The 72,089-nt window shown below is 43.3% G+C and overlaps 1 protein-coding gene across 1 annotated transcript; it reads left to right on the top strand.

The window, feature by feature from the left end:
• Positions 1-3,488: 3,488 nt before the first annotated feature.
• Positions 3,489-56,361, top strand: LOC145347903 (regulator of G-protein signaling 8-like). The gene is made up of 7 exons (XM_080195862.1): positions 3,489-3,719; positions 5,284-5,852; positions 27,811-27,899; positions 43,919-44,029; positions 49,460-49,521; positions 53,951-54,117; positions 55,424-56,361. The coding sequence occupies exons 2-7, from the start codon at positions 5,736-5,738 to the stop codon at positions 55,622-55,624; spliced, it is 747 nt and encodes a 248-aa protein (XP_080051988.1). The 5' UTR covers positions 3,489-3,719; positions 5,284-5,735; the 3' UTR covers positions 55,625-56,361.
• Positions 56,362-72,089: the final 15,728 nt, after the last annotated feature.

Consider the following 72,089-nt stretch of genomic DNA (forward strand, 5'->3'; position numbering starts at 1 on the left):
AACCCCTGCACCACTCTCCCTCTCTAACCCCTTCACCACTCTCCCTCTCTAACCCCTGCACCACTCTCCCTCCCTAACCTCTGCACCACTCTCCCTCTCTAAGTCGTGAGGGTGATGTGTATGCAGTCGATGGCCCCCTGTACATTAGGCATCCCTGCAATGGCTGCGAACCCTGCAGCCCGGGCTTCCTGATGGGCCTGGTCCAGGTTAAATTTGATGTACTGCCCAGCCTGGGCATACAGGGCTTCTGTGACCTGTTTGACACAGGTCCGCACAGCTAATTGGGAGATGCCACTGGCATCTCTGCTGGGGGTCTGGAAGGAGCCAGTCGCATTAAAGTTCAGAGCGGCCGTCAATTAGACAGCCACCAAGAGTGAGTGCCCTGCCCTTCCCCACCTCTAGGTGCCAGGTCCTGCAACAGGTGGCACAGGTGTTGCTCTTTCTCCTTTTGGAGGCAGAGACGTTGGTGGCACACATAAGCCATTGGTGGTACCATAAGCATAGACATGGGTCAAGGGTGGAGGAGGAAAAACACATTGTTAAGATGGCGGCGTGGGCTCGTTGGGCCGAAGGGCCTGTTTCCCGCGCTGTGTTGTTCTTTGTTGTTCAGTGTCCGACATCTGTTCAAGTGACACTTGTGCACAGAATATCCAGAGTCTCTACTCCCTCCTTTTCCTGCGCAATCCCACCCCTCATCTCCGGGTGAATGGCGGCCACCTCCTACCTCTGGTGGTCATCTCCCTCTACTCCTGCAAGTGGTAAGGCCGGGCCTCCTGTGCCCGTAATTCTTCCTCCAACTCCTCCTACTCAGCTCCAGCAGCAACCAGTGCTGAGTCCCGGGTCCGTGCTGCAAGTCGGACATCGGAGACCCTGCAGAGCAACAGCTCCCTCCACACGCCCACACACACGCAGAGCCGCCACCGACCTGAGAAAGAAAACGGTCACAAAAAAGGACACCTGTAAGCAGCAGAGAGCTGTCGGATACTAAGCGTTCACTTCCTCACTAACTGTCACTGATGGAGCGCCCGAATCAGACTTTTATGGAGCATGTCTGTTTTGCAGCGATTTGGGATTGGCAAACATGGTGGTAAAGGGAGAAGTGCTGGTAAAGTTGGGCAGCCCGTTAATTCAATTTAAATGCATTCAAATACATTTAAATTGTCATCATACCTGTTTTGGGCATAGTCCCAATTGCATCCATTCCCAGGCCTTAGTAAAGAGGGAACTGGTGCAGAGGTGGGTGCGGATCACGCGACTCACCTCATGCCCAACTTTACCAAGTTTTCATGCCCGAAAAAGGGCACAACTTGATAATGAAACCGGGCCCTATGTGTCTAATGCCTGCACCATTCTCCCTTTCTAACTCCTACACCATTCTCTCCCTCTAACCCCTGCACATCTCTACCTTTCTAACACAGTTTTAGCAAGGAGCTGAAGGAAATCAGCATCAGTAGGGAAATGAATATCAAAGCAGTGGCACGGTGGTTAGCACTCCTGCCACACAGCATCAGGGATCCGGGTTCAATTCCGGCCTCGGGTCACTGCCTGTGTGGAATTGGCACATTCTCCCCGTGTCTGTGTGAGTTTCCTCCGGGTGCTCCAGTTTCCTCCCACACTCCAAAGATGTGGGGATTAGGCTGGCTGGCCATCCTATATTGCCCCTTGATGTCAGAGGGATTAGCAGGGTGAATACATGGCGTTATGGGGATAGTGCATGAAAGGATTAATAATGCCACCAATCAAGAAATTTGTCCTTGAGAACCAGAACACTATTGGGCACCAGGAAATAATCGTGGGCGGATTCTCCAATCTCATTCTTTCCAGCCCTGTTGTCCCTGGGTGGGATTGTTGTCAGTGCAGGTTTGATGGGTCAAATGGCCTCCTTCTGCACTGTAGGAATTCTATGCCTATGAGCAAAATACTGCGGATGCTGGAATCTGAAACAAAGTTGTTAGTAGAGAAATGGTTTTGGGGAAATTAATGGGATTGAAGGCAGATAAGTCTCCAGGTCCTGATAATTTTTATCCCAGAGTACTTAAGGAAGTGGCCCTAGAAATAGTAGTTATATTGGTGGTCATTTTCCAAATGTTTTTGGGCTCTTACAGATTGGAGGAGAGTAGCTAATGTAAAGCCGCTATTTAAAAAATGAGGTGGAGGGAAAACAGGGAATTATAGACCAGTGAGCCTAACGTCAGTACTGGACAAGTTGCTAGAGTCCACTATCAAGGATTTCATAACTCAGCATTTGGAAGGTAGTGGTATAATCAGACAAAGTCATTTGTTGAAAACCATCTCATATCTGAACCCAAACTTCTTGTGCTGCTCTGAGGGCATGGTGGAGGTTAAATGATCTTGTGAATGCAATCCACATCTTAGAAGCAGTGAAGGACGAAGTTGGCTCTCACAAAGAAATCTACCCTTCTGCTATTCAAAAACTTATTCAACTTAGGCTTATGTTGACTGAACCTTGTGTTCCAAACCTGATCAATCTAGTGTTATACGTGGCAGTCCATCATTGAGTCTGACCTCGTCCATTATGATTGTACATATTGCAAGATGCAGACCATGTAAGGATGGCAGATTTCCTTTTCTAAAGGATATTATAGTGAACCAGATGGGGTTTTATGACAATTAACAATAGTTTCATGGTCACCATTACTGAGACTAGCTTTCAAGTTTAAGTTTATTTATTAGTGTCACAAGTAGGCTTACTGAAATGAAGTTACTGTGAAAATTCCCTGGTCGCCACACTCCAGTGTCTGTTCGGGTACACTGAGGGAGAATTTAGCATGGCCAATGCACTTAACCAGAACATCTTTTGGAGGGAACCGGAACTCCCGGAGGAAACCCAGACAGATGCGGGAAGAACGTGCAAACTCCACACAGACAGTGATCCAAGCCAGGAATCGAATCCGGGCCTCTGGCACTGTGAGACAGCAGCGCTAAACACTATGCCACCATGCCGCCCAGATTTTATTAATTGAATTAAATTCCACCAGCTGCCAAAAGCTTTACACCTGGGCCTCTGAGGTACTACTCCAGTGATATCGTCTCTACGCTCCCACCTTCTCCTGTGCACAGAAGAAAAAGCAAAGCATTGAAAAGATTGTAACAGAACACTAATTCAAAATAAACCATGGCAACAGATGAGAGGTACATGTTCAAACTGGTGAAAAGCAGAGCCTGAGGTCAAGAAATTCTTGTATCACACAATTATCCTTCACACATTCTTGCAGCAATTTGTCTCACAGGTTTGCTGATTGAAGCTAGACTTCAGGATTTAAGCACATCATTCAGGTTTACCAAAAAAAATCAAGTTATTGATTACATGTGAAACCCTTGCCCGTCTGTTAAGGTGGAGGGAAATCTCCCAGGGGCACAATGCAAAATAGAGAAGAGTCCTCCCCAGTCTCCTAGCCAACATTCAACCCGCAACACCAGAGCAGACAAACTAGTGATGTAATGCTGCCAGGGAAAGGGATGGAGTCAGGAGTTTGGGAATGGAGTATGTGGTGGAGACCAAAGAAATACTGGAAGTATTCAGCCGGTCAGGCAGCATCTGAAACATGATTAACATTCCAGGTCGATGAGCTGTTGCCAGAAGTGGGAAAGATTGATAGTTTCGCCAAATTAGACTTTTTCTGGGTACGTGCGAATGAGGTTAGTTCTACAAGTAAATCTGGCCTGGGTGTGGATTCCTCAAGTGTTGCGAGTGGAAGGTGAGTCACTCCCTGTTAGAACTGTTTACAGGAAATGTTTAACTCGTAGTTAGTGGAAGAAGTTCTCCCTCATTTTGCAATTGGTTTTGAAGACTCGCTTTGCGGATGCATGCCACTGTAAACACAATCAGCAAATTTTGTGCCTTTTGTACTTCACTGTAAACTCAACGGGTCAATTTCTATCCTTGCTCTGAACATAGTGAGCTAGAAATTGGTCTGTGCCTATCTGTTTGGATGTGGAGATGCCGGCATTAGACTGGGGTAAACACAGTCAGAAGTCTCACAACACCAGGTTAAAATCCAACCAGTTTATTTGATAGTAAACTCACAAGCTTTCGGAAACACTGTACCTTCGTCAGGTGTGTGGACAAAGCCTGATGAAGGAACAGTGTTTCCGAAAGCTTGTGAGTTTACTATCAAATAAACTGGTTGGACTTTAACCTGGGTGTTGTGCGACTTCTTACTGTATCTGTTTGGGTGCAGGGATCAATTGCCAGACAATTTGCAACCATGGAGGTAGAAAGTATGCTGTCTCCTCATTTAGCTGATTATAGTGTGGATGCAAAAAGAGGACTGTGTTACTGGCTGCCTGAGTGCTCAACAAGGCTCTGAGCCGCAGTTGGATTTATATTCCGTGCCCAACAGGTTAAAGTTGATTTTGTACGGTAGTGTGAAGTAGTGAGAAAAATGAACATCTCTCCTGATTTTGAATATTTTACTAAATTCAGTGGAAATCAAAGTGGGGAAAGATGTAAAATGAGCCACTAACTCACTATCATGGTTTATCACAATGGCAAAAAACTGATATTATCCCGAATACCCCTAATATTCCCATATGGAGTTCAAATTTTTTGAATTATTTATTAGTGTCACAAGTAGGCTTACAAAGAAAATGAAAATTACAGCGCGGGAGCAGGCCCTTCAGTCCTCCAAACCTGCACCAAAATTAACATATTAACACTGCGTTGAAGTTACTGTGAAAATCGTCTAGTCGCAACACTCCAGCACCTGTTCAGGCACACTGAGGTAGAATTTAGCATGGTCAACGCTCCTACCCATCATGTCTTTTGGATTGTGGGGGGAAACTGGAGCACCCAGAGGAAACCCATGCAGACACAGGGAGAATGTGCAGATGCCACACCGACAGTGACCCAAGCCAGGAATCAAACCTGGGTCCCCAGCGTTGTGAGGTACCAATGCTAACCACGGTGCCACTGGGAATAGAGAAATTCAAACCTGAAAGAGTGAGCTTTTGTTAAGAACTTAATTTAGTGAGATTGTGGTAATGTGAATTATCTACATTTGTAAAAATATGATTTTAGGTACATTAAAAGGCTTAAATGTAACTTCTGTGTTAAATTTATAATAATTACGAATCCCAGTGGTTCCTTTTGGTCGTAAAATTAATTGGAGTTAAACACATAATAATGAGAATCCAGGCGCTCCTTATTTTTTGACTTTGAACCTCGTGTAGAGTTTATTGTATAGATTGGGCATACACACATGTAGCTTTCTGCCGCAGTCTAATTTATTTTTAAAAATTCTTTTATTCCTTCCACCACAGTTCCTGAAACAGCCTGCCAACATTTTAAGAATGCTGATACTCCCACAAAAGAACCTTTCAATGCATTTCTCAGCAGGAGGCTAGGCTTTTATCTTCAGGATCAAAATACTAAATAAGTGGCTTTACATGGCGATCTTTTCAATTCTGCCCCTCTCTTATCTCTCAGCTGCAAGCTAAACCACCTTAACACAAGCAAAAAAAAGAGCCTCCCTTCCTCCGTCTTCACCCTTCCCCCTCCCATGCCAGATGAATTTTGTATGTTTTCTGGGACTCTGAATGCATTACTGTCTCAAGCAAGGACACAGAAGGAGCTTGGTACAGACTGTGCCCTCGGAGACCGCAGGAGCCAACAATAGCGAAAGCTTGTTAGGATGCAAGGCTGGCACACAGACAGATCCCCCCAGTGAGCACCGAGTAAAGACAGAGCGAGCAATCTGGCTTCACACAATCTGATGTACCAAGAGGTACCCGACAGTTTAATTCAGAGCATTCCTGCTCCAGTGCCGACCACCGACTGCAAGAAAAGCCATTTTAGAGCTTCATTTACATTGTTTGCGAACACCAGAAAGGTAAGTCTTTCATGCATTGTTAATTGCCATGCAGTCTATAAGTGTGAATGAAAATGCTATATCACTGTAGGAGATAGTCCTTTCTTAATACAAAATAATTTATTGCAGCAGACCTTTCCAGGTCCATACTTCTCCTCTTTCACCTTACTTCTCGAGAATGATATCTGTTTTTCAATTGAATATCAGTGAATGTTGGAATGCTGACTTTGCTTATTTCCCTTAATTTTGAATGTGTCTGTAGAATGTAAAAATTATTATTAAAAGCAAATTAATTTGTCTTTTTGAGGTGGGGGAGTCCTTTGGAGATGTTAAATAGCTTTCTTTAAGAAGACAAAATAAAGATTTTGCACCTGAATAATTGAACAAAATTCTTTAGGGTGCTTCACTTCATTCCGTCCCATAGCAAGTAACACACTGAAACAGATCACCTAGTGAGAAAGTGAGAAGGCTACATACACACACATTTGAAGTATTAATATTTATGTTGCCACAGTGGTTGGCACTGCTACCTCACACAGCCAGGTACCCGGGTCTGATTCCCAGCTTAGGTCACTTGCTGTGTGGAATTTGTATGTTCTCCCCATGTCTGCATGGGTTTCATCCAGATACTCCAGTTTCCTCCCACAATCCAAAAGATGTGCTGGTTAGATGCATTGGTCATGCTAAATTCTCGCTCAGTGTACCTGAACAGACGCTGGAGTGTAGTGACTAGGGGATTTTCATAGTAACTTAATTTCAGTGCAAATGTAATCCTACCTGTCAGACTAATTTAAAAAACTTTAAAGTAAGCTATTAAAACTAAATATGCAGGCAGGCACCTGTCTGTCAAGTGGAACTGAACAGCTGGACAGGATCATGGAATATTTTCTTATGGATGCTAGTCTCTGGATGAGTAAATAATAAACGTGGTGTGCAGTGCACTGTATATCATGACTGAATGAGACTTCAATTCAGGGGTCACGATTGTCAAGATCTGCATTATATGTTCTTCAGATGTTGAAGTGTGGATATATCCTAGGTATTGGTCAGCACCCATACTCATTTTTATAGAATGTGCATAGGCTACACACAGCTAGCGACAGCCATACCTCCGAAACAAGTCACATTTGTAGTGTCTATTAGAGGCACAAAACAATGGATTTCTAGATTACAAAGAACTTGCATTTATTCAACCCCTTTCACAAGCTCAGGATGTCTCAAAGCACTTCAGAGCAGATCCTTCATATTAGTAAGTATCGGTGTAATGTAGGAAACATGGCAGCCAATTTGTGCACAGCAAGGTCCCAGAAACAGGAATGCAGTAAATAACTAGATAATTAGTTTTTTAAAATTAAAATAATGCTGCTTTGAGTGAAAAGTATTGGCCTTACCACTGGGAAAATCCCCCATTCTTTTCAAATACAGGATCTATTGCAACTAACAGATGGACATCGGTTTAACTTCTCTTCAGGGAGACAGTACCGAAGACAATGCAGCACTCCCTCGATGTCACTTGTATGATGTACTTAACTGCCTGCATTTGGGCTTGAAACTGTGATATAGAATCATGGAAACCCAATAGTGCAGAAGGAAGCCACTCGGCCCTTGGAGCCTGCACCGACAACAATCCCACCTCAGACTTATCCCTGTAACTCCACATATTTACCTCGCTAATCTCTCTCACCCACGTATCCAGAGACATTAAGGGGCAATTTAGGATGGCCAATGTACCTAAACCGCACATCTTTGGACTCTAGGCGGAAACCGGATCACCCAGAGGAAACCCACACAGACACAGGGGGAATGTGCAAACTCCACACAGTGACCCAAGTCAGGAATCGAACCCAGGTCCCTGGAACTGTGAGGCAGCAGTGCTAACCACTGTGCTACTGTGCTGCTAGATGAGAATGCTGCCACCTGAGCCAAAACTGACTCCTAGAAAGTGGAAACATGCAGAAACACAGCTTCACCTATCATGTCATTTAATCACATAGCTGGCAAGCCACACACTACGTCAGGACAGACGGATGCTAAAATAAGTTCCAATATGGTCCACAAGGAGCAGACAACCTTAACACATTTTTTTGAAAAGTAAATGATCAATGTTTGGAGAATAATGAACAATTTGATAGCGAATGATATTTACCAATTGGGCAGCATGGGGAAACAAAAAATTAAATACCAACATGGTTACAAAGTATTATTTTAACATTTGGCCCCCCCAAAAAAATTAAGAGAGTTGACAAAGTAAAATTGCTTCACAGCTAAAATATTACCACTATGCAAAGATAGATTGTATTTGGAGGCAGCGCTTTGGCAGACTGTCCGCACTGGAATAAATCCCAGTGTTTATAGCCACAGGCCTTTTTAGCATTCTTAGCTCCAGCTTTCTCAAAAGGGAAACAAATGGCTGACTTTCTGAGTGATGGAGCATATCATTGCTAAGACATCTGCGCAGCATTCCATCCTGTAGCATTTACAGAACCCTTTCAACCCAACTCTGATTGCATTCATTGCACTTGGTCCACTGCCTGTGCAACGTGCACATTACAAAGAGAGAAGAGAAGCTTTGATTAGGCTTTCCTGCAGACCATTTTTTCAAGCTGTGTTGCTTCTAGCAGAGGACCCTGCTTATCCCCCACTGTCTTTCCTGTCAAATTTTTCAAACATCCTATGCTTTATGCTGAAGCTTACATTGAGACAAGTATTTGGTTGGATTTATTTTGGAACCTTCAGTTTTTGTTTCCATGATCTCCTCTTTAACTCACCCCTATTCCATCGAAGACCATGCACAATTCTCTGTTCTTGATGGTTCAAACAGCCTCGGTTGCAACCCTTCACCAGTGCTGCACACTGACATGATCTTTGAAACTTAACGCAACATTAGTAGTAGGAACTACTCTCTGGCTTTTGCTCCCTCCAATGTGGGAAGAAACTGGGTGCCTCACCTGAGTTATCAGGAACTTTAAAGTAAAGTTTATTTTATTTAGTAAAGTTTATTTATTTATTAGTCACAAGTAGGCTTACATTAACACTGCAATGAAGTTACTGTGAAATTCCCCTAGTCGCTACTGTTTGGGTACAGTGAAGGAGAATTTAGCATAGCCAATGCACCTAACCAGCACACGTTTCAGACTATTGGAGGAAACCCATGCAGACACGGGGAGAATGTGCAGACGCCACACAGACAGTGACCCAAGCCGGGGTGCCTGGCACTGTAAGGTAGCAGTGCTAACCATTGTGCCATCATGCCACCCTAATGACAAGGAGCACACAAGGTTTATTTACATGAGATTGAAAGGAGATGCTAGTCAGAAGCATTGCTTACAGGGGATAACAGCTTGAAAAAGCCTAGCGGGTGAACCATGTGACAAGATGCTGACACAGATATATTCTCTAATTTACGAGGCTGCATGAAGCCATTGTGCTGTTAAGTCAACATTTGCCATTAATGACCTCTGCTCTGGCTCAGCCACATTCATCAGCTGGATGATGCCACAGGCCTTCAGTACAGTCAACTGGCCAAAAGGCCAAAGCCTGCTGGGCATCCATACCTCCACGAAGGCACATCAGCGAGTGAGATATGAAGATGGCATCATTGACACTGACACCTAGGGGATGGTGGCTGATGGCCATGACTTCTGGAGGGGCATAATTGGAAGAAGTGAATGAGAATGGAAAGCTCAGCTTGTCGAGGAGAGGGCCCAGTGGGAACGAGACACCAGTGAATCCTGCGCCTTCTCAGCCCACTGTCTTCCTCTGAAGCAAATATCACAGACGCTGCCAGTGGGGATCCTGAGTCACACCAGGCAATATTCAACAGAGAGCTGACAATCAGGGTGCAAACAGTTGCCTTATGAGATGCCTTTTACTTTGTTAGCCATTTAGTTGAGGCAAAACTCCCCCTGCTATCAGCTTAGCTGAAAACTGATTCATCTCTGCCCCATAAGGTAGTCTGATCCAATTCTGCCCCAAAGTAAATCTAAAATGGTTCATTATTATACTAAGTTATAAAGAATAATAAATACATCATGAGACTGAGAGCTCATTTCAACTGTTAACGGCTGTTAATGAGTGCCAAATCACCATGGAACAAACTTATGATTGTGGTCACATGAAACTCTTTTGACTGCTATCTCAGAGGCTACAATGCAAATAGGAAGCAGAGAATTTTCAGACAAACGAGTTAACAGGGTCTATCTTACCAGCTTGCCACACCAACTGAGCTGTAGGAAGAGAGGGAAGGGGGAACTCTGTATCAGGGAGTGGGGATTGGGATCAGCTGGGGCAGCAATGGGGGAAGGGTGGTTGCTGAGGATAACTGGGGCGGTGATTGGGAGGGGATGTGATATCTGTGTGGGAGGGTGATACCTATGGGAAGATGTTGGGGAGGGACGGGAGATTTTCCAATGCACTATGTGCACTGTGCGCACAATGTACGCAGTGCACCTGGAGATTGGGGCGCCTGCACAGTAGCACCCCTAAAGCTGGCTTCCCAATAAGAGTAGGCTCCACCCATTCCGGCTGTTGGCATGAATCACATTTGGGCTCTTTTTTTCTAAGTGTCATAAGATTGCCTCTGGGAGCTCACCCAAAAAATGGCAGCAAATCACCCCTGTTTTCATGCTCATTTGGCACTTAGTATTTCTTTGGTAAGTTCACCCCACCCCAAACAAGTTTATTATTAATATTATACTACGTGACTTCAAACCAACTCTATTCACCAATAAAAAGAGGCCAAAGTTAGGACCCAATAGTTACTGTAATCATATGGCCAATCATATCAAAACTTGTGGAACCTGTAAGAAGTGATACTATCAATGTGAATCACAAACCTGGAGCAGTTCCCTCAGCATTGGCCAGCATTCTCGTTGGTCATCTTATCACATCTATCACCTATGCAACTTGATGTCCTTCTTTCTCAGAAGATGTAATCAATGACTCACAATTAACAAACGAATACTCAACTTTAGAGTGAAATAGTATGCATATAAATGGAACTAGTCCCGATGCTGGTAAGTAACATCAAATGGTAATGTTTGCTCTGCTGATAACACTCCTTGTACAGAATGAGAATTCCCTTACCTGAGAGATAAGCTGCAATCAGTTCATAAAGATAACTGGACAAAATCGGATACAGTAAAAACTTTGCCAGCACTGAGGAGACCATTGATAATTTCTTTTAAGAAAGCTAAGCCTCATTCTATTAATGTTGTCAGCTCTCAACTCCTGGTTGCATTGATCATAGCTGCAATGTGTGTGAAGTATGTGAGCATAAGAAGGTGTGGAAATGCTCACAGGTTGATAAGATTTTAAACTTGATCCCAGTGTCATTGTGTGAAAACTACTTATGCCCAGTGAGGAGATATCATTCTCGGCTTGGCAGAGAAATCATCTCTTTTGCTTTCTCATTTTCCAAACCCACCTTGGGGATAGCAAGATAAAGGCAAAACTGTGGATGCTCTGACAAAGGGTCATCCTGACTCAAAACATTGGCTCTATTCTCTCTCCGCAGATGCTGTCAGACCTGCTGAGTTTCTCCAGAATTTTCTGTTTTTGTTGGGGATAGCAATTCTTGATAAGATCCGTATCAGGGCCAAATGACACACCGCTACCTATTCACTTTGTTAGGTTTGCAGATTAACACAACTACAAAATACTAGTGCTTAAACCAAATTTTCATAAGGATAATAAAAACACAGGAACAGAGAAGTTGCAGCACTTTGATATTCAAGCTAAAGGTTTGATTATTTTAAGAAAAAGTATCAGTCCCTAAGTTTCACAAACCACTTGTCTATGAAATGTTCTCTCAGACACAGTGATCACCTGGAATTCTTTGTTGAGTTAAGTACATCTTGCCAAATCAAGATTTGAGAAGTGTATTTTAGACTATGGGAGCTGGTCAGAATTGATTAGCCAATAATATTTCCCCAAGCTGTCCTGACATCCCAGCGAACAAAGGTGTCTTTTCTCCTACGTTGCTATGTCACATGCAGCAATTTTTAAAAATATACATTACTGAACAAAGTTGAAGACTGGGAATGACTGAACAACTTTATTCTATTCCCATAATAAATTCTAAATAAAAATAAATTCTATAGGAAACAGCAAGAAAAAGCGAGATAAAAAGTAACTTTCTGAAATAAAATCCGTATTTCCCACTGGCAGATACAGTGGGCCATTTAAATTATTGTTTACTTTGATGGGACCATAATATCCTACTAAGAGGGAGGGTATGGAGTAATGTTCTAAAATAGTTTCTGTCTCACATTCTCTCCAATTTTGCTCTACGTCCAGTTACTGTTTATAATAAGTTCAGAAAAAGGCCTTTCAGCCCAACTGGTCTATACTAGCATTTACGCACCATACAAGTTTTCTTCCTACTTCATCTAACCTGATCAAGATAACCTTATATTCTTTTCTCCCTCGTGTGCTTGTCTAGCTTCTCCTTAAATGTGTCTTTTCTATCAATCTCAACTACTCCACTTTCTCACCACTCTTTGGCTGAAGAGGTTTCTCCTGAAGTTCCTACTGAGTTTAGTATTGACTAGCTTATATTCATGACCTCTGGTTTTGGACTTGTCCAAAAGTGGAGATGGAAACATTTTCTCTACATCGAAGCTATCAAAACCTTTCATTATCTTAAAGGCCTCTATCAGGTCATCCTCAGCCTATTTATTTCTGGAGAAAAAGCCGTAGGCTGTTCTGCCTTTCCTGATAAATGTATCCTCTGGAGTCAAATATTATTCTTCATTACACCTTCTCTTGGTCGGTCTATAGCTTTCTATAACATGGCATCCAGACTTGTGCACAGTACTCCAAATGTACCTCCATGTTTCTGGATTAACCTGGGCAGCACGGTGGCACAGTGATTAGCACTGCTGCCTCACAGCACCAGACACCCGGCTTCAATTCTGGCCTCGGATCACTCTCTATGTGGAGTTTGCATGTTTTCTAGGTGCTCTGGTTTCCTCCCACGCTCCAAAGATGTGCAGGTTAGGTTGATTGGCCATGATAAATTACCCCTTAGTATTAGTGTCACCCCTTAGGGTAAATATGTGGGGTTACAAGGATGGGACCTGGATGGAATTGTTATTGGTGTAGGGTCAATGGGCTGAATGGCCTCCTTCTGCACTGTAGAATCCATGATTCTACTGCAATGTGTTGCCATGAGTATCATGTCTTTCCAAACTGAGTTTTGATGACTGGGAATTAAATGCTGTGTTCTAGCCCACCTTCAAAAATACCTAATTAACTGCCAAGTACTTAGGGGCACCCTGAGGTTGTGAAAGATACTATATCTTCCTTTCTTTCTCTTTATTCTGCATGTAGAAGTTCAGTAGTTAATGCCAGCTTACCTATTTGATATTTGCTGATTGTGAGAGCTTGCTGTGTGCAAATTGGCTGCAGTGTTCCCTACATGACAAAAGGGACTGCACTAGAAAAAGTACTTCATTCGTTGTCAATTTCTTTGCGATACCTGGTGGTCAAGAAAAGCACTATATAAATGAAAGTCTTTCTTTCCCCTCTGTTCACAGCCAGTTAGGCATTTTTGAAGTATGGGCTACAACATAGTCATCAAAATTCCAAAAACTCAGTTTGGAAGGATAAGTTACCATGGCAACACACTGCAGTAAAATTATAGAATCTACAGTGCACAAGGAGGCCATTTGGCCCATTGAATCTGCACCAGCACCAAAACAAGCCCACCCTAGGCGATGGCCTAGTGGTATTATTACCAGACTATTCATCCAGAAACTCAACTAATGTTCTGAGATCCCAGGTGCGAATTCCGCCACTGCAGATGGTGGAATTTGAATTCAATAAAGAAATATCTGGAATTAAAAATATACTGATGACCATGAAACCATTGTCGATTGTGAGAAAAATACATCTGGTTCACTAGTGTCCTTTAGGGAAAGAAGTCTGCTGTCCTTACCTGGTCTGCCTACATGTGACTCCAGAGCCACAGCAATGTAGTTGACTCTCATCTGCCCTCCAGGCAACTTGGAATGGACAATAAATGCTGGTCAGCCATCTACGCCCATGTCCCACAAATGAATTAAAAAAACTCATGCCCTCCAACTGTAGGGATACTGAATAACAGTCAGGAGAAGGAACGCTGACTGATGTCCATTCTGCCAGCAGTAGTGTTACTGAAATGAATTACAATTATGGATGGGAGCCGCTAGCTCCAGCGCAGACATGAGATCATATTACTCACCTTCCAGAGTTGCAGCTAAAGGAATTTCAAATGTAACCATCAGTGGTGAATGACAATAGGCTCATTGGCAGTGACTGGTATCAATATTAAGATCAATTCTCCACACTTTCATAGAATTATACAATCATAGAAATCCTACAGTGCAGAAAGAGGCCATTTGGCCCATCGTGTCTGCACCAACCACAATCTCACCCAGTCACTGAACATCAGGCTGGGGAAGAAACAATACATGACTTAAAATTCAAATTTCATAGTAATAGTTAGAATTTAACATGGTTTACAATTAGAACGTATAAAAAGGGCTGGCTGATGTTCAGCACCGTCTTAAAACACTTGATCACAAGTGGTGAAAGGAACATTAATAGGAGAGACAGAACGCATAAATTTACCTCCTTTCTATGTCATACTTGCATTACAAAAAAACCAAGTGCATTTTAAATATAGTGTAAGGGGAATGACATGTGATCACTTGTGCTTCGTAAAGTGTTGCAGGCCCTAGGTAGGCAATAGGATTTTCCAACTGCCCTCGGACTGAGAAGGAGGATGAGGAAGGGAATGGAGGGAAAAGAAAGACACCAAACATCGCAAAGCAATTGACAACCAATGAAGTACTTTTTCTAGTGCGGTCCTTTTTGTCATGTAGGGAACACGGCAACCAATTTGCACAGAGCAAGCTGGTACACATTGTAATGATCAGATAATCTGTTAGCCAGGTACCCAGGAATACCTTTCTTGATCTTCTTCAGGGTAATGCCAAATCTTTTGTTTCGCATTTCTCTTTTTGCATTCAGACAAAGCAGGCAGATGATGTCTTGGTTTGATCTCTTATCTGAAGGACAGGATCGCCAACAGTGCAGCACTCCCTCAGTACTGCATTGGGCTATCAGCCTTAATTTTTTTATTTGAACCCACTACCTCCCAATTCAAAGGCGGGAGTGATACTAATTGAGCCACAGCTGGCAGAGAGGGAAAAAAGAACCACCTAAAATTACCTTCCTCTCCCACTATCCTTACCCCAAATGTTCTCCAGTATAAGAAGAGACCCTTCAGCCCAATGTTGCTTTGCCTGCTCTCCGAAAATACCATCCAATTGCCCCCACTTTCACAGAATAGCTTTGATGTGAAGATGCTGGCATTGTACTGGAGTGGGCACAGTAGCCTGGTGTTGTGAGATTTCTTACAGAATGGTTCGATGGTGCTGTTCTTAAATTATCTGTTACACTGCACAAGTAAAAATAACAGCGACAAAGCAAGGACATGGGCTTGGAGAAGTAGAAAGAAAATCCTCAGTGTTAAATGAAAGGAATGTCTAGACTCTTGCAAACATGCCAGCAATTTGAATAAAAGATATTTTATGCTGTAGCTTCTGAAAGTCGAGCTGTCATCTTTCTCTCTCACAAGACAGAACATTTAAGCTGCTTATTATTTTGATGGGAATATAAGAGAAGAGTTGGAAAATTGTTAACGGTTTAACAAAGGCTGGCACCATTATAGGCAGACTCATCAGTTACTGAGTGATCCAGTCGCTTCATTCAGCCTCAGAAAATATGGAAGATTTATTTTTAGGGAAGGCAATTTGTTGCCACTCAGATCAGGTGTGAACTCTGGGACATTATTTGTGGGCAGCTGTGTCAATCCCGCGGTGCTGTACCATCCATGGTGCACTGCATCAAGGCATTTGATGTACCATGTCCAACTGATTACTGCAATGGAGCTACATAGTGGAACAGTGTGGTTGACTCTCAACTGTCTTCTAAGGACAATTAGGGATGGGCAATAAATGCTGGCCATCCAGCGATGTCCATGTCCCACGAATGAATAAAAAAACTAGGAAGACCAGCAATAAGACAACACCTGGAGCATCACTGGAACATCAGGGCATGAAAGTGACTAACAGATTGTCGGTGCAGTTCATACTTTCAACATTAGAAGGTCAGGCTTAATTGGCAAGATCATTAAAGTTAACTGCTTATTTTCATATGGAAACTGCAGAAAGGGCACAGCTACTTGTACACTTCGAAATAAACACCTGGGTTCAGACAGAGGGCTGACTGCGCATTGCTGGGACGAGTTTGATGCTCAGAAATACATACACGTAGAAAAATCTCTCGAAACAGTCTTGTTCAAATCTGTGGTAGAGCAGTGTGTTCACTTTTAGATCAGGAATGCTTTCTCACTCAATAATAACACCTATTCATCATTAGCGTAACACCACGAGAGATTATGCAAATTTTTTAAATCCCAATGGGCTTGTTAACGTGGCACATCTGCAAGATGCAATCCAACCCTCCTGGGAAGATTTATGTAATTAGCGGTGTTTGGAAATGTTCACAGATTCAGCTTTAAACTACCCGGCTGTCAATGAATTAACACTCTTGGAACATTGCTGGGTCTATACGGCACTTTTGGTTTGCAAACTATTGTCGACTGCAAAAAAAAAATCAGCTGATATCTTGTTTTACATCAATTTAAAGTTCGCACTTTGTATAGCAAGTTAGAACCAAGTGACAAATTACATTTCCTTCAGTCTTCACTTTCCCTGCAAGGGTTCCTTCATTACAGTGGAAATATCAGTGATATGATCCAGGCGGTTATAGGATTCATGTTCCCTGCCACATGCAGCATAGCACACAAACATGGGAAGAAGAGAAACAGTAGAACAGATCCCAAAAGTCTTATCACCATGGAAACTAACTGGACCATGTAATTCCACAAATTATGAAACAAGGTTTCATCATATTTACGAGAGAATATTAAATCAGGAGACGCCTTGCTGGATCTGTCATTTGACAATTCTGGTTCTCAAGATTCCTTAGGAGGGGCAAACGAGGCCTTAGCCGTGCAGATCCTACACCACCCACTTTTGCTTGCCATTGCAAAATGAAATCATTAGATTCATGGAAATGATGAAAAATGTGAATATTTTTCTGATCTTCCTCTACGAAAGTGAGACATTCCAACCCCACCATTGCAGAACCCACCACAGCGGGTGGGTGGGGGGAATATGGTGGGATAGCCAAAAGACTTCCGGCAGAACTGGACAATTTCAGCGATGGGCAAGGCCAGAAAATCCCACTCTAAATCTCATTCATTTATGTGCATTCATGAAGTATCATATGGACGTTTTAATCTATGTCAGAAATAAAAGGGAAGACATTTTCATATTGTGAACAAAGACCACAAAGACTATAAACTATAGGAGCTGAACGCCCTGGCATTCAGTGAGAGCATGACTGATTTGATGTGATAATCCTCAACTCCACTTTCCCAAATAATCTCCATGATCCTCGCTTCCCCTTACTGATTAAAAATCTATCTATCCGTATTTATTTGAAACATTGTTATAAAATCATCACAATCTTCTTCTTCTGACAAACTAATCTCCCATCTACATTAATCCAGCAAAATCAATGTTAACATCAATCTTACTGATTAAAATTCATTGTCATTGCTCACACTTAGATCAAGCCGCACTGCTTATGGGAGCGGTCTGGTTATGCAACCTCACACGAATGCTGGGGATAAGCGTTCTGGTCCATTCTCTCGTTTGGGTGTACTTTTGCGCATTAAAATTTATTCATTGGTGTCACTCGTAGACTTACATTAACATTGCAATGAAGTTACTGTGAAAACCCCTCGTTGCCAAACTCCAGCGCCTTTTTGGGTACGCTGGAGGAGAATTTAGCATCACCAATGCACCTAACCAGCATATCTTCTGGATTGTGGGAGGAAACCAGAGCACCCAGAGGAAACCCACGCAGACATGGGGAGAACGTGAAGATGCCGCACAGACAGATCCTGGCACTGTGAGGCAGCAGTGCGAACCACAGTGCCACCATACCACCAATGACTTGCTTTTCGGGCCAGCCAGAGGACTACTGGAGGATCCTCGTGGATCACCAGTGATCCTGGGATGGGATGACAGGGCCATGCGTTGGGTAGAATCATTCCAGAGGAAACAGCCAGTTTAACCTCCTGTTAAACACAGAGCAAGGGTGGGGGCTGATTCTATTTCCTTCCATTTGCATCGAAACAATAAGAAACAAGGTGTTCGTTATTTAGCCATTAAGTGCACTGAAGAATAAGTCAAAACAAAGGGAGTGACTAAAGAAGGTTCAGTGGCCCTGAAAGCCTTTGATCAACTTTCTGAATCAGGCCTTTTGTCTTGCTGCTGGGTTATGCAACGCACAATAAGAGCATTTGTTTTGTTGAGATTAGTTATTTTACTTGTTCACAACAGCCACTCTGTCTAAAGGCTGACTTGGAAAGCGTTTCCTTTTACCACTTTGTCAGCGGAGCGCTGTTGTGTTCGGACATCAGTTTGGCAACACGCCTTCCCCTCTCCCAACAATAACTTATTGTGCTGGGCCATTTGTGGGTGCAGACTTTGTGATTGGAAACATTAAAAAAACACATACACTCATTGAAGTAATGTGTTTTTCACTGCCATGTCGGAGAGACCATTCCAAGCATTTAATCATCAGAGTCTTTAAGTGTATAACTGTTTCAAGCAGTGACAGACCAATTTCATACTGATCAAAGGATGCCAAGTAAAATTGCTGTTTCATTTCTTGTTGAGTATCTGATTTCAGATAACATATGCTTGTTTTCCCTCTGGAGTTCGGCAGCCCTCCCTGCGCCTGCCCAGTATTGTCCACTACATTATTGCCCCATGGACAATAGGGGCCATTTTCACTAAGTCCTCCCCTGCTCGGTGACCTGAGCTTTGGCAGTCAAACCAGCAGTGGAGGTCAGTGCAGCACATGTACCGAATATTGTCCTGGGGTGATCACTCTTCCATACCCTCCCAGCAAGAGCACCAGAAAGGGCACACTTGCTTTAAGGAACTCAGGCTTAAGTGGAATAAAAGCAGAAAATGCTGGAAATACTCAGCAGGTTTGTCAGCCCACGTGGAGTGAGAAATATTAATGTATTCAGTCAATTGTCTTTCATCAGGGTTGGCAAATGTTAAAGTGAGTAATGGGTTTTAAACGAGTGAGAGGGATGGGGTAGGTGAAAGAGCAAAAAGAAAGATCTGTGACAGCGTGGGGGGCAGGCGGGATTAGATACTAAATGGGATGACAGTGCAAGGCCAATGGGAGCAGCAATAGGACAAGTAGAAAAACAAAAGGAGTGCCCAGCAGACGTGTGAATGGTACAAAGATGAAATGCTGCTGCTCAGAAGAGAAATAAAATGAAAGTTTTAAAGTTTATTTATTAGTCACTAGTAAGGCTTACATTAACACTGCAATGAAGTTACTGTGAAATTCCCCTAGTTGCCACAATCTGGCACCTGTTTGGGTCAATGCACCTAATCAGCACATCTTTCAGAATGTGGGAGGAAACCAGAGCACCCGGAGGAAACCCACGCAGACACAGGGAGAACATGCAGACTCCACACAGACAGTGACCCAAGTCAGGAATCAAACCCAGATCCCCAGTGCTGTGAAACTGCAATGCTAACCACCATGCTACTGTGCCACCCCACGGGCGATGAGGAGAGAAAGCGAAGAATTGCAGGAAATAAAGTGGGGACAGTGGTTAGCACTGCTGCTTCACAGAGCCAGGGGCCAGATTTCGCTTCCCGGCTTGGGCCACTGTCTGTGCCAAGTCTGCACATTCTCCCTGTGTCTGCATGGGTTTCCTCTGGGTCCTCCAGTTTCCTCCCACAGTCTTAAAGCAGTGCTAGATAGGTGCATTGGCCTTGCTAAATTCTCCCTCAGTGTACCCAAACAGGTGCTGGAGTGTAGCGACTATGGGGACTTTGACAGTAACTTCATTACGGTGTTAATGTAAGCCTGCTTGTGTCACTAATAAATAAACAAACAAATAAATAAATGTTGAAATCAGTGTTGAGTCCAGAAGACTGTGAAGTTTCCAGTTGAGGTGCTGTTCCATGAACTTGTGTTGAGCTCCACTGGGACACTATAAGTGGTCAAGGAAGCGAGGTCAGACTGGAAACGAGCTTTAGAATTAAAATGAATGACAGATGATCAGAAACTGAAGGTTTGAATAGAAATTTTCCACAAAGCAGTCACCAATCTGTGTTTAATCTCTCCAGTGTAGAGGAGACCACATTTTGAGTGGTGAATACAGATTCTAGATTGGAAGAAGTACAATTAAATCACTGTGTCAGCTGAAGGCAGTATTTGAGGATTTGAACAGTGAGAGGGAAGGTGGATGAAGGCGGGTGTTGCATCTCCTATGCATACATGGAAAGATTGAATTGAATTGAACTGATTTATGATTGTCAAATGGATTGGGATACAGTGAAAAATATTGTTTCTTGTGCTTTACAGACAAAACATACTGTTCATAGAGTACATGGGGGAGAAGGAAAGGATAGGATGCAGAATATAGTGTCAAGTTATCAATAGGTGAGGAAAAAGTTCAGCTTAATTTGTGGTAGGACCATTCAAAAGTCTGATGGTAACAGGAAAGAAGCTATGTTTGAGTGTCGGGTAATAGAAGAGTAGAAAAGGATGTTACAGAGAGAATGGCCCCTTTGGAATGCTGAAAGTGGAAGGGAAGGTATGCTTGGTGGTGATGTAGAAATGGCGGAGGTTTACTAATTGAACACAGACCAGGGTGGGAGAGTGAGGGGTTTGAAGGTGAGGACAGGGAATCCTCTCATGGTTCAGGGATGGAGGGGAAAAGGAAAGAGTGGAATTAATTGCTCAGAATGGGACAGACATAGTTAAGGACTCTGTGAAGCATAGTGTCATGATGGGTGGTAGGGTGTTTATTTGAGAAAAAAGGAAGACATATCAGAAGTTCCAGTATAGAAGGTAGCATCATCAAAATAGATACAATACAGGTGGAGAAACTGGGAAAATGGATGCAAAGTGGCATCTGAGGATGTGTAGTCAAGACGTGTAGTCAAACTCAGCACTCACCACCATTTAAATCAGTGCCATAACAGGCAATGGCTGAAATTCTCCAACGTTGCTTGCGGTTGGGATTTTCCTCTCCTGCTGCAGTGAATGGAGATTTGGCTGAATGCCAAATTCTTCATTCTCGCTGGCAGCAATAATGAAGTGTGCAAGACAGGACAACTCTGGCCAATGACTTTCCTAACAAAGCCACGAGAGAAGAAAGGAGGAAAAGTTACATTGAAAACTGCCACTTAGACGTAGTCCATGGGCAGGCTGGAAAGCTCCTGCCCTGTCTGCTGTGTGAATCGTAACAGGCAGGACAGAAAACTTGGTGGACCACTTAAAGATCCATTGAGCTTGGGCGGGAATTTCCGGTCTTGGGTCACGCGCAGCTGGAAAATCCCGCCCAATGTTCCACTCCATTAATTCCATGCAGGATATCATCAATGCTCCACAGCTACTGGAACCAAATGTATTCCTGCCACATCAAAGTATTTACTATTTCACAATCTCAGACTGGCATTTCAGTTGTGACAGGAGGTGAAATTCCAGTAATGTTACAGTTTCTCCTTGAATTTTGCTGAAGGTTTATGGAAAAAGCCTCAATACTTCCCATTCAAATGCAAATTAAAAAAAAGTTGAAAGATCACCATCTTGATATAGGTTAGGATAACAAATGAAAGGAGGGCACATGTTTCCCACTGTCACAGCACCAGAGACCTAGGTTTGATTCCTGGCTTGGGTCACTGTCTGTGCGGAGTTTGTGCATTCTCCCTGCGTCTGCGTGGGCTTCCTCTGGGTGCTCTTGTTTCCTCCCACGTTCCAAAAAACATGCTGGTTAGGTACATTGGTCATACTAAATTCTCCCTCAGTGTACCTGAACTGGCACTGTAATGTGGCAACTAGAGGATTTTCACAGTAACTTCATTGCAGTGTTAATGTGAGCCTACTTGTGACACTGATAAATAAGCTTTAAAAAAAATCTTTACATACAAGAAATTTGATAATGCTTTTGCAATGAAATCACGCGCTTTGATGCAAATTTCAACATTGCATCGCTCTATTTGGGGAACATTTATGAAACACTTGTCATAAAGGCAAATCAATTAATTATTCAAAAACAAAATGTCCTGTACTGTCAATTCTTAGGAACGTAAAAAGGAGGGAATGAATCTGTGGAGTAAAATAGTCAAATTTGCACTAAAATAATGAAGAAAAATTGTTTGGTGTTCAAAAGGTCTATGATCAGCAAACTGTGACCTGAAATAGATTATCAAGTGAGTTAGTGAATTATTTTAGAATAACAAATAGCTTGAGATGAAGTAACTTTGTAAATTTTTAAAAGTAAACAGCAACTTGAGAATCTAGGAACAATTTATGAAGAAATGCAGGCACTAGTGGCTTTAGAGCTCCAAAATGATATCCCTTAGATATATTTCTGTTGCAAATCACACAATATTCCATTATTAGGGCGTTAGCATACACATGGCTGGAAGTATACAGAGTAGGGAGATTATAGCATCAATTAGTGCGTATATCACTTACGTACGGGCTCAGTAGCACAAAGTGCAATGTATGTGCAGCGGCTGTACCTGAGCTGGTGGCTGTGGGTATGAGAACAACATGTTTCTTCAGCACGCCTGTCTTCTTGCTTTTGGTGGTCTGCACGTCACTTCCTGGCCATGTTGCAGTTCTTAGGTATCTGAAAAGGAGAAGGGCATGTGTGGAGCAGTGGGCTATGATTGAAAAGGCGCATGCTTCCATGGTCTGCAGAGAGAGGGTGGCGGGTTGAGGGGAGGGGGGTTGGGGGGGAGGGCGCAGCGGGGGTGAGAGCAGAGTGGAACCTGAGAAAGAGGAATAGGTTTGAGCATACCGTCATCTTCAGTGGTTTCAGCTCCATTGTTGGCCACAGCTTCAAATACGGCAGCTTTACTGATGGTGAGAACCGTCTCCCCAATGAGAGTGAGGGTATGCGGTCGTGTCACCTCCCCAGCACCCCCTCCGCTCCCCGCCACAATTGCTGACTCCAATTGTGCACCACCTTGTCCTCAAGAGAGAGGAAATTGTGTCAGTGAGGTGTAGTGTGATCCATTTGGGTGATGTGGTTATCATGGTTGAATAGCTGGCAGTTTGTGCAAGCTGAAATGTGGGTGTGGGAATGGCAGCAGCCTGTGAGGATGAGGTGAAGCCTATAAAGTTTTAGATTGAATCTGATTGATCGAGATTGTTGATCGATGACTGATGGGGTTGTGGTGAATAGAGCAGTTTCTGAGGCAAATGGTATTTTTGGCAGTATATGGCATTTGAAGATGTTTCCACTAATCTTTACCAATCATATGAGGTCACTGAACATCTACAGCATGCAACCAAGTTCTTGGAGTTTTAACTGACATCGAGTGAAACAGCTATTGGGCCCACGCAGCCTTCTGAATGTGTGTTTGGAAAGGCCTTCTGCTCCCTTGTGGAGATGACAAATTTCTCCTTCTCTGCAGCTCCTTGAATAAGGCCTCTAATGCAGCACTGGAACATCTTGAAGCCTGCTCTTTCCCATGTTGTGCCAATCTTAGTACCTTTTCCCAGGTCAGAATCAGCTGTGACTTCACTTCCAGGACTTGTTTCAACCACAATCTCACTTTCCTGTAAGAAGAGTGAGCTGATTTTAATTAGTGCAGGCTGGCTTTAACTGCTGTTGACCTCTCATGAGTTTGGGCCCCGTGCTGAGGCACACTGCTACCACAACTACAGGCATAATAATGAGTAGGCAGCGCAAAGTTTACATGTTGGCTCAACTGGAAACAACAGGCATGGTCCACATGCTTATTTTTGGGGGAAGCAGTAGCACAGTGGTATTGTTACTGGGTTATTCTCCCAGCGAACCAGAACAAGATCTGTGGACCTGGGTTCAAATCTCACCATGGCAGATGGTGAAATTTAAATTCAATAAAAATCTGGAACTAAAAGTTTAATGATGACCATGAAACCGTTGTTGTTTGTTGGAAAACCCCACCTGGTTCATTAACTAGGGAAGGCAATTGCCATCTTTACCTGGGTCTGGCCTACATGTGACTCCAGAGCCAGGACAATGTGGTTGACTCTCAAATGTTCTCTGAAACGGAGGGCAGTTAGGGACAGGCAATAAATGCTGGCCCAGCCAGCGACACTCTCATCCCGTATTGAATTTAAAAAATTCACAGGTATAGGCTGATATTTTACAACCCCGCTCAGGTGAGGCTTGTAAAATCCCGCCCGAGATCAGTGGAGAATTCCGTTCGCGGGCCGCAGTAAAATTCTGGCAATAGTGTTGAATAAGTAGACCATTCCAGAAGTTGCTAGTCTCAAAACCATCCACAGCACATTGAAAGGACAGGAAAATGGACGGGAGTTAATGACAAAACTGAAGATTTCAGGAGCTGATGTGATAAAGGACATCCATTTAAGATTAAGAAGATTGGCAGAATGCTACATTGCAATAGAGACAGGGAAGTCCTGAATTTGGGGATTTGGAGTAGAGAGGATGTTTGCTGTGGTGGGGAGAAAAAGCACACTCGGAAGTGAAATCTGCAGCCACTTCTGCAAACCAAGGATGCTAGAAATTTGGAGCTCTTCTCCAAAAGTCTCTGGATGCTGGGACAATTGGAGTGTCCAAGACTGAGATAGTTAGATTAAGTAAGGAGCAAAAGTGAGAAAATGGTATTAACATACAGGTCCACCAACATCTAACTGAATGGGATCAAGAGGCTGACTGGGCTATTCCTTTTCCCAATATTCCTATGAAGGCATACAGGAGGTTAACCTTTATATAATAAGATATTAAGGCCACCTATGTGCTGTGTGTAAGTCGGCTTCCCCCATGGGGATTTCAATAAAATGGAAGAGCTAAATAATCCAGATGTTGTTGGCATGAACAACAGATCCAATCTAGAGACCAAAAAGGTAGAGCAGAGAACAAAATGAGAATTGACACCTCAGGTTATATCAGTGTGATCTGTTCAGGGATCTCCTACAAGAGCTTGATTTCTATTAGTATTGATTCCAGATCACCAATAGTCCCTCCACATAGGTCTCTCTGGATAACTGTATCACATTCTTCTAATGGTCTGGATGTCTCCCTGAACCTGGAAAATATCCAGGAAATGAAAGCCTCTGCGTCAGAGCACGTCTGGCATCTTTCTATAACTTGGAATGAAAGAAGGGGTGCGCAGAGCAGCTGGAAAGCAGTGCTGCATGGATAGATAGTGCAGAAGGAGGCCATATTTGGATTGGAGAATAGCCAGTGTTGTTCCTTTGTTTAAGAAGGATAGCAAGGATAGTCCAGGTAATTATAGGTTGGTGAATCTTACGTTAGTGGTAGGGAAATTATTGCAGAGGATTCTTCGAGAAAGAATTTACTCCTACTTGGAAATAAGTGGACAGGTGGCTGGGAGTTCCTGACGAAGGGACAAGCTGACCTTAAAGCTTGCGGCTTTTGCTACAAATAAACCTGTTTGGACTTTAAACTGGTGTTGTGGGATTTCTTTCTGTTTTACCCCAGTCCAACGCTGGCATCTCCACATCATGTAGAACATGACAAACATTTTTGGAGCAATTATGATATTTGCAGATAATTGTGAACATGATAAGGTTCATGAGCAGCAAAGACTTTAATCTGCCTCATTTTGAATTAAAACAAGGCCTTCATTCTTACAACAACAACTTGCATTTATGTAACTCCTTTAATGTCCAAGGCGCTTCACAGGAGTGTTTTCAAACAACATTTGACATTGAACCAGATAAGAAGATATTCAGTCGGATGTCCAAAAGATTGTTTATAGGGTGGTTTTCATGAAGCACCTTAAAAGAGAGAGAGAGAGAAATGTAGGGAGGATATTCCAAGTTTCTAGGCCTTGGCAGATGAAGGCCTGGCCAACAATTGTGGAGAAATGAACATCTGGTACATACAAGTGGCTAGAATACCCATCCACTTGAATTATAATCCTACTCTTTGGCAGTCCGCAACAAAATTTCCGTTCTTAATTGTGTCATCTGGCAAATTGTCCACCAAAATAAGTTGCCTCAAATGGACAATGTGCGTTCTTATACCTGACTTGTGACACTAACGTGAAATAGCAGTTCCATTAACATTAATGCTTTCTTCAGTGTTGCATATTACTTGTATTATCCAATGGTAATAAACCCAGCACAGTCTTGCGATGTTAAAAGCTCCCAGGGGGCCAATAACATTCGCAGCACTTTGCCGAATACTTGTGACTGGTGCCCCTGAGTGCTAGCTGCAAGTCATTTTCCATCAAATCTTGTGTGCGTTATTCAGGACACTCTCTTTCAAATTGAGCTTTGAGACTGGGCTATATTTAGCCAGTGTTTTTATCTCACTGCTTTAGCCTTCAGGGAACCATGATGTGAAGGTTGACTTTTACTTAATTAAGAACCTACTCCCCACTGCCCCTGTTTCTTTCGCTGATGAAATTCCACAATAAATGGCATTATCCTGTCTCTGATATGAATCCCTGCAAAGGGCGCAAAATGGTCTCAAACTAATAAAGCTATATTTTACTTCTGAAACAGGACGCAGAGTGTTTTTGCTTTGGATACCAAAGGAAAATAAGCTATCTATTTTGGCTTGCATGTGAGATAGAATCCATAGACCATAGAATCCCTACATTGCAGAAGGAGGCCATCCGGCCCAGCGAACCCCCACCGCCAATAATCCCACCCAGTCTCTATCCCCGTAACCCCACATTTTTACCCTGCTAATCTACCGTGATGCCAAGGGGTAATTTAGTATGAGCAATCTATCTAACTGCACATCTTTGGACTGTGGGAGGAAACCAGAGCACCTGGAGGAAACCCACCCTGACACGTGGAGAATGTGCAAATTCCACACAGACAGTGACCTGAGGCCAGAATTGAACCTGGGTCCCTGGCGCTGCGAGGCAGCAGTGCTAATCACTGTGCCAACAGCTAGATTGGGTAAGGAGCAAAAGTGGGAAAATGGAATTAGCATATAGGGCCAAAATCTAACTGAATGGGATCAAGAGGCTAACTAGGCTATTCCTTTTCCTTATATTCCTATGAAGGTGTACAAGAGGTTAACTTTTATACACTACAGAAACACTCTGGAATCTAGACTATCTCTCTGCAGAAGGAGGCCATTCACCCATTAACTCAGTACCGAACACAATCCCAGTCAGGCCCTATTCTCATAATCCCATATATTTACCCTGCTAATCCCCTGACACTAGGGTCAATTTAGCATGGCCAATCAACCTAACCCTCATATCTTTGGACTGTGGGAGGAAGCCGGAGCACCCGGAGGAAACCTATGCAGACAGTCACTGAGGCTGGAATTGAACCCAGGTCCTTGGCGCTATGAGACAGCAATGCTAACCACTGCGCCATCATGCTGCCTGCCATAACTAACTTCTTGGAATCTGGTGAGAAAAAAAAGCAAAATATTCATTATTCAGGTTCAATTCTGTTCATCCCGAGAACACTGATCTAAACAAATTATTCTCATCCCAGTTACTGTCATCATGGCTGACAGCCTCCAGTCATTTTCAGCAATAATAGAGGCTCACAATAAATAAAAGATGATGTTCCCTAGCAAAATAAGCAGCACAAAGTTTCCACCAGCTGTAAGTAAAAATAACAAAGCCATTGGAATGGTTAATGGATTTGGGGGGGGGGGGGGGGGGGGGTGCGGGGGAGGTGGGGGGAATGAGAAATATTAATGTGTTCAAGACAACTAGAGTGCCTTCCTTTTGTCAGTTGACATTGTTGTCGAGCAGAAAGCAATTAAATAAGAATTCCACAAGAAATCGTATGTCGATGGGCAAACTAGCTTGAGAGTAATCACACAGCCTTGCTTCTCCTGTCTCCGCAGCTTAGCTTGTCACAGCTTCACGCAGACAGCTTATCCGATTGCAGAATTGACAAAGAGAAACCCGTGGAGAAAAGGACCGGCACCACACAGTAAGTCTGCTTCATTTTCGCTTCATTTTCACACACAATATGACACATCAGTCTCAGGTGCTGCTTAGATTGGGCCTTCTCCCCCAGCCAGGAAAAAGGGGAAGCCTTGCGACAGGACCTGGCCTAGGTGTGACTATGAAATGAGATTTCAAACCTGGCTATATTTCCTCATTGCCACTCTACTAGCATTAGATTGATATTAGGGATTCAGTGGGAGACATATTCCTAACTCTGCCTTTTTCAAAACTTTCATTAGCTGTAAGGTTTGGTGACTAAATGGCCAGAGAGAACTAAACTCACAGGAAAATGGAAAAGTGCACAAACTAATCACTTTAATTTTATGTGCATCTGGCAAAGTCTTTGCGTAAGTCTTGCATAGCAGGAGGCAGTGGCGTAGTGGATTGCTGGACTAGTAATCCAGAGAGTCAGGGTGATGGACTGCGGACTGGGTTTCAAATAACACCCTGGAGGATGGTGAAATTTGAATTCAATAAAAATCTGGAATTAAAAGTCAAACAATGACCATGAAATCACTATCTATCATCCCAAAAACCCATCTGGTCCATTAATATCCTTTAAGAAAGGAAATCTGCCATCCTTACCTGTTCCGGCCTGCATGTGACTCCAGGTCCACAGCAATGTGGTTGACTCTTAAATGCCCTCAGGGATGGGCAATAAATGCTGGCCCAGCCAGCAACACCCACATCCCAACTGAATCAAATAGCAAGGCGGGTTTGAGTCCCAGTTTGAGCTGTTAACAGCTAAGATGACAGTCAGGTACTTCAGTTGCCTCAGCATTTTGGGACCAGGGGCATCAATGGGGATAAATATCCAAGCCCATACTCTTCGCAGTTGTAATCTTGTGACTCATGCTGTAGTGTCTACATGTGGAGGAGAACAGAATTGGGCTCTGTCATGAAGCCTCCAGGTCAGATACCTGCTGGCACTCAAAAGAGTGGTACAGTGGTTAGTGCCGTTGCCTTACAGTGCCAAGGACCCAGGTTCAATTCCTGGCTTGGTTCACTATTTGCGGAATCTGCACAGTCTCCCTGTGTTTGCATAGGTTTCCTTCCACAATCCGAAAAATGTGCTGGTTAGATGCATTGACCATGCTAAATTCTCCCTCAGTGTCCATGAACAGGTGCCGGAGTGTGGCGACTAGGGGATTTTCACAGTGACTTCATTGCAATGTTAATGTTAACCTACTTGTGACACTAATAAATAAACTAATAAAAAACTTATAGGATTGATACATGAGGAACATCAGTGAAATATGATGTAAGTTGATAAGTGATACTGTTGGAAATGCTTCTGACTGAGACCATTCAGTCAAGCACAATCAGGAAACAAATATCTTGCTAGAATTTCAATTACGAACTCATCAGAGATTATTGGAGATAATTAAGGGATATGGAATTAGAAGAAAACAGCAAACTGGATATAAAATTAGCCAAAAAGGAACATACACAATGTAGGTGCTGCAGGCACTTTTTCCTAAGTGATTGAAAGTAGGGAAGCAATCCTGAATTCTGTCCTGCAACTGTTTCTGAACCAGTCACCTGGATAATAGGTTGATGCGCTGCCCAAGTTTGCAGATGGTGCTCACATAGGAGGCACAGTAATTTATTCCAAGGATCAACAAAATTGCTGGGGATATTGATAATTTGATTTGATTTATTATTGTCACATGTATTGTTTCTTGCAGACAAAACATACCATTCGTAGAGCACATAGAGGAAAAGGAAAGGAAAGGGTGCAGAATATAGTGCTGCAGTTACAGATAGAGTGAAGAGAAACATCAGTTTAATATAATCCATTCAAAAGCCTGATGGCAGCAGGGTAAAGGTTGCTCTTGTGTCAATTGGTATATGTTCCCAGACTTTTGTAAGTGGAAGAGAGAATGTCCGGGATATACGGGGTCCTTGCTTATGCTGGCTGCTTTTCCAAGGCAGCGGGAAGTGTAGACAGAGTCAATGGATGGGAGGCTGGTTTGCGCAATGGACTGGGCTTCGTTCACAACCCTTTGTAGTTTCTTGCAGTTTTGTTCAGAGCAGGATCCATACCAATTTATGATACAATCAAAAAGAATGCTTTCTATGGTGCATCTGTAAGTGTTGGTGAGAGTCGTAGCTAACATGCCAAATTTCCTTAGCCTTCTGAAAAAGTAGAGGCGCCAGTGGGATGAGGTAAATAGTTAGACAAAAAAAGACAGAATTCCATGTTAGTCAGTTTGAGGTGATACATTATGATAAAAACAATAACAGAAATACTTAGATCTTCAGTTTAGGAAGGCTGAGTGAAATGGAAGATCAGAGGGATGTGAGAGTTTAAGTTCACAAACTGTTAAAAGCATCACCTCTGTGGATGAGGCTGAAAAAGTGGATAATGGAATGTTGGATTTTATAGCAAGAAGCATAGAAGGTAAAATCTGAACTGTAACACTGAATTTATATAAACCCTTAGTGAAACCACATTAGGAGTGCTATGTTGGCGTTTAGAATCTCTGGTGTGGGAAAGATGTTGAGAAGATCGAGAGAGGGTGCAGCATAGATTCATTAGTGTGCTGTCTGTCGTGAGGCAATACAAATGCAAAGAAAAGTTGTGGCTGCTTTCGTCTTCAGCTTAAAATTGATGGCAAAATTAGGCTGCAACTTTTGAATGGTAAGTAAATTTCTGTCTGCATGGAACCTTGTCAATGGCCTGAATCACAATCATACAAAACACAAACAGCGTATACACGCAACGTATGGGAGAAATTGTCTTCGTCATGGCCATCCCAGAAAATAATACAAATGATTCATTTCTCCATCATGGGAAAATGCTACATTATTGCAGTTCATTTTACTTAAAGCTGACAAGTTTTTTCTGCTAAAAATCTGGATCCAAGACAGCAAAGCAACAGTGTATTTTCACAATGCATAACAGTCAGTTCTTTGAATATTAAGGCCATTTTCCCCATTTTACAACGTCTTCCTTAACTTTGAGATGGAGATGCCAGCATTGGGCTGGGGTGGGCACAGTAAGAAGTTTCACAATACCAGGTTAGAGTCCAACAGGTTTATCTGGAATCACGAGCTTTCGGAGCACTGCTCCTTCATCAGGTGAGTCAGATAAAGGAGTAGCATTCTGAAAGCTCGCGATTCCAGATAAACCTGTTGGACTCTAACCTGGTGTTGTAAGACTTCTTACTGTTCCTTAACTTTATCAGTGAAGGCTTCTTGGACATTCAGAGCTGAATGGTCCTGGTCCCCTGATAGTAAACATAGAGTTGGGAGTGTGGTGATAGCTGGGGGTGGATGTGGCATGAGAACTCATTATCTTATTGTCTATCTTAGCATGAGCTTGATAATTCTCTTGGCTCATTCAGTTGTTGTGAAATCATAACCATACCACTTGTCTCTACACCTACTTATAAACTGATCAGTAGCTTCAGTGGATTGTGACCTGTAAAGACATGAATTCCAGATCGTTCAACTGGAAGTTGAGTTTCACTCGTAATTGATTTTTGAGTGGATTTGGATATGTTGTTTGGGTTTTGAAGATGGTTGCCGGACATCCTTGATATATTCACTCCGTGGAGGTCTTCACTGCCTGGAGCAATTTTAATTTTTATGGCTTGTTTATCTAGTCTGGAATGTTGAGGTCCAGAAAATACGACTCAATGAATTGTTGGGACAAAGTACATTCAGGTAGCAAGGCTGTTGCCTTTCATTTGACTGTTGGATGCTTTGTGGTCATCTTTTAGATTTTTGCAAGATTTTTAGTGCTATTTGTAACCTTTTACAGCTATTGTGTTTCCTCCTGTACTTCTGGAGTTAATCTGACTCTGAGTTACAGGACCACAGCCTTGGCTGGTTACTGACTTTTCCCACATTTAGTTCTCCACTCTGCTACAAAACCGTGCTTTTAGTGGAAAAATGGCTGCATTTTTTCAGACTTCTTTGGCCGCAAGGAGTTTTTCCTGGATAAATTGGTCTTAGGCCTGTCTGCAGTATTTTAACTTCCCCAGAAATAGCAATCATGTCTTTGAGTTTTGCTTACACTGAGACATTCCAGACTCTGTTATTTAATTGTTTTTCCCACTTAAACTTTGTAGCAGATAAACTTTACTACCTAAACTCAAACAATTTTACCAGGATCTAATGTCTGCTAGATGGAGTAAGGTGAGATCTCAGAGCAGAGGTGCAGTGCGTAGGATCCCTATAAAGCTGTAGGATCCTTACACACAGTGCATATTGATAGTTGTTTCTCTTTAACACCAGATCTTTTCTGCTGTTGTGTGCGAAGGGTTGAGGCTGTTGTACAACGTGCTGGATGACAATTCTAGCAAGAAAGAGCCAGAGACATATTATGGTATTTAGTTTTTTTTTAGTTTTTCATCCAGTACTCTTTGCTGTTTAAAACTTCTCCCCAATGCACACTATCATTTTAACAACATGAAACTATCTCTTTAGCTATTCTCATGACCTTGTATATTTAAACTACTTATACCACTGACTCCTCCTCTCCCACACCCCAGGAGTCCCTGGAGAACATTATTGTGCGTGTAGTTAAACTGCCATCTACCAATGCCATTGGGTGGACCTCCCGCTGTCTTTTATTTAATTGTGTAAGATACACACAGAATGGGACACGACCATTGGGCTTAGGAATGATGACCAGGCTGGAACACCAGCAGGTTGGTTGTGTGACTGGGAAAATAATGTCCCTGTGTAACATGCAGTCAAGTTCCTCCTTATCCTCCTGCAACTGGGGGTATGGCCACCTCCTAGATGTGAACAGACAAACTGGCATGGCTTCTGGGGAGCACAGAAATATGGTACTCCATCTTCAGCTTCCCTGGTCCTGAAAAACGTGTGGAAATTCTTGACAGGAAGCGATCCAATGGAAGAACATCATCGACCTTTTGTACGATGCCTAACTGGACACACATTTTCTTGTGAAGTATGGAAGTGGCTTGGGTGCGGATGACATAAGAAACATAAGAAACATAAGAAATAGGAGCAGGAGTAGGCCATCTAGCCCTTCGAGCCTGCCCTGCCACTCAATAAGATCATGGCTGATCTGTCGTGGCTCAGTTCCACATTCCCGCCCTCTCCCCATAACCCTTAATCCCCTCGCTTATCAAAAACCCATCATCCCGCGTCTTAAAAATACTTAGCGAGGCAGCCTCCACCATCTCAACGGGCAGAGAATTCCAGAGATTCACCACCCTTTGAGTGAAGACGTTCCTCCTCAACTCCGTTCTAAACCGCCCCCCCTTTATCTTGAGGCTGTGCCCCCTAGTCCTACTATCCTTTCTGAGCGGGAAGAGTCTCTCCACCTCTATCCTATCCATCCCATTCATCATCTTATATGTCTCAATGAGATCTCCCTTCATTCTTCTAAACTCTAACGAGTACAAGCCTAGTTTATTCAGCCTCTCCTCATAGCTCAATGCCCTCAACTCTGGTATCAGCCTAGTAAACCTCCTCTGCACTCCCTCCAAGGCCAAAATATCCTTGCGTAAGTACGGCGACCAAAACTGCACACAGTACTCCAGCTACGGCCTCACCAATGCCCTATACAGCCGCAGCAAGACCTCCCTACTTTTATATTCAATCCCCCTCGCTATGAAGGCCAGCATCCCATTAGCCTTCCTGACCGCCTGCTGCACCTGCAGGCTGGATTTTTGCGACTCATGCACAAGGACCCCGAGGTCCCTCTGCACCGTCGCCTGCTGCAGTTTTTCGCCGTGTAAGTAATAGTCCTTCCTACCATTATTCCTACCAAAGTGGACCACCTCGCACTTGCCAACATTAAATTCCATTTGCCAGTTCCTGGCCCATTCGCCCAGCCTATCTAGATCCTTCTGCAGACTCTCCACACCCTCCGCGCAATTTGCCGTTCCACCAATCTTGGTGTCATCAGCAAATTGCGACACCATACACTCGGTTCCCTCCTCCAGATCATCTATATAAATGGTAAAAAGCTGAGGCCCCAGCACCGACCCCTGGGGCACTCCACTAGTCACCAACCGCCAATCCGAATAGCACCCATTGACCCCCACTCTCTGCCTCCTATTTGACAACCAATCCTCTATCCACGCTAACACCCTACCCCCAACTCCATGCCCCCTTACCTTCTGCCATAAATAACCTCTTGTGAGGTACCTTGTCAAACGCCTTCTGAAAATTAAGAAAGACCACATCCACCGGCTCTCCTCTATCCACCGCCCTAGACACATCCTCATAGAACTCCCGTCTCTGGATTCCGGGGAAGTGCCGGAAGATTGGAAAACGGCTAATGTTACGCCGTTGTTTAAGAAGGGTGCCAGGCAAAAGGCAGTGAATTATGGGCCGGTTAGTTTAACGTCTGTTGTAGGTAAAATGTTAGAATCCATCATCAAGGAGGAAATAGCGAGGCATCTTGAGAGGAATTGCTTGATAGAGCAGACGCAGCACGGTTTTGTTAAGGGGAAGTCATGTCTGACAAATTTACTGGAGTTCTATGAGGATGTGTCTAGGGCGGTGGATAGAGGAGAGCCGGCGGATGTGGTCTTTCTTGATTTTCAGAAGGCGTTAGACAAGGTACCTCACAAGAGGTTATTGCAGAAGGTAAGGGGGCATGGAGTTGGGGGTAAATAACCACCAAGGCATAAAAGATCTCTGTGATCTATGGGTCTTATGGCAAGTGTTATGAGAATCTGACCCTCAATACGTAGGTTTGTTTGACCTCCCACCCCTTCAGTTTCATATATGATGGCTGAAGAGGAATATTTGCAGCACTATGCAAAGAAATCGGCAGTACAGAGAGATACCAAGGCACATGTGACAAGTTTTAATTATGTTGGGAACCTTCTAATCTCTGAATTGATGGATCAGAAGTCCTGGAAATGCTGGTGAATTTCACATAGGAAACATAAGAAAGGCATTAATTTTTGGTGGTGTTGTTATTTGCCCCATTTGTTGGAGACTCTAACTGAGAAGAAACACTGAAAATGTCCTGTTCTGTCACATCTGAAGCACTGCTAGGCAACCCTGTCATTTGTGCTGTTGCCTTGGCCCACTGATTTCCCGCCTTTCGTAGTGTTTTGGTTGGATTCACCAAGTTTGGTCCTGGAGTGATCAGGGATGAATGAATGGGCCTGGCTGAAGTGCAGGAGATATGAATATTGATCTGATTCTCGTCCGGCCTCATAAAACAAAGAATCAATTTGGATTGGTTGACAAAGATTTTCACAGCAGGTCCTCAAGCAGCGATCTCAGTGGGGTAAGGGGCCATGACTGTTCTTGCAATGTGCCATTGCTACCCATCTATGGAGAGTGTGCCATTGAGATGCTTGATGAAGCATACTGAACTGCGGGTGCTGGTCATAAAGCACCAACAATGGACCAAACTGATTCCACTACCCCATGTTGTAGAATGTGCTGGGCTAGAATTCTAGCAAGGAAAAGAACTGTAAATGCATCAGAGTATCTATTTAAAAACTAGTTTATTTAAACTATTTACAGTATGTCCATAGTGAGTCATAGGGAAGGCACGTCTCTATTCAGTACTGTCTGCCTGCTCCCTACAGTACCGCGCACACGGCTACCTGATGTCAGTGTCACATTATTATAGAATCATAGAATCCCTACACAGCGCAGAAGGAGGCCATTCAGCCCATCAAATCAAACAATGACAACAAATCTTGTGCCCAATAGATTACCATACCTGCTAACCCTTTGAACTACAAACGTTTGCAATGTTTTGCAGTCAAATCTTCCAAAGCCCTGCAGCCACTAACTGGAACCAAGTTATTGAGCAGTGGTCTGGTGGTATTATTGCTAGACTATTAATCCAGAAACTCAGCTAATGTTCTGGGAACCAGGGTTTGAACCCACCATGGCAGACGGTGGACTTTGAATTTAGTAAAAATAATTGGAATTAAGAATCTTTTGATGACCATGAAACCATTGTTGATTGTCAGAAAAACCCATCTGGTTCACTAATGGCCTTTACGGAAGGAAATCTGCTGTCCTTAGCTGGCCTGGCCTACATGAGACTCCAGAGTCACAGTAATGTGGTTGACTCACTAGCAAACCACTCAGCAGGGGAAACTAGGAACAGGCAATAAATGCTGGCCAGCCGGCGCTACCCACGTCCCATAATTGAATAAAAAACAACATCTTGTCAAGGTGTGAATTGAGTGATATGTGTACCCTTAAAGGTGCAAGTACATCATACTACGACAGAGATGGAGATTTCCTGAATATTCAACAAACGTAAGAACCAGGACAGAATGCAACACTGGCAGCGTCATGTGGGCCAGTCAAGCCAAAAGTTTAATATCAATTCACCCACATTGTCACCAAGGAAAATTAGTCCATTTGTTGCACCTTTATCTAAATAACATATAATGTATTAAGCATCTCTCATTAACTCACTATTTCATTGTCTCTGTGTATGTCTCAAAGGACTTTTTTTCAATCTCCTTCTTTTTGGCTGGGGTTCTCAGCACTTGCTAGCATCAATGGAGAATCCTGATGCATGCCGCGTTCCGGCCATTGTTTTAAATGACCAGGTAACCATGTACGCACACTCCTGAACTTCCAATATGTGCTGCCCGTGAGGACAAGGCTCATCACTAAAATGTTATCTCAGCACTAAGCTCCACGATACCCTTCGCAAACCTCACCCTTAAGCCTTTACCTCTCTCCTCTCTTAAGGCAGTCTTTAAAACATACCTTTTTATCTAAGGTTTTGGTCCTAATATTTTCTTATGTTAGAATAGTGGTGAATTTTCTTTAAAAACACTCCTGTCAATATCTTAAAAGGCACCATTTACATTGTAATTGTCATAGTTGGACAATGGCCCCTTAGATAAGAGTCAATTATATTGGAAGCTAATATTACCCTCATAAGAAATGTAAGAGAAAGGACAAAGTTCTTCATTGCAATCTGTTTTTTGACTTCATTACTGGACATCAGCACACTGTTTTATGCGGCCCTGTACTGCTCTGTTCATCTCTAGTTGAACATTTTAGTTTGGCCAGCACATTATCCCTATTTTCCAGTCCAGTGATGTCAAATAACTGGTGATCTCTGTGGCTAAGTTCTAGCACAGCCACTTGGAGTGGTTTTCTCAGACTCCGAAATGTCCTCCCTGGTGCCAGCGGTTAATTTGTAGGTCCACAGACTTCCCTGGTGTTCTCTCTCTTTCTACTTAGTACCCCCAGTTTCTTAGTGGTGTAATTTTAACCTAACTTGCAGGATGGGAAGCCCTCAGGATCAGGTGGGATGTTGGTTTTATAGCTGACCAAATACCATGGTCACAACCTATCTCATTAGGTTCCTGACAGATGGGTTGTGTTAAAATTGGCTTCTTGGTGTCTGACAAATGAGAGGATCATGCTCCCCAGCACTCCTCAAGGCTGGCTCAATGCACATGTGGCCCAGCTGCTCTTAAGGCTCTGTCTTTGATGGTAACTGTAATGCACTTGGTATTTGAATGTGTTGAGTTCTCTGCTTCTCACTCTTTCGACTTTTGCACTTTCTTACCCTTCTCTGATGCTCTCAGCTCTTTATCTCTCTCTTCCCCAGGTTTTATTTTGCGTTCTTTTTCGTTCTGGCTTGCCTCACCTCTTCTTCTCTTGCCTTTCCTACAGCTGGGCAGATCCACTGTTTGACACGAGACCCTTGGGATGTTGGGAGAATATGTCGCCTCACTGTACTGCAGCAATGGGCAACTGGGGATGAGCCCACACCTGGGGGTTCTCATAAATAATGTTCTAGTAATGACCATATGGTATGAGGTACTGAAACCAAGACAGTTTGTATTCTCCTGTCAAAAACTGCCTTAATAAAGCAACATTAGCTAAACCCTCAGAGCTTCTTGTTTGGGAGATGTACATGGCAAACGGGAGAAAAGGCAGAAAGGGGGAAAATGGTGCGATGTTAAGAAAACAACAAAAATGTTCCCAACATTTGTTTTCCAACACTGAAGAGCTAACATATAACAGCTATTGATTTTTGTAATTGCTATGAGGAAATGATATGTTACATAAGGCATGACAGGATACGCACCACATGAAGTACATTAATGAAAGGGAACCTGGGCCAACTAATCTAAAAAAGGGAATGTTAACTGAATTCAATCTGTGGTGTAAACAGTGTTTCATTGTTCAACTGTCTTCACAGTTTCTCCAAAGGTTTGTTTTTACATTACATAATCATGCTTGTCACAAGCTTGATCAAGTTCCATTATTTTCCATGTGAATTCTCAGCCACCTTGATTCCTCAAGGCAGGGCTGAGGGCGGGGCTAAGAAAAGACACAGAGTTCACGGAGAGGCCGGCCATTATCTCCAGAATGGAGATATCAGTCCTTTGCATATTTGCCATTTTTACTCTTCTCTGTTTCTGAGCAAGGCACAGCCAATTTGAAAGTGCAGCTTCCACCCACATTGCTGCTCCGCTGACACTTCAATATATAATTAAGTGACTATCTCTTTTACATTACGTCCCACATGTGGTTCATTAGTCTTTCCAGCGCTCACATTTCTCATCCACCTCTGTCATTTAGCCAGGCTTTTGTTTTCCCTTCGCTTTCCCACATATTGCGCTGAATCTGATTTCTTAAAGTGTTCAGCACATGTTTAAAACAGCACAGCCATAAAATTTAGCTCCGTACCGCCTGTATTTGTGGTGCAATGGGTGCCATTTTAATCGCATAATGGCAGGCTGTGCAGGACATCATTGTGCCGAGGTTGTTAGTGCCGAAGATGCGTTGGAAGTATGTAATGGATTGAGGTTGTGACGTCAGTCAGCATGTAACACTAACTTAACGTCACAGCGGCCCTCCCCACGTAGCTGAACAGCTGTTCAGCAGCAGAAATGACCCACCACCTGCATTATTAAATAGGGATCATCAATTGTTTTCAGTTTAGCTACAGGTTTATTTTTATTGCCTCTGTCTAATTTTGTAAAGCTATTGAGAACTTTCCCTTTCTGTTTAACATGGGTGAGGTTGACAGGGAATGGTATGGCATGTGGCGAAAGTGAAAGTCTTGGTTATGACTAAGGATTCTGTCCAGTCATGGGTTCTGTAGTTTGCATCTCCCCTGGCCTGCTCTGTAACAAATAGATCAAATTAAGGCAATGCAGAGGAGCTGCTTGAAGAGGGAGGAGAGGCAGAAAGAGCAGGACTCTCCATCCAACGCCATATCCACCCAGGAGCTTCCAGAAGCATTTGTCTAACCACAATCTCACCAAGGAACGTTGTGTACAGCATCTCTATTTTATGAAGGAGGTGCTGACTCAAATCTGTTTTCCCTCACTCACAGACCTGCATATTTTGGACAGGTCAAGGAAACAGCTTTCACTGGCTGTGAGCGTGATGTGTCCCTGAGCTTCAATAAGTCAGGACCCTGTCAAACTGGAGCACGTCACATCTCTAACATCTTACAGTTTGCTGACCACTGTTCTGTAAGGGGAGAGACTAACTCTCTGTAGGTAGCAGGAGACCAGGACTAAGTGGAGAATGCATAACACTTCACTATTCTAGTGGGCCTCCTCCTTTGTCCCTTGGCAGGAACCTACTTGATTCTGCTGTCTTACCGTATGCAGGTCCCAACTCCATGCTGCTACTCATACAGATAGATGCAGTTTCAGTATCTGAGATAGTGGCTGTGAGTGTGAAAATAAGTGATGGTGTTTCACCATCAATCAATTTTTCCTCTTGTGCTGCATGCTCCTGAACCACTACCTGGACAGGCGGCACTTCCTGGGTATCTGTAAGTGTTACAATCAAGGAATGTGGGGAGAGTGGAGCTGGGGAAGACAAGAGATGCATGTAAGTCAGCAGAGATTATGAAGTGAGGGAGAAGTTGGATGTGAGAATGTGTAGTTAGTAAGATCATATTATCACCTTCAGTGGTTTCAGCCCCACTGCTAGTAACAGCCTCGATCCTGTCACTCCAATGATGGTGAGCACATTCTCCTCCATTAAGACATGCAGCCGTTGTCCTCTGCCAGTTAGGTACAACTACCTCCAGGTTTGTTCCATATTAGCCTGCAAAAGAAAATAAAGTATCTCAGTAAATCTGTGGCAATGTTTTTGTGTAAGACGGCTGTCATGTTTGAATGGCAGGTAGTGTGTGCAAAATGCAGCAATGCTACATATGTGAGAGATAGAGACACAGCTATGAATGTGATGCCTGAGTTGTGACTGATAGTGATTCGTGTTGTGTGAGTGAAGGGGGTATGGCTAATGGGTGATTTGTAAGGATGTAGTATTGGAAGCTGCATTCACTAACCCTGGCCACCATGTGACAGAACATGAAATTTTTTGCAGTATTACATCTAGGCCTTCGAAGTTAGACCACTGGCATTAACCACCCAGTTATCAGGTTCTCATTGCCTTTCTGGAGGACCTCCTGGCTACCTGTAGCCAAAGGATCACTCTCATCCTCTCTAGCTCTTGAACCAAGGCTTTCAATCTGAGAACGTTGGAGCCCATTTTCTGCAATGTTGCACCATTAGTTAATGTTCTTCCTGTTCAATAAGTTTTTTCCCAATCACTCCAATGCCAGTACCAGCAGGCTGTGGTTCCCTTTAAGAGGTGGAATCTGGCCTTAAATAGCAGTCTCATGGCCTTTGTCCCCTTTGAAGGAGTTCAGCCTCTTGACATCATACTTGGTGCTAAGATTTTGAAATGTTTGCATTCTCCGTCTTTCTATTGACATGTTAATGTAGGGCAGCAATCCATTGTGCAAATTGCTGTCTTTATTTTTTTGTAGTTCATTTTAAAGCTTTATTTCTGTCCCCTGTTGCTCGTGTTCCTTTAATTCACAAAATCTGGCTTTGACACAAGGCCCTAAAATACTGGCGGCCAGCCCCCACAAGACAGGGAGTGGAGAGAGAATGTGTTACTGCTCTCATTGTGGGCTGATCACATCCATGTTTCAAGATGGCGTGTGGCGACTCTTTACGTGCTATGGTGGTTAGTACAGACTCGATGGGCTGAACGGCCTCCTTCTGCATGGTAGGGATTCTATGATTCTATGTATGGTGTGATTTGTATGGATAACATGCAAAATGATACTTTTCACTGTATCTCAGTACATGTCACAATAATAAATCAATTCAAAGTTGCATGCTACTATCATTTAAATTAGCAGGCAGCACAGAGGTTGCATGCTTTCTGCAACAGCAGGAACTGGCACAAGTTAATCATGATCTCTGCACACAATTTTATCCAATCACCCCTGCTCCCCACACCACACCCCCCCTTATCTATTTAGCAAATTTATCCTCAATATCTCTTAAGTTAATTACTTCAAGTGTTATGGTGCAGTGGGTAGCTTCCCTGCCTGTGAGCCAGAAGCTCTGTGTTTGAGTCCCATCCCGGGACTTGATGGCCAAGGGCGGAGGGTTCATTACACAGCCAAACAGGTTGCGTATCATTGACAGCTGGAAAGAACAGGAGGGGCTCTTGGTCAGCCATGTTTGATGCAGAGTGGCGCCCCTCAAGCTACGAGCCTCCAGTGACGGGCTAATGGCCTGTTCAAGGAAAGACCCTAAGAAGTCTGACAACACCAGGTTTAAGTCCAACCGATTTATTTGATAGTAAACTCACAAGCTTTCGAGGTTTATCTCTTCGTCAGACTCAAACCTGGTGTTGTCAGACTTCTTACTGTGTTTACCCCAGTCCAACGCCGGCATCTCCACATCAAGGAAAGACTAGCAATGCAGACATGTAGAAGTTTGCCTCGCACACCACTGGGTGCAGGAAGAGAAACAACAAACAAACAATTACTTTGACTCAGGAAGACAAGTAGGAAAATACTTATTCCTTCTTAAAATGTACTTGAGAATGGATAACTCCCATTATTTTCATTTTTCATCTAATCAATCAATCCAGTTCTTTTCTGTGTTTAATTTTAAGTTAGAATTAAAGATTTCACTGCAGCAACTTTAATTTAATAGGTGCCTTAAAATAGTGGAAGGAATGTCTACAGTTGACCCATTTTTTATGCGCAGCTTATGTAAATCTTCACACAGAATATACGCTTACACATCTCTTCAAAGCAGTATATGTATTATTTTTAAGGGAAATTATTTCTATCCAACTCCCCCTTCCACCAAAAAAAGCCAGCTGTTGAAACAGATGTTGTCAAACATCAACCCGCCCCTTGTCTCGTCCCCCAACACAGTTTTCACACACTCATCCCTGTGACACTCGCAAAAGTTCAGGCACCCTGGCGTGAAATGTGTTTGAGTGAACTAATGCGCATTAATCATTCAATTAAGTAATACGGAGCCTGAGATGAACTGAGCAAATTCAAACCGCTTAAAGGTATTTTCAGGCACTGTGCATCCCAGAGTCACTATTGAACAATGAGGTCCTGCATCAAGAGGCAGAAAATCTATTGACAAATATGACGTTGATTTAGTCTCTGAATCCAGTTAGTAACTTTACTGATTATCAGGCAATATAATCTAAGAGCCATAAAACAAGTATCACTCTCGCGATAGTTTTTTTTAAATTCATTCAGGGGATGTAGGATTCGTTGGCTGGGCCAGCATGCTTTGCCCAACACTAATTGCCCTTGAATTGAGTGGTTTGCTAGGCAACCACATGGCTGTGGAATGGTTTACCAGGCTATTTCAGAGTCAACCACATTGCTATGGATCTGGAGTCACATGTAGGCCAGACCAAGTAAGAACAGGCCTTCCCTAAGTGAACGGATTAGTGAACCAGATGGCTTTTTATGACAATCGTTTCATGGGCGTCATTAGTCCAGGTTTCTATATTGAATTTAAATCCAAATGGTAGGATTTTTTTCTCCAAAAATATACTTTATTCATAAAAATCTCAAATAAACTATTGCAAATGTATAGGGCTTTGAATTGCAAACAGTGCCGAACCAAAACGTTTTTACAGATTTATACAAATTACAGTCATTACATTTCAATACTAAAACTATATACATGCCTCAATAGATTACTGTGTGCCGTTATTGCTCAGATCGGCACACAGTTATGCAGGTCGAGGGTATTCTGCAGTTCCCGGGCCCTCGGTCTGCCTCCGTTAAAAGGCCTTATAGTGTGGCCTTTCCCCATTGTGCCTTTGCGGCGGCTGCCCCAAGCTTCAGCCCGTCCCTCAGCACGTGAACCCAGGTCCCCAGAGCATTACCCTGGGTCTCTGGGTCATTCATCCAGCGATATTGCCGCTATGCTACCTACTCCCAATACACCTTTAACTTTATCTTTGTATTCAAGACCACATTATAATACTTGATTTTAGATGATGATTCTTTTATTCGTAATGTGTCTGTGTGTTCCATCGCTGATTTAAATGCTGTTTCTGACTAACTTGATCAGGGTAGATCGTGACTTTGCAGAATAGTAGAAAATGACAGCCTGTTTTATCTTTTTTCCTTTGCCGTCAGCGGAAATTAAAACATCGGGGCAAATATAAAATAAGCTGCCAACTGGCTCTCATCTGTTTCATGCAATGACACAAAGTTAAAAGCTACCCCAATATATTCATGACTTTATAATAATTCAAGATCAATGATGTTCTCAAGTAGGGGAGGCAGCGGCATAGTGGAATTGTCACTGGATTATTAATCCAGAGACCCAGCAGAATGCTACCTGGTCCCTGGAATTTTAATTCAATAAAATAATCCAGAACTAAAAGTTGAACCATGGAGCCATTGTCGATTGTTGAAAAAACCCGTCTGGTTCACTAATGTTCTTCAGGGGAGGAAATCTACCATTCTTATCTATCTGGCCAACGTGTGACTCCAGATCCACATTCAGTGTGGTTAAGTCTTAATGCCTGCTGACATGGTCTAGCAAGTCACTCAATCCAAGGACAATTAAGGGATGGGCAATAAATGCTGGCCCAGCCAGCGATGTCTACATTCCACGTAAGAATAAAGAAAAGTAATCCTCACGGTGAACCTTACAAATGCATTTGTTCACTGAAGATATCACATTATACAGCACCGGGAATACCTTTTAAGGACAGATTGTTGCCGTCTTTCTACAGGACCAGAGCAATGAAAACCCGACTGGGCTGCCTATCACAGAAATCTGACTCCTACAGCGACTTCAGCACTTTTCTCCCCAATAAACACGAAAAGCCAATTAGGTGCATGAAGTAAGTGATTTGTTTTCTTGGGAGGGGAGGGGAAGCAGAGGGAGTGGCAGAATAAATTGACAACTCTTGATCTTTAAAGGGGTAGGGCATTCAAGAAGGTTTTATTTTGCCAAACAGCAGAGAGAATCAAGCATCATTTTCAGTGCTTTATGATGTACTAGTGATGGCAGGAGACCACCCAATCTGCTTTTATCATTGCATCACTTGTTTGCGAATAGAACGAGAAAAGACTTGCCAGACAGTTATATAGTGGCAAAGTGACTCAAAGCCAATAATTTATAGTCGTTCTTTAGCCACTTCTAATTTATTATAGGAACACTTCAATCAAAAGCTGATAATTTTATGTGGCATTAAAACTGTTTGGCAGGGAAACCTGCAACTCCGTCTCCCAAAAATGACACGGTGGCATGGTGGTTAGCACTGCTGCCTCACAGCACCAGGGATCTGGGTTCAATTTCTGGCTTGGGTCACTGTCTGTGTGGGTTTCTCCCTTGGGCCTGTGTGTGTTTCTTTCTGGTGCTCCGGTTTCCTCCCACAGTCCAAAAATGTGCAGATTAGGTGGGGATTGGCCATGCTAAATTATCCCATAGTCTCCCAAGATATATGGGTCAGTGGGCTTACAGGAATAGGGCCTGGGTAAGATGCTCTGTCGAAGAGTTAGTGCAGACTCAATGGGCTGAATGATCTCCTTCTACACTGTAGAGTTTCTATAATTCTATGAAAAGGCTGCAAATTCTTGGTCAATTGAAATTTTCAAGGCTCAGGGCAATAGACATTGCCAAGGGGGATTTGGATCAAAGGAGGATAAATAAAATTAAGATACAGATCAGCCATGGATTGGATTAAATAGTTGAAGAAGTATAAGGGGCTGAATGGCTTACACTTCTTTCTATCTTATTTGTCTTCAGAGTGCATGAGGATGGGAGGGGAAGAATGATAAGTTAATAAAATCAGTCTGATTGCAGGTAAATGCTGTTGAATCTGATCTTTCAGAATGGATGCTTGCTTTGTTCAATCAATTGTCACTGTCGTCAATGAAAGACAGAATTGTACAAAATTAGTCAAATGGGCGTCATTTTTCCTTCAGAGAGCAGTAACAGATGTACAGGCAGAGATAAATATAACACTTCCCAATCATTAGCCCTTCCAGCAACAGCACAAAACGTAGACCCCCATCTGGCTGACCACACACTTTATAACGTTAGATGTGAAAGGTGGTGGGATAACAGGTTACTGGTTAACTTCACTGGGTCGAGTGTACTGGAGCAGAATGGAGTGCTGCAGACTCAATTCCTCATTCCACCTCATTCCTAACCATTGACATACCTCCCATGAGGAAGCTTGTGGGAGAGGAAGGAACAGGAGGCCACTTAGATTGTCAAGCCCATTCCATGTTACTCAATGAGATCCTGGCTGATCTGATAGAATTCTACAAGATTATGAGGGGCATGGATAGAGTGGATAGTCAGAAGATATTTCCCAGAGTAGAAGAGTCAATTACTAGGGGGCATAAGTTTAAGGTCGAGGGGCAAGGTTGAAAGGAGATGTACAAGGAGGGTTTTTTTACACAGAGGGTTGTGGGTGCCTGGAACCCGCTGCTGGGAGAGGTAGTGGAAGTGGATACAATAGTGACTTTTAAGGGGCATCTTGAGAAATACATGAATAGGATGGGAATCGAGGAGTATGGTCCCCAGAAGGGTAGGGGGTTTCAGTTAAGTAGGGCAGCATGGTCGGTGTAGGCTTGGAGGAACGTAGGACCTGTTCCTGTGCTGTAATTTTCTTTGTTCTTTGTTCTGTGACCTGACTCTATATACCAAGCTTTCCCTGTATCCTTTAACCTCTTTTCCTCCAACAAAAATCCATCAGTCTCATTTCAAAATTAACAACTGACCCACTTTCAGGAGAGAATTCCAGGCATCCACCATTCTTTGCATGTAGAATTGTTTCCCATTAGGCCTGGCTCTACATTTTAAGCTAAGTTCCCTTGTCTTAGTCTCCCCTACGAGGGGAAATAGTTTTTCTCTATCAGTTCCATCAATTCCCCTTAAATATCTTGAACATTTCAATCAAATCAACCCATAACATTCTAAATTCAAGCAAATATAGCCCTAGTTCATATGATGTATTATAATTTAAACCTTGGAGTCCAAGAATCATTCCGGTTTATCGACACTGCACTAGCACTCTTCCTAAGATGTGGTGCCCAGAACTGTTCACAAGACTGCAGGTGCAATCTAACTAATACTTTGTCACCACTCCATTATACTTTTGAATATTTTCTGTAATTGTTCATGACATTTTAATGATCTGTATACTTGGATTCCCAGTCTCTTTTACACCTCCACTGTTTTTCACCAATTTAGAAAACACTCCTATCTATCCTTTTTTAGGTCCAAACTGCATGACCTCATGCTTGCTCAGATTGAAACTCTTTTGCCGTGATATCGCCTATTCACTGAATCTATTAATACCTCTTTGTAATTTTTAGCTTCAATACGCACTGCTTATGACGCTACCCATCTTTGTGTCATAGATAAATTTGCATGTAAGACATTAATAAAGGCAATGACTAATTACAGCTCCAACATAGATCTTTGTTGAATATCATGAGCCATCTTGGCAATCCCCTAACAATCAACCTCATATTAGGCCCAGGATTTTAACCTCTCTGTCCATGGCGGAAGGGTTTTTAAAATGGTGGGCAGGACCCAATTTGAGGATTCCTTTCCCCTTTCGCTTTCCCTTTCTAGTCATTTTTGGCAGCACAGCATAAGGGTGTGGGAGGCAAGCCCGCATAGGGGCCAGAATTTTCCAGTCGTTCACCCCCTACTGCTGTTGCGAGCAAAGATGGAGATTTTGGCACTCAGCCAAATCTCCATCCACTGCAGCGGGACCAGAAAATGCCACTGTTGTGAATGGCCAGATAATTCCAGCCAGAATATTCCTGCTCTTGCCGCCTCCAGATGTGGGTATTTTAAATGCCCATAACTTTAACACAGTTGAGTCATTTTTTGCAGGAGACATGATTCACAGATTCTCAATGGATTTGTGAACCATGGGAGATCCCCAGTCTAGAACCAGGAACAAAGAAAGAATTGGACATTCAACATCCCTTTTGGAAATCAATATCCCTCTTACCCTCTCACAATGCTTCCAATTAAACGTAGACAGTGAAAGCGCCATTGAGGAAACCATTATTGCACTTCATGCCACTTATGTTTGTCCAAATAAACACACAGGCATTGAAAATCCACTTCAAAGAAAGATCATGTTATTACAAGGTAATAAAGCTGCTAACCAAACAGAGCTAGATATCCCCTTTATAATCGTGCAAACAAGCTCCTGGCAGTCTGAGTCCATTAGTCATCTTTGGAGATCATTCCGGCATGGGCCAATGTCGCAGTAAATGGAGGCAGGACTTCAAATTTGCTGGCCTCATGACCTGCCTGACTTTGTTGTCACATCAGGCCTGTCTCCAGCCCATGTCCATATCTCCCACTTGAAAGTAGAATATATGGGCTCATAGAGTCATAGATTTATTGGAGAGGCCCTTCCACCATTATTGAGGCACCAACAAAACTATATTAACTCCACTTTCCAGAACTTGGCCCACAGCCTTGAATGTTATGACATTTCAAGTGTTCATCCAAATATTTTTCAAAGTTGTGAGATTTCATGTCTCAACTACCCTCCCAGGCAGTGTAGTCCTGACCCACATCACCATCTGGATCAAAGCATTTTTCCTCAAATCGCCTCTAAACTTCCTCCCCCACAACCTTAACATTATGCCTCCTCGTTATTGACGCTTCAGCTAAGGGGAACAACTGTTCCTATCCACGCTGTCCAAATCTTCATAACCTTATGTGTCTCAATCAGGCTCCTCCAGGATTGAGATGAGATTGCAAATCCGTGAATGTTACCAACTCCTGACACCCATGTCTTTGATGAGCATCCAGCCCTTTCTGTCTCCTGCCACTTGACCAACTTGCAAACCTGATCAATGTTTTGCCATCAATTCCATGAGCTTCAGTATGGCCTATGTCTTCTGGGAGCTTCATTGAACGTTTCCTGCTCATAAGTTATGTACACTTCTAAATCACTAACATCCATAGGCTTTCCCCTGCCCACTGCTTTCGTTTCCTCTTTGAAAGGAATAAACAGTGAATAAGTTGTTACCATTAGGACACTGCCAACTTTCTCTTAACAACCAATGGAGTGTGAAATGTGACATATAAAAATGCAGAGACATCTCAGCATCCAGCGTGTGAACAGAAAATGCTCCTTAGAAAGATAGAAATTGAGCCAAATAATTAAAAATCACAAAATACATTCAAAGATTTGTCTGATGCATACCATAGAAATAAGAATGTACTGCAGCTATAAATAACTGGAGATTACTGCCATTAAATATTATTATTAACAACAATAAACGGGGGATATGCTTTTCCTTGCAATAATCCAAACAGACAATCTATGTTCAGAGAGGGCACAACTGCGAGGAGAGGGGAGGTGCGGAGTGTCAGAGGGGCAAATCTGCCCCTCCATGGGTGTTCCCTCCTCACCTGGCCTGGTCTCTACATAAAGCCTACACCCCTCTCTCGTCATCTCTCCCAGCCCCAACCCCCCCCCCGAACCCGCAACACAGCTGAATTTTCCTGTCCCATGCTCTCGCCACAGGGATCATAGCGGTGTGTGGCATGGTGGCACAGTGGTTAGCACTGCTGCTTCACAATGCCAGGGACCCGGGTTCAATTCCAGCCTCAGGTCGTTGTCTGTGAGAAGTCTGTGCATGGGTTTTCTCCAGGTGCTTCGGCTTCCTCCCACACTCCAAAGATATGCGGGTTAGGTAGATTGGCCATGTTAAACGGTGTGGATATGTCAGTGTTGGACTGGGGTAAACACAGTAAAAAGTCTGACAACACCAGGTTTAGGTCCAACCGATTTATTTGATAGTAAACTCACTAGCTTTCGAGGTTTCCCTCATCTCCAGGTGACCTGAAGAAGAGGGAAACCTCGAAAGCTACTGAGTCATGCTAAATGGCCCCTTAGTGCCGGGGGACTAGCTAGGGTAAATGTATGGGGTTGTGGGGATAGGGCCTGGGTGGGATTGTTCTCAGTGCAGACACGATGGGCCAAATGGCCTCCTTCTGCACTGTAGGATTCTATGATCTGTGATGACATGGACCATGCAAAGGTCCATTGACCTCAGGTGGGACTTTTCGGCTTTGGGACGAGCGCGGCTGTAAAATCCCACCCAGGAAGTTTGAACCTGGGCACTGCTTTGCGGTTCCAGTCCTGGCTGCTGCTGCTGTCGATGGGACTACAGGGCTGCAGTCAATCAGATTGGCCAAGAGCTCTCTGAGGCAGGACTTCCTCCCCAGTGACTTTCCAGGATGATAACAATAATGATGATTCTCTGGATTTTCAAAGGCTGTCTACAGAGGAAGTTGTGCAATGGACCGAATCATTCAGTGTACTTCTGGCTAGTAAGTGTAAGTACAATAAATACTTTCATATATCAACTGGAATCAGTACAAAGGCAGTCGTGATGATCAAAGAATCTTTCTAGAAATGCAGCGTGAAGAAAACTCAAATGAGAAAATATCACGCCTCAACACATTTAGTAATTTAATTGTGCATTCCTGATAGAAATTATATTGTTATAAATGTAATATATTACTGTTAATTCTTTGTTACCTTATTCAATGTGTCCCACTTAACTGTTCTGAGTGAATGTTAATACCCAGTGGGAGAGAGAGGGTTAAATCTAAAACCTGGCTGAAACCAGGCACAAATTTGCATCAATTTCCTGTTAAACCTGGGTGGAGGCCGGTGTTGGGAGAATAATCTGTTCTCAAGCATCAAGTCAGGAATTTTAATATGTTAACGAGGCTTCGAATTTAGCACCCATGGCTGCATGTTTGCCGGGGCTCGGGAGTCGAGCCAAGATCACCCTTGCGAGGGAAAGCTGCAATCGCTGGTGTTCCTCTCTCATTGCCATTCCCCTTCCCCCACCCAATGATTTCACATCATGTCCCCAATGACAAAAATCCCAGACTGAAACCGCCCCCAACAGCTCATCTTACTCCCACCCCATCTACTTCCCAACCTCACCCCCAACTATATGGCATGCAAGAAGCAATACTTTTCACTGTATACTAATACATGTGACAATAATAAATCAAATTAAATCAAATCAAATCAGTTTCGGCACGAGAGGGGCGGTAACACCCGGACCCACATCTCTCCTCCTCAGCGGCATGGAGTCACAGTGGTTAGCACTGCTGCTTCACAGCTCCAGGTACCCAAGTTCATTTCCAGCCTTGGGTGACTATCTGTGTGGAGTTTGCATGTTCTCAGTGCGGGTCTGCTCCGGTTTCCTCCCACAGCCTGAAAATGTGCAGGTTGGGTGGATCAGCCTTGCTAAATTGCCCCTTACTGTCCCAGAGATACGTAGGTTACAGAGATTGGCCATGGTAAATGTGTGGGGTTATGGGGAAAAGGCAGAAGATGGTCTGAGCAAGTTACTCCGTCAGAGAGACTGGATGGACTGAATGGCTTCTTCTGCTCGATAGGGATTCTATGATTCCACGTTTCTCTCTATCTCCTCAGTCAAGGCCTCCAGTACAGTGTCAGAGAAAGTTGGAACCCACTCTCTCCCATGCTGTGCTCTCATTGAGCATTTCCCAGCTCAGAAGCAACTGTAGAATGACTTTCAGCAGTTACTTTGATCAGTATGTATTTCCCCTTTAAGAGGCTGGTGAGCCTTAACCTCTCCTGACTTTGCCCACTGAGGCATGCAGCTACTTCTCAGTGTGCTGGACACTGGTTGTACATGCTGCAATTATAACCAGCAGGCAGCACGGAGAAGGTGCTCAGCAAGCATGGAGAAGGTTCAACCTGAAATCGCAATGCTCTTTATCATTCTCAGTGTTATGATGTGGAGATCCTCAGTATCTATCAGCTGCTGCCCTGAACACTGTCTCTGAAATCGTGCCATTTGTTTTTTAACACCTCAATGAAAGTGAAGGCAATCTGTTAAATCCTGGGGAAGTTACTTCCCCTTCTCACCAACCTGACACGCTCATACACTATGGGCAGCTGCTCTTCCTTGTGTCAGCTGTAGGGGTTAAGTACACGAGGCATATCTTGAAACTGTACAGCACAATAAGGTACCATTATTGCACTCCAATAATTTATTTTCCCTGATGGGGAAATCTGTATTTCTCAACCAAGGTGATAATGGTTCAATACAATTCATCCAAAAACAACTTCAGTCGTTACACGTTTGTGAAAAATATATGGAAGTTTCCCCCCGTTTACTGAGCAGTGCGATATTCCCAGAACAAAATGATGAATGACTATGTTAAAAGCTGAAGTCTGTTGAAAGAATAGTTTACAGTGCAAGATCTTTAGATCAGTATTATGGTAGAAAGTGCAGCCAAGTCCTCAAAAATCCAAATATCTTAAAGCCAGCTGGATAATATAAACAGAAGCAGATTTGCAGAGAGGTTTGTGAAAGACAGAGATGTTTTGAGTCACTGGGATCTCTGTACCATTGCCCTTGAGTCCCAAAGCAGAGTTCAGGGACAGGGTCAAAGCGAGGCTGTGTTGCCAGGATGAGGCCATGGGAAAAGTACTCTTGTCATGTGCTCTGTCACGTTTCTCATGACTGCATCTTCTCATGCCTCTCAAATAGTCTGTATGCAATCATTATTTGAAGGTGGGTTTTTTTTTTGAAAAAGTTATCCTCAGAAGGAATACCGAATACTCAGGCTGAAACTTTCTGCCAGTTCAGCAGAGCCCTTAGTGAGCGATCCTAATAGGAGGTAGCCCCACACAAAGCAATTGGCCGAGACATTCTGGTGTCACCACATGTTGTGCTGGTGCTGGTTGGCCATCTACATCTCCAGTATAGCAGACAAGAATTGCACACTTATTATGAAACAAATGCTTAATTCTTTAAATATGCAAATGTCAAGTGGCCCATCAAATCCCCCTCTGCAAGATTGCCTTGCCCTAAACCTTCATTTGCACACAGGAAAACCAGGTCAAAAAGGCAGGAGCCCCTTCCCCCATCCCCTTCATTCAAAAAGTGGGAGCTGTTGCAGTTCTCTGTTCTCCCTCCTCCCGTCACCACTACTACCCTCAACTTCTTCCACTGCCTTTCGACCTAATAGTCCCCCATTCCCAATCCATGACTCTTAAGCCCTTTCCTCCCCCAGCCCCGCCCCCCACAAACCTCTCAGTCACTGAATGAATCCCAAATCCCAGTATCAGGTGTGATTAAGCCAGGCCTGGCAAGGCAGGTGCAGCAAATCCTGTTTCCTGAATTTCTAATCCATTCACTTTTACACTATTCGGTCAAAACAGTTTCAAAGAAGAATTAAATAGAGTATTCAAATCTGAACAATATCATTGTTACTATAAAATTTCTGATTCATTAAAGATTTAGATTTGATTTGCTTGCAATATAGGACAGCCCAAATTTAAAGCCTAAAATGTAGGAGGAGATTCCAATGGATGGGAGGGACAATTGGACATTGACTAAATTGCAAGAGTTAAAGGAAAATGTTTCTTCTTTGGCAAAACTAACAAAAGGTTGCCACATATATGATCAGTTTATGTGCAAGATTGGCATCATTTTCTTTTGCACACCACCCAATTTTTAAAACACTCTTTTAATAAAAAGCAGCAAACTAAATCACAAACCTGATTGGATGAAAATTCTGACTACTTAGTTTGAGTTTTGGAAAATGGTTTTGACATCTCTAGTCATGCCATAAAATCCCTACAGTGCAGAAGGAGCTCATTCGGCCCATTGAGTCTGTACTGACTCTCTGAAGGAGCAGCCCACCCAGACCCTCCTCCCTGCCCTATCCCCATAACCCCACGCATTTAGCATGGCTAATCCACCTAATCTATACACCTTGGGACACTAAGGGACAACTTAGTGTTGCCAATCCACCTAACCTGCACACCTTTGGACTGTGAGAGGAAACCAGAGCACTCGGAGGAAACCTGTGCAGACACAGGGAGAATGTGCAAACTCCACTCAGTCACCCAGAGCCCAAATCAGACCTGTATCCCTAGGACTATGAAGCAGCAGTGCTAAACACTATGCTGGCTGCTTAATAACTTTGACACTGTTTCTGCCTGATTTTGCACTTTTGCTTGTTAGGTGAATATGATACACTACAGAAACACTCTAGAATCATAGAATCCCTACAGTGCAGAAGGAGGCCATTCAGCCCAACAAGTCTTCACCAACCACAGTCCCACCCAGCCCCTATTCCCATAACCCCATACATTTACCCTGCTAATCCCCAGGCACTAGGGTCAATTTATCATAGCCATTCAACCTAACCCGCACATCTTTGGACTGTGGAAGGAAACCAGAGCACCGGAAGAAATCCACGCAGACACGGGGAGAATGTGTAAACTTCCCACAGACAGTCACCTGAGGCCAGAATTGAACCCAGGTCCCTGGCGTTGTGGGGCAGCAAGGCTTACCAATGTACCACCCTCAGAAAAACCTACTGTCATGGAACTTGGTAGTGCCTCATCTAGGGAATTGAACCCCAATCTCTCGCGTGACAAGTAGAGATGCTAGTCATTATACTAACAAGGACCTGAGAAGGCAAGTCACGTTCGAGAATCTCATTGTCAAACTAACAGTGTTCTCATGCAGCTATTACTATTTCCACCTTCCCCTGCAGACTTTCAGCACACAAGGCAGGAATTCCTGACAAATTGCCCATTTAAAATGTTACTGAGCACAGAAACGTATATTTACAGTTATAGGAGGAATTTTTAACATGAAGCATTTAGATAATATTGATCTTAGCAACAGAAACAACAAACAGAAAAAAGAAAATGTTTAAGCTATGGTAACCATTTGGCATCTCTTCCCCTCGCCAGATGGTCTAGTTGCCTTCAGAGCGTTCCTCCGCTCGGAGTACAGTGAGGAAAACATTGAATTCTGGCTGGCTTGTGAGGACTACAAGAAAACCAAGTCACCTGCAAAACTGGCTTCGAAGGCAAAGAAGATCTACTCAGAATTTATAGATGTTCAAGCTCCAAAAGAAGTAAGTATTGAACTTTTTAAAAATAAAACCACAAGACTAGAGTGACATAACATTTTTAAAATTCTTTGAATTGCAGACGAGGCTGATCTAAGGGACTTGTCAAATTTCAGCATCCCAAACAAGTGTCCAACTATACGCCCACAAACCAGGCACATGGCAAAAAAATGCATCACCCTGAGACAGTTATTGGAAAGGCATGTACTCATCACTTTGAATGAGCTTAAAATTAATCTTACTTGCTTGCTGTATATTCACAGAAAAAAGTAGCTGATTTGTCAGTGCACCATGATGGTGACATGACTTGAATGAAAATGCTTCATAAAACCACAGACATCTACAGAGCAGAAAGAGGCTGTTTATCAAGTCCACAGGCAGACACTTCTCTATCCAACCTAATCCCTCTGTTGGCCCTTAGGTTATGGCACTTCAGGTGCTGATCCAAGGATTCTATAAATGTTATGAGGGTTTCTGCCCCTACACTGTCTCAGGCAGTAAAATCCAGACCGCCACCATCTTCTGGGTGAAAGAACATCCCCTCTAATCCTCATACCTCATACCCTAAATCGATGCGGCTGGTGATTTATCCCCCAGACATGGTGAATAGGTTCTTCTTATACACATTATCTAGACCCCTCATAACCGTATACCTTAATTAACTCTTTCCTCAGCCTCCTCTGTCCCAAAAACAGCAGCAATATCAATACCAATATTGTAGAGATTCTATGATTCTATGATTTGAGAGTGTTTCTGTAGTGCAGTGGTTACCATATTCACCTAACAAGCAAAGGTGCAAAATCAGGCAAAAACAGTGTCACAATTATTTAGCAGCCAGCATGGTGGCACAATGTTTAGCACTGCTGCTTCATAGCGCCAGGGATACAGGTCTGATTCAGGCTTTGGGTGACTGAGTGGAGTTTGCACATTCTCCCTAGTCTATCCAAACTTGCTTTCTAACTAAAGTTCTTCAATCCACGCCACATCCTTGTTAATAACTTCTATATCCTCTCTAATTCAATCACATCCTTCCAATAATACAAAGACCAGAAATAGCATGCAGGTGACTGCTTGGTTGCAATCTCATGGTGACAAGATATAGACCGAAAGTCTCGTATTTGTATATCACCTTTCACCATTTCAGGCTATCTCAAAGTGTTTCACAAACCATGACTGTTTTCTCGCTGCAGTCCCCTTACAAATGCTCAGTGTGTCTTGGGACTGAAACCTATCTCCCTGGAATGTGTTTTTGCCCAATGTCAGGGCAAGTCTGAGGCAGCCAGTGTAAACTTGAGTTGGTTCCCGTTTTCAGGTAAACCTCGATTTCCAAACACGGGAGCTGACCAGGAAGAATCTGCTGGAGCCAACCCACGCCTGCTTTAATGATGCGCAGAAGCGGATCTACAGCCTGATGGAAAGAGACTCTTACCCTCGGTTCCTGAGGTCAAAGATTTACTTGGATGTGCTAAATCAGACACAGAGCAACAGCCAGACACAACGGAGGTTCAGCTAAGAAAGGCTACACTGTACACGCAGAGTCCCCTCACATTGCATTGTCTGCACCATTCTGCTCATGAATTTTACTCTGCTGGTGTACATTACTGTTGCGCTGAAGATGGAATAGATGGAAAACTTTCCTCATGGTGCTCTCTTGTCCTTGGTTTCCAGCCACTCCATGGAATGCAATCTTGTTTGACAGCAAGTCTTTACCCAAATGGGCATGTCTCAGTGCCAGTTTCCTGTGCCCCAGTGTACCTTTGCCATAAAATTATTTCATAATATTTAGGATAACACTTCTGTTTTGTAACCAACCAAGGCATGTCGAAGCAGCTTTTCCTACCCTTATATCTTTGAGCTGTAAAGGCGCTAGAAGATCAAATATACAACGTTTTAGTGCACATGTATTTAAGTGTTCAACGTGAAAACAGTTACAATGAATCAAGCATTTGTGATACAATAGACACTTGTTGATTGAACACTGTGTATGTGAGGAAGACACACATCTTTATTAAGTGCATTTCCATTTATATATTTATCATCCCCAGTCCCTTCAGTCTGAGTGTATTTATTAAATGCGATATTGAATAAAGTGTGTTTGTGAGGAAGAATGATTGTCTTCAGTAGGATAACTATGTTCCTGGACACTTATCATTTCAATGTAAACCTTTGAACAGAAAAAATTATTAATTCCAATTGACTGACAACAACATTAATACATTTGACGTTGCAAAGTCCTGGGATATAATAAATTCATTATCTGGGTCGCCTTATTCTCTAATTCAGTAATGTAGTCAGTACAGAAATATAGCAAATTAGAAGTTTTTACTTTTTTTTGATATTACATTACATTGTATTACATTTGACTGAAAATGATGTCTAATTACACTACCACATGTTCCCATTGCATCTTTCAACTTCAGAAAGTGTTGCCTCAGTATTTTAACCTGTTCTAATACCAGACTCAAGCAGCCACTCTTCACTGCCGTAAATCTAATCAATTCATATCCCAGGTATTCGATTAACAGGTCTGTTTTTTTTTGTCTCAAGTCCACATGCCCTAATTTCCCAAAGGCAATCATAGAATCATAGAGTCCCTACAGCACAGAAGGAGGTAATTCAGCCCATCAAGTCTATACCAACCACAATCCCACCCAGGCCCTACTCACATAACCCCATGCATTTACCCTGCTAATCCCCATGACACTAAGCCACACATCTTTGGAATGTGGGAGGAAACCGGAGCACCCGGAGGAAACTCACACAGACATGGGGAGAAATTGCAAACTCCACACAGACAGTGAGCTGAGGTGAGAATTGAGCCTGGATCCCTGGCGCTGTGAGGCAGCAGCACTAACCACTGCACAAGGCTTTTCTTCTTCCCTAGCCCAGGGATGCCAGACCATTTGCAGAATCCAATTCTGCTACTGCAGCTAAGATCCATTCTTCAATCATAGCCCAAGGTTGGATCCTAGTTCTCTCCATGTCTGTATTGTCTCGTGCCACCCTGAGTTGTGCCCATTCCCACCAGGCTATCTATTTTATGGGGGCATGCAAAGAAGGGCCACTGAAATTGGACCGTATTTACACAGAAAACGTTTTCTCATCTGTTTACAACACAGGGATTAGTTTTGTTTATAGCGATGTATTGCATCTTCCTTCCCCCTTTCCTTGTATTTACAGGACATCACGTTCTCTCTTTCAATAACATGACTCTGCAAGAAAACATATTCTTGTCTCTCCTCAGGGAGAGGTCTTGCTCGCCAGATGGTTGATGTCATTAGGAGGCAGGAGCACAAGTCCAGTGTCTGAGGCAATATCGTCCTGACAGACCAGTCTGATTTTCTCACTGTGCAATTATTCTGATTACCCGTCACTCTCTTCCCTCACAAAGGGCAAAACAGTGAAAACAAGCAAGGTTTCATTCCCAGTGAGTCGCAGCGTTGTGCAATCAGCTCACTGTCATGCGGTGACACTTTATTTACGAGGTCTAGTCCTGCAGTTTAACAGAGTTGTTGGTTAGTTTTATATCTGGAGGGAGCTGCAATCCAACAGATCTGACCGGTAGGACACCACATAGATAATAAAAAGCCTCTCAATCCCCTCCCTCTCCCCATCCACCACTTACACAGTGCACACTCAGCACAGGTACCTGACCAGATCAGGCAAATAATATTTAATAGTTGGCACTGTTTTATGCATTACTTACAGAAGTGCCACTTTTAGCATATTAAACAAGTCAACAGTTTCTGGAAGTTCATCATCAAAAAAAATTATAAAGGTCTGTCAATTGCAACCCACCCTACAGAATAAGGGAATATTACACAACTTTAAACCAATACTATTTAGGGTATGAAGCATATGCAATTTGAGAATTGCAGATTCTCAAACATGTTAAATCAAGTAGCCTCACTTTGTTAAAGTGCAATCATTTTAGAATTGAGATTGTGGATGCAATTGGTGGCACAGCGGTTAGCACTGCTGCCTCACAGCGCCAAGGAACCGGGTTCAATTCTGGCCTCAGTTCACTGTCTGTGTGAAGTTTGCACGTTCTCCCCATGTCTGTGTGGTTTTCCTCCGGGTGTTCCTGTTTCCTCCCACAACCCAAAGATGTGCAGGCTATGTTGATTGGCAATGCTAAATTGACCCTAGTGTCAGGGGATTAGCCAGGGTAAATATGTGAGGTTACGGGAATGGGGTTTAGGTGGGATTGTGGTCATTGCAGATTCAATGGACCAAATGGCCTCCTTCTGCACTATAGGGATTCTATGAATTACTGTCAGTTAGGAGAGGCAGATGTTATATGAGATTTCCTGTGATTTTGTTTTAAGTAAGTTGGTTATAGTTATAGTTTTACCATCCACTACTTACATGAAGCAAATTGTGTTGATACTAATAGATCAGCTACACATTGTGGGTCTATATTGTGAACACCTAGGCAATTTAGGAATAACATGTAAAATTAATTAAAAAGGTGAAATTCAGATTTTAAAATGATTGGGGATTAATTTAAAAAGCATTTTTAGGTAGAGGATGTTAAATTATCAATAAAAGCCATTTTTCTTCTGCACACAAATATTTGTTAATGGTTAAAAAACATAATTAGGGTCCCCGGGATAAGGCAATCGTGCTATGATGAGACTAAATTGGGTCCATTTTTTCTGGAGTTTAGAAGAATGAGAAGCGATCTCATTGAAACATACAAAATTCTAAAGGGGGTTGATAATTTGGACTCTGAGAGATTTAAAACATGGGGGCACAGTCTCAGGATAAGAGGCTAAGCATTTAGGACTCAAATTAATTCACTCAAAGGGCTGTGAATCTTTGGAATGTTCTATCACAGAGGTGAGAGGTTACACAACACCACCACCTGGTGAAGGAGCAGCTCTCCGAAAGCTTGTGATTTCAAATGAACCTGTTGGACCATAACCTGGTGTTGTGTGACCTCTCATCCATCCAAGTCCAACATCAGCATTTCCACATCATATCTACCATAGATGGTTGTGGATGATCCTTCATTTAATACATTTAAGGCTGGGATAGACAGAGTTTTGATCTCTTGGGGAATCAAGGGGAAGTGGACGAAAAAGTGGAGATGAAGCCATGATCGCATTGAATGGGCTCGATGGACCACGTAATCTACTCCTGGTCCTGTTTCTTGTGTCCTTGTTTTTGAGTAACATGATTGCAGTTAAACATTATAAGGTCACTAAAGTTGATTTCGAAATTTGCAGGAAATTTCAACAAACACTGGATTGAATTACATCAAATTTACAGCACAGAAACAAACTATTGGGTCCAATTGCTTTATGCTGGTGTTTATTCTCCACATAAGTCTTTACCCACACTACTTCAATTGACCCCATCAACATATCGACAGCAACATCAACTTGATACAGCACCTTAATGTAGTAACAGATCAAAAGACACTTCACCGAAAGTCAAACAAAAATTAACCTCGAGGCTTACAAAGAGACATTAGGACAGGTAAAATAAAGCTTGGTCAAAGAGGTAGATTTTGAAGAGTATCTAAAGGAGGAGGGGAAAACAAGCAGAGAGATTTCAAGAGGATCTGCGTGGTTAACAGCTTTATCCCTCTCTCTTTGCAGTGTGTTTGTCTAGATTCCTCTTACATGCATCTATGCTATTTACCTCATCTACTCTCTATGCAAATACCACATTTTAACCACTGTTTGGGTAAAAAACTTTTCCCTGAATTTTGTGTTGGATTTAGTAGTCACTATTTTATATTCACTGTCATAGTTTTGGTTTCCCATTTGGAAATACCTCCTCTCATTTCAAACACCTTCTTAGCCTTACAGATCTCTGTCATTCATCAGCTTTCACTTTCTGAGACCAAAGAGTTCTAGTTTGATTGGTTTAGCCTCTCAGTTCCAGTTGTAAGTCTTTTTCACACCATCATCAATGCCTTTAAGTTCTTTTTAAAATATAGAGACCAGAATTTGGCTTAATGCTCCAAATGTGGTCTAGCCAAATTTGTTCCAAGTTTTAATCGAGTTCTCTGCATTTCAGTTCTACCCCTCTTGAAGTAAATCCCTGCTCTTTATTTGCTTTTCTTTTAAAAAATGTGGCTTTAATTAACCTTTTTCTGGTTATTTTAATGATTTGAGTAGCTATCTCACGAGATTCTTTTCATTTAGACTCATTGGGCAGAATCTTATCTGCTATGGGGAGGTGATTTTGGAGGTGGGAGGAAGGGAATTTCTGAAAATCATGCGCGGGGCATCACCCAAGGAATTCGCCATGTGGTCAGAAGATCACCACTGTAACTGCTGAAGGTGGAGGGGTTCTCCTTCCAAAATGGTGGCCTAACAGCAGTGGCCACACATGTTTATGCTGATTTCTGAAATCATCAGCATAATAAGCATCCAATACCAATGGACATTAGATAGTATCGGATGTTGCCAATGAACATTGCACGGAATAAGGCCGTGCCGATGACCATTCGATAAAATGGCATCTTGCCAATGACCATGTGATCAGCACTACAGTGCACTTAAAAGCGGTAAATATTATCAGGTAGTATAGAATGCACATACAGGCCTGTGTAGCACTACAAATGATTGCACTCTTCAGACTTGTGCACATGAAGGAGTTGACTTCAACAGGTAAGACGAGATTAACTCATTTATATAGCTTTGCTTATCGCACATGTCACTTTGGGAGCTCAGAAAGAAGACCAATGGTATTTTAAGCATTAACAACTCTAAACATTGCCTCTCTTAAAGATTGAAATCTCATTGAATGGTGGCTGCAGATATTGTTTGGTGATGATTCTGCAGTGAAGTGAAGAGCAGGGTCAATCAACTGGGATGAAAGGTATAAGCAGAGCAATATGGATTAAGGCAACAAAGTGCGTCAATTCTGTTTCATCTCCGCCACAAAACTGCAAAAAGGTATGGAGTAAATTTGGTCAGGGTAAGTGAGTATACACACAACTTTTCAAATCTGCTGTTTTGCCAAGCTTGGCTATTGATCATAAAACCTGGAACAAGATCAAAGCTGACCAGGCCATGCTGACGTACAGCTCATTTTACTCATTACATCGGTCAAGTATCAGCAAAGTCTTGTGGCATCACAAGGTTCCTGGCAGCTCAGAAACTCACCAAGGCTGCTGCTGCTCTGCTACCCGATTGCAACTGAATTCACACAATCCTCCCTCACACACAACACTCTCTCTCTCTCTCACACACAAAACCCTCTCTCTCACACAATCCATTCCCTCACATAATCTGCGCTCTCACATAATCCTCGCTCTCAAATATATTCATTTCGTTTCTGCTTGTAGGGGTCTGCACAAAATGAAAGGCAGCATCTTTGCAGACATGAAGATTGGGTAAGAGTCCCAAAACTCTGAACTTTGATTGCCTATGAGGTGTCTCACAAGATTATGGGCACTGAGTCAATAAAAAGGGTGGGGATTGAATTCAGAATGTTCCTTCATGGTTCATACCCCTTGTTTCCTGTTATGGCTGATCTCTATATTCACTTTAATCTCACCTCCTGCTCAGGGATTACTAAATTAGGAATTAGATGAACTATCCCATACACACACATTCCAATCCTCAGCCATATGGCCAGCCTAGCCTCCAGCAACATAAAGCATGAATTTCCTCTGCGTCCCCCATGAGGAGGAGCCAGTCCTGGTAAGTGTACAACTTTAACCCAACACCTCAGGTGGAGGATCTTGCAAAGTTGCCCACTCTTACAGTGGCAGGCGCTCACATTGATGGAGTCATAGAGTCTAAAGATATACAGCATGGCAACAGGCCCTTCAGCCCAATTCATCCATGCTGACCAGGTTTCCTAAACTGAATTAGTCCCATTTGCCTGCATTTGGCGCATGGCCCTCTAAACATTTCCAATCCACATACCTGTCCAAATGTCTTTTAAATGATATAATTTATCTGCCTCTACCGCCTTCTCTGGCAGTCCATTCCATATACGCACCACCTTCTGTGTGAAAAAACCGCCCCTCAGGTCCTTTTTAAATCTTTTCCTTCTCACTTTAAGCCTATGCCCTCCAATTTAGGACTCCATTAGACTGGGGGAAAGACCTCAGCTATTCCCCTTATCTGTGTCCCTCATGATTTTATAAACCTCTAAAAGATCACCTCCCTCATCCTCCTACACACCAGAGAAAAAACTCCCAGCCAATCTAGCCTCTCCTTATAATTCAAACCTTCCAATCCCGACAACATCTTGTATGTATCCCACTTGGGTGGCTCTAGTGGTAAATTGCAGGAAGACCACTTGATGGAGCACTAAATACAAGAAAACTAAGTGTAGGTGGCTTTCCAGATAATGCAAACTGCTAACCAGACAGCCAGTGATGGGACACCTTATGCCCAGAGATTTAGTCCAGACATGCCAGGTCTACTTTGGGTCATTTGCAATTGCGCCATGTAATCTGTACAGCATATGGGCTTTCATACCTCTCCATCTATTCCCAACACATTCAATTTAAAGTTCTCATCCTTTTTCCTTTATTGATCCTGGGTGTTTTTTATCTCTTTTCCAACTTGTCTCAGGTGAGTTGTTACAACCACTCCCTAGGTGAGGTCCCCAAAGTTGTCAAGCTTGGCGAGATCCCTCTTTCAGTCACCATCCAGCTGGAATACCACCAAACTGTTACAAACCCAAGTGGAGTGGGATGAATCAAGTCCCTGCCTTTATTCAATCACCTCTATTGGCTGTAACAAGACTTAACGGAAGAAGGACCTCTTTTCATGGTATAATGTTTCCCATTCTCAATAATTATGCTTTAAAAGGTGCCAATTTAACCAGACTTTCTTGGGTTAAGATGGAATGTGTTTATTAACAACTGAAAAACCAAGAAGGAAAATGGCAAAACACACTCATATACATTCATGCAGATTAGAAGTGAGAATTGAGACCAAAATAAATTTTAAAAAGTATGTAGAACAGTCCTAGGCTTGTGAGAAGTGGAGGATGAAGCATGTAGATGTTACAATTCGAGATTTCAGTAGAACTGACTGTGATAGGCAAATAGTTAGTTTCGAGGTTCTAGTAGGGTTGACTTCAGTAGGCAAATAGTTGGTTCTTTAATGCTAGTGTTCTGTGGTTTGATAGACAAAGAGAAAGATACCTGCAAAAATGGTTATTTTGCTGGGGCACTGTCGAATTTTTTTGTGACAGTCTCACACACAGTGTGAAAAACCTCCAGCTGCTTATTCTCACAGAGCACCCACAGTGAGGCAATGGGACAGTTTTCTTTATTCCAAGTGGATGGATGAATCCACAATTCTATCTGGAGATTACTCACAAGATTTCTTGAGGTGCAATAGCCATTATGTCCCATTGCCTTTACTGGTGATGGTAATCAGTCTCTGGATGCTTTTACAAGTCCCTCGTCCAGAAACAGGGAGAGGTTCCATTGACCCTTAGAGAATGACCTTGCAATACAAGTTAACGGCTTGTGTGTATGTTTTCAGTCAAGTTTGGGTTTTAACAGATTGCACGGACATGAGGTGATTGAGGAAGGAAAGAGGGTGCGTAGTTATAATGTCCCAGCCATCATGAGTGTGGAACAGGGTTAATGGCCTATCCGGTCTTGTCCTGCTCTTCAATATCATAGGTTTGTATTTTATCAGAAACATTTCTGATAATCTATTTCCATCTTATCTCTACAATCTCCTCTAGTCCTGTATTCCCCTCCTAAATTGTTCCATTCCTTTAACTCCAAATTTTTTGTGTGTAACCCTCCCTCCACACCATCACCACCAGTGACAGAATATTCAGGCACCTAAATCTAATTTTCTGGAATTCCCTTGCCAAATGCCTCCAGTCATTAACATCTACCCCTTTTTACCATCTTTAAGTGCTAAACAAAATTGTGGATGGCACAGTGGTTAGCGTTGCTGCCTCACAGCACCAGGGACCCTGGTTCGATTCCAGCCTCGAGTCACTGTCTGTGTAGAGTTTGCATGGTCTCCCTATGTCTGTGTGGGTTTCCTCCAGTTCCCTCCAACACTCCAAAGTATTGTGGATTCGGCAGAATGGCCACCCTCAGTTGCCCCTTAGTGTCAGGGTACTAGCTAGGATAAATACATAGGGTTATGGGGATAGGCTCTGGGTGGGAATATGATCGGTGCAGACTTGATGGGCCAAATGGCCTCCTTCTACATTGTAGGATTCTATGATTCTATGAAGTGAATATTAATTGCTTCTCTTAACTTCTGCCCTTCTAGTCTCACTGTCTATTTCCTTACCTCAACCTGTTGTGGGTTATTTCATTATGCTAAAACAAAGAGAAAAAAGCAACTGTTTGAAGTTCTCTTATCATTCGTGTTGTTTCTCTCAACTCAAGGTCTTCAATATTTATATTCATACAAGGGTAAAATTATACTTCAGAATTCAACACATGTGAATTCTTTTAACTGGAATAAAGTCAGTGAATAACTATGACAAACAAAATGGCAGGAATTAAATGCATGACAGAGTATTGACTGTCCAAAAATTCAAAGTGATCCTGACTTTGAAGGTATGTTCTGAAAGCCTGTCCACCATCTACAAGCGCAAGCCAGGAGTGTGATGGAATTCTCTCCAATTGCCTGGATGAGTACAGCTCCAAAAACACTCAAGAAGCTCAACACTTTCCAGGACAAAGCAGCCTACCTGATTGCTGTCCTTTCCACAAACATTCAGTCCCACCATCACCAATGAACAATGGCAGTTGTTTGTACCATTTACAGGGTGCACTGCAACAACTTGCCAAGGTTCCTTCAGGAGCAACCTCCAGACTCACAACTACAATCACCTAGAAGGACAAGAGAGCAGATACATGGGAATACCACCACCTGGAAGTTCCCTCCCGACTTAAGAACATAAGAAATAGGAGCAGGAGTAGGCCATCTAGCCCTTCGAGCCTGCCCCGCCATTCAATAAGATCATGGCTGATCTGTCGTGGCTCAGTTCCACATTCCCGCCCTCTCCCCATAACCCTTAATCCCCTCTCTTATCAAAAACCCATCAACCCGCGTCTTAAAAATATTTAGCGAGGCAGCCTCCACCACCTCAACGGGCAGAGAATTCCAGAGATTCACCACCCTTTGAGTGAAGAAGTTCCTCCTCAACTTCGTTCTAAACCGCCCCCCCTTTATCTTGAGGCTATGCCCCCTAGTCCTACTGTCCTTTCTGAGCGGGAAGAGCCTCTCCACCTCTATCCTATCCATCCCATTCATCATCTTATACGTCTCAATGAGATCTCCCCTCATTCTTCTAAACTCTAACGAGTACAAGCCTAGTTTATTCAGCCTCTCCTCATAGCTCAACCCCCTCAACTCCGGCATCAGCCTAGTAAACCTCCTCTGCACTCCCTCCAAGGCTAAAATATTTTTGCGTAAGTACGGCGTCCAAAACTGCACACAGTACTCCAGCTGTGGCCTCACCAATGTCCTATACAGCCGCAGCAAGACCTCCCTACTTTTATATTCAATCCCCCTCGCTATGAAGGCCAGCATCCCATTCGCCTTCCTGACCACCTGCTGCACCTGCAGGCTGGGTTTTTGCGACTCATGCACAAGGACCCCGAGGTCCCTCTGCACCGTCGCCTGCTGCAGTTTTTCGCCACGTAAGTAATAGTTTTTCGCCACGTAACTTGGAAATATATTCACTGACTTTATTCCAGTTAAAACAATTCACATGTGTTGAATTCTGAAGCACAATTTTACCCTTGTATGAATATAAATATTGAAAACCTTGAGCTGTGAGAAACAAAACCTTCACTGTCACTGGGTTAAAGTCCTGGAATTCACTTCCTAACAACACTGTGGGTGCACCTTCACCTCAGGAACTGCAGCAGCTCAAGAAGGCAGCTCACCACTACCCCCTTAAGGGAACTAGGGATGGGCAATAAATGCTGGCCTAGCTAGAAATACCCGCATCCCATAAATTAATTTTTAGAAAGTCAGGACTTTGGCAGGACCATGTAGTGCTAAATAATGCCAGAAGATCCCACATAGTGTATATGAAAAAGGCAGAACATTGATTCAACACTTACCAACATTCAACTGAAACTTACAATAACTATGTTCATGAGGTAGTTAGCCATCTTCTCAACAGATGCTGACATATAGAGGGGAACACCAACACAAACCTGCGTATTGGTAATGTCACTCAACTAGTCATCCAGAGGCCCAGGCTGATGCTCTGGAGGCTATCAAATCCCATCATGGTATCTGGAATAAATTAACAAAATATGGTATTGAAAGCCATTCTCAGTAATGGTAACCATCACTAATTGTTGTGAAAACTTATTTGTTTTATGAATGTCCTTGAGAGAAGGAAATCCACTGCCTTTGTCAGGCCTACATGTGACTCTGCACCCCACAGAAATGGTTGACTCTGAAGTGGTCTAACAGTCACTCAGTTCAAGAGCAATTTGCAATGAGCAACAAACACAGGTCTTGCCAGCGAGGCCCGCATTTCATGAAAGGAAAAGAGGAGCTTTTTTAACAGGATGGGTATTTTCCAGGAGTGACATAAGGTAACTTTTTTTTAAACTATTTCTCCTTGGGATTGGCAACCTTTTGTCAAAGATGCAATGAGGCCTAGGAAGGGACTGGTTCCAGTTGTGAGGTCCGACCTGCTGATCACAAACACTGGGGCAAAGCTTCAGCAGTGAACACAGCTGTTTGGAAATGATAATGTACATCAGGAGATTTACTTTTGGAAAACTGACTTCTGTATCCTGAGACCCAAACACAAGGAACTGGATTGTCCCTCTCCCACCATGAACCATCCTAAAAAGCAAAAGGATAAATTATAGAATCCCTACAGTACAAAAGTCACCATAAACCTCGGGCCTATTCCAAAGGTGGCTTCCACCCTCCTCTGGAGATGGCGTCCTCCCTCCGAGGGCTGTCCGATGGATCTGTTTGGCCAGCTGCTTTTTTGCCCCAGTGACGCCACCGGGAGCAGTGGCCACTCCATTGTGGAATCTGTACCCAGGTCTGAGGAAGAGCTGGGAGCTGAATGACAGGTATGTTGGGGTAGTTCTCAGTGAGGCCAGGAACTGATGGACCATGGGAAGGGGATGGTGGCTGGAGTGCAGAGCTAAGTGGAGGAGGGGACACCTATGAACCCCAAGGGGAGACTGGACTGACCTCCAATTGTAACAGGGAACCTCTGTAGAAAGCACCCACCTGACTCTCCCACCCAAGGCCTGAGTAGGCTTACCTGATGGGCTTCCCAAATGTCACTGACTTCCTCCCACCCACTGGAAGGTTAGAGCTGGACTCAAATTGGCCTTTAACTTGCCATCAGTTGGCCAGAGTTACCACCCACGTTCTTGCCCACCACCCATTACAGGTGGGATCCTTCAATCCACAATGCCACTCACCACATCCCTCACCCCACCCCCCCAACACCCCCGCATCCTTACCCCCAACACGGCAGTGGAGGTGATTCATCTTTGGCCACCAGCAAGATCTTCCAGTCCCGTTGATGTGGCACTTTACATGGTTCACCTGTCCCACCATCAGGGTATCTGTTAATGGGCAGCAGGTGGGTGGAGTGGGTTGCCTTCGGCAGGGTTGGAAGATACCTTCAGCGGGACTGGCTGGAAAATCCTAAAATCTTGCCCTAAATCTTCACCAGGTTGGATGTGCGTGGGCAGGCATGGGGAAAGGCACAAATTTTACAGATCACCCTTGCCTGCAAACTCATCTGCAATGGGCTACAACATCCTGCCCCAAAATCCGACAACACGATGGCACAGTAGCACTGCTGCCTCACAGCGCCAAGGACCCAGGTTCAATTCTGGCTTTCAGTGACTGTCTGTGCAGTTTGCACATTCTCCATGTCTGCATTGGTTTCCCCCAGGTACTCCAGTTTCCTTGCATAGTCCAAAGATGTGCAGGTGCATTAGCATTAGCCATGGTAAACTGCCCCTTAGTATCCAAAGATGTGCAGGCTTGGTAAATTAGCTAGAGCAAACGTGTGGGGTTATGGAGATAGGTTGGAAGAGAGTCAGGGAGTCAGTGCAGACTCAATAAGCCTAATGGCCTTCTTCTGCACTATAGGGATGCAATCAAAATATGAACATGGAACTTCAGAAGAGAAGATAAATTGGTGACAAAAAAAATCAAAGTATCTAAAGCGAGATTGGAAAATTGCCACCAGCTAGAAACTTGTAAAATTGAAAACTGACAGAAATGGAAGGGATTCAACCCTTTGAAGGTCAGCAGCCATATGACAAACATCGATGAAAGGAAGCTTGATTTATTGTGTACAACTGAAGGCTTCAGTTTAACTCTATCTGTATTTAATTTGTAAGGCTCCTTTATCTTCAACTTTGTTGAGGCTCTTTGCTTAACTCATGGAGAATACCGCAGCTGAGAAGGCCAGAGGAAAGAGGAATATGCCTCAAAAAATATAAATCAAGTATCCAATTGAGATGAGGCCTGAGAGCTTGTTTCAACGTAGATATCACAAGAAAGAGGAGAAAGAAAATTAAAACTTCTACTCTTTCCAGAATTTAAAAAAAAGTCTGTTGTGTCCTTCATTCCCAGGCTTTTTATTGAACCTCTTTGAGATCCCTTTTGGATTAACTCACTGCTGTCTACATGTGTCTATGTGAGCGTGAGCCTTTCACAATTGAGTATCAAGCGGAGATAGAAATATAGAATGCCTACAGTCCAGAAGGAGGTCATTCAGCCCATCGAGTCTGTACCGACAACAATCCCACCCAGGCCTTATCCCCGTAATCGCACCTATTTACCTCACTAATCCCTCTAAATTATGCTTCCAATGACACTAAGGGGCAACTTAACATAGCCAATACACCTAACTTGCACACCTTTGGGGTGTGGGAGGAAACCAGAGCACCTTGAGGAAACCCATGCAGACACGGGGAGAATGAGTTTTTCCAGTACTTTCTGTATATATGATGCAGTGTCTGATTGCCGATGACTCAACTTCCAGTGCAACACAAGCCAAAGCACTGTGTTGCAGTGGGCATTCAGACCAAGGTCATTTGGCTCAAGATTGGTAAGCTCAGAATGCTGTTATCATGGCTGTAGCTTCCAGTGCCCAAAGGGTTTTGCAGGCCCTCACAGGATTCCAGCAATCTGCCCTCTGACAAATTATTAACTTTGCTGAGGCATTTGCCCCATGGGTGTGACAGGGGCTCCATGGAACATTAACCTACTGTCTCCCTCAGGATGACTCCCTCAGGATATGCTCCTACTCCCACTCCACTCAGTGCCCTTGCTGTTCCTTCTCAGCCAGCCAGCCCATGCCAATGTGGTTGAGTCCAAAGCAAGGCCCTCAAGGCCCAGAGCCATGAAAGGTCAACAGTCTGCAATCTCTCCTTCTGAAAGTCAGTAGTCTTCCATCAGTCATGCTGCAGGTACTGGGGTAACACTGTGTAGGAGCACCAGAACAGGCAATGATGCTTGTCAGGCAGGTAAAAAGTGAAAGCACAAGGGTGACTACTTGAATATTGAATGTCTTATTGTGTTTGTGTTGATTTGCTTCAGGATTTGGGTCAAGAGGGTGTTGCGATGGAAGACAGTAGATGGATTGAGAGATGAGGGAGGGTGTGTGGAATGGACATGATCTGGGGATTTGTTCATGGGACCCTGAGTCTAAAAAGAAACTCATGGACACCCTGAATGGAATGATGATATCCCAGGTGCCTTCTCTCTTACGTCTACTCTTAACTGAACCAGTATGAACCCTTTGGGAAGAAGCAAGGTTAGATGTTTGAAATGTTTGAGCTAAGTCTGATTCAGAGAAGGGAAAGCATCTCTTTTGTTATGAGATAATGCTTTAGCACAAGAACGGCAAAGACTTGGGGGGGAATTTTCCTGTCTTGTCTGCCATGGGAATTGTAGCGGGCTGGGGGCAGGGGTTTGGAACATGCAAAGATCCATTGACCTCAGGGCTGGATTTTCAGGTTTCGCAGCTGGAAAATCCAGCCGTTTGTGTGTATTTTTATTCTCAACACAGTGGCCCTGGCCAGCATTCAATCCATTATTATGGAGGGTGGAAATTTCCACAACTGGTGGCAAGAAGAGGGTGACCAGATACCACTTTCCAAACAGTACAATCTTCAAGCTGAAAATCAGCAACTTCACTGCTCTGAATCACAACACTGGCAATAAATCACAATAACCCAATGGCACTGCTCATAACTGGGCTGAAATGGAATTTTCCATACCCTGCAAGCACTTTGTAAGGTAACGGATTCACAGTTACAGTGCACCCAGAGTATAAATAATACTCATGCTTTTTGAACTGCTTGCCTTCCCTATCATTGGTACATTAAGATTATGTACATATTTTACAAAAACAGTCTCATTGTTCTGTATTTATAGACCAGATAAATGTCAGGGTTTTACCATCTGTCAATGATGCGTTTCCCAGGAGCTTTCGCTGAGGCTTAAAGTTTAAGGTTAATGAGACAATAAAACAGCCATTTCAATTGTTTACGCAGCTTTTACTGTCCAGCAAAGCCCTGATTTAAGGGCTGGGTTTTAAAAGGATCAAGTGTGTAAACGGTGATATATCTCTCTCCCTTATCCTGTCCCACATATACTGAAAATTACATGTTTTTTTTTAAATTTCAGAATGGACAGGTTGTTTTTTTGTACTTTTCCACTTTGAAAAGTCATCAATTCATTTTGTGTACGAGAGGGGTGGAGGGAGAGAAAATAAGGAAAAAAAGCTTTGGACAGCTAAAGTATTAGCTAATTTGTGGGAAAGGAATCACCTTGGTTCACAATAGATTGACAAAGATGTGTTTACACTCACCTGAACATTTTGTTTTCTCCAGCCGTACTTACCAATGATAGCTAATGAATAATAGCTAACCATCACAAATAAAAATAATACTAATTTTGCATTCAATCAAACCTTATCCTCATCTCCTGAATGCTGCCATGTGTCAGATGGTTTACCACTTTGCCTGAGGTTGATCGATAAACAACAATATCAGCTTGCATTTATATAGCGCCCCCTTCATGGAAAACATCTCAACATACTTCCCCAGAGTCAGATCAGCCACAGATTGACATCACAGGACATAAAGAGATTTCAGGAGAGTGCATAAAAGCTTGGTTACAGATATGCGTTAGAAGCACCTGAAAGGGCAGGAAAGAGGAAAAACATTCGGAAGAGGCAATTCCTCCATTGCAACGCGCATGTCTTTTGGTGGGTCAGGTCAGGAGATGTGTGTGTTGGCCATTTCGCAGGTTCCCCACAAGCATCTATGACCCGTGCATATCTCCCAACCAGAAAAAAATGGTGCCACCAGGACCACCCTGAAAACTGGTGTAACTCTGATAAGCAACACTTACCACAGTTTAACACGCTATTATCGGGATTGACACAGCAATCTCCTCCCACATTAGCGTCTCCCACCTCTTTGGCGTGATGTCACTTGGGCGCGAATCAGAGTAGGTATACAAAAGTCGCAAGCTGGCTTGGCAGCCTTGAACTGGCAATGAGGAGGTAAGTGCTGCTAGCGGAGAACGGGGGATGTTACAGGCAGGCCCTGGAGATGCCTGGTGGCCTTCCCCCTGCTGTCTTCAGGTGCCGGCCTGTAAACCAGTGATATCTGGGATGGGGGGGAGTTTCTTTCTTCTCAGAGCTCTCTGGGTGAGGATCTGTGAAAGGAGTTCTACTCAGCCCTCCCCTATAGGGTAGCACTGTAGCTCAGTGTGGGAGGCCCCATCAAGGAATCCTGCTCAGCCTTCCCCTTCAGGGCAACACTGTAGCTCAGTTTGGGAAGCTCCATCAAGGAGTCCTGCTTACCTTTCTCCTCCAGGGTATTTTGCAGTGGCATTGTCTTGCCACAGGATGTGGTCAGGGACTCCACTGAGTGCTAGTGTCCCAGAGTGGGGGAGGAGAGTACCATGTACTGACTGAGGCCAGAGCAGATGAAGCAGCTGCTGCTACAGGCCGGGGTGCAGAGGTTCAGACATGGACTGCAT

This window comes from Carcharhinus amblyrhynchos, chromosome 9, assembly GCF_965287045.1.
Source record: "Carcharhinus amblyrhynchos chromosome 9, sCarAmb.v2.hapA, whole genome shotgun sequence".
NCBI lineage: Eukaryota > Metazoa > Chordata > Chondrichthyes > Carcharhiniformes > Carcharhinidae > Carcharhinus > Carcharhinus amblyrhynchos.

Bases quoted from the DNA above. Each gene is read 5' to 3' on its own strand.
- LOC145347903 (XM_080195862.1), top strand. From the start codon at position 5,736: ATGTACCAAGAGGTACCCGACAGTTTAATTCAGAGCATTCCTGCTCCA. The intron at 27,900-43,918 runs GTAAGTCTGCTT...GTCTTTCTACAG, and splicing joins AAAAGGACCGGCACCACACA to GACCAGAGCAATGAAAACCC. The intron at 54,118-55,423 runs GTAAGTATTGAA...TCCCGTTTTCAG, and splicing joins ATGTTCAAGCTCCAAAAGAA to GTAAACCTCGATTTCCAAAC.